General features: G+C 16.6%; 16 protein-coding genes across 16 annotated transcripts, besides 66 other annotated features; 10 read left to right on the forward strand and 6 right to left on the reverse strand. All coding sequences in view use genetic code 6, as the record gives it.

Moving 5' to 3' along the window:
• The first annotated feature begins 183 nt into the window (after positions 1-183).
• Positions 184-300: a microsatellite.
• Positions 221-299: a microsatellite.
• Positions 301-498: 198 nt separating the features above from the next.
• Positions 499-541: a microsatellite.
• A 320-nt stretch (positions 542-861) lies between these two features.
• Positions 862-894: a microsatellite.
• A 79-nt stretch (positions 895-973) lies between these two features.
• Positions 974-1,033: a microsatellite.
• A 100-nt stretch (positions 1,034-1,133) lies between these two features.
• Positions 1,134-1,751, forward strand: IMG5_117880 (hypothetical protein; the record flags this gene model as incomplete). Its single annotated transcript, XM_004034501.1, has 1 exon — positions 1,134-1,751. One exon carries the CDS (start codon positions 1,134-1,136, stop codon positions 1,650-1,652), a length of 519 nt encoding a protein of 172 aa, XP_004034549.1. The 3' UTR covers positions 1,653-1,751.
• Positions 1,752-2,483: 732 nt separating this feature from the next.
• Positions 2,484-2,539: a microsatellite.
• Positions 2,490-2,533: a microsatellite.
• Positions 2,490-2,541: a microsatellite.
• Positions 2,542-4,552: 2,011 nt separating this feature from the next.
• Positions 4,553-4,590: a microsatellite.
• A 1,985-nt stretch (positions 4,591-6,575) lies between these two features.
• Positions 6,576-7,350, reverse strand: IMG5_117890 (protein kinase domain protein; the record flags this gene model as incomplete). Its single annotated transcript, XM_004034502.1, has 2 exons — positions 6,576-6,663; positions 6,782-7,350. The coding sequence occupies 2 exons, from the start codon at positions 7,348-7,350 to the stop codon at positions 6,576-6,578; spliced, it is 657 nt and encodes a 218-aa protein (XP_004034550.1).
• Positions 7,351-8,950: 1,600 nt separating this feature from the next.
• On the forward strand, positions 8,951-10,633 carry IMG5_117900 (mRNA capping large subunit family protein, putative; the record flags this gene model as incomplete). The annotated part of the gene is made up of 2 exons (XM_004034503.1): positions 8,951-9,161; positions 9,489-10,633. 2 exons carry the CDS (start codon positions 8,951-8,953, stop codon positions 10,631-10,633), a joined length of 1,356 nt encoding a protein of 451 aa, XP_004034551.1.
• Positions 9,304-9,382: a microsatellite.
• A 1,442-nt stretch (positions 10,634-12,075) lies between the features above and the next one.
• On the reverse strand, positions 12,076-14,015 carry IMG5_117910 (hypothetical protein; the record flags this gene model as incomplete). Its single annotated transcript, XM_004034504.1, has 5 exons — positions 12,076-12,095; positions 12,214-12,999; positions 13,043-13,229; positions 13,278-13,880; positions 13,938-14,015. 5 exons carry the CDS (start codon positions 14,013-14,015, stop codon positions 12,076-12,078), a joined length of 1,674 nt encoding a protein of 557 aa, XP_004034552.1.
• A 280-nt stretch (positions 14,016-14,295) lies between these two features.
• Positions 14,296-14,353: a microsatellite.
• A 273-nt stretch (positions 14,354-14,626) lies between these two features.
• Positions 14,627-14,667: a microsatellite.
• A 430-nt stretch (positions 14,668-15,097) lies between these two features.
• On the reverse strand, positions 15,098-16,347 carry IMG5_117920 (hypothetical protein; the record flags this gene model as incomplete). The annotated part of the gene is made up of 2 exons (XM_004034505.1): positions 15,098-15,462; positions 15,513-16,347. The coding sequence occupies 2 exons, from the start codon at positions 16,345-16,347 to the stop codon at positions 15,098-15,100; spliced, it is 1,200 nt and encodes a 399-aa protein (XP_004034553.1).
• Positions 16,348-17,965: 1,618 nt separating this feature from the next.
• Positions 17,966-17,995: a microsatellite.
• Positions 17,966-18,007: a microsatellite.
• Positions 18,008-19,413: 1,406 nt separating this feature from the next.
• Positions 19,414-19,438: a microsatellite.
• A 1,065-nt stretch (positions 19,439-20,503) lies between these two features.
• Positions 20,504-20,530: a microsatellite.
• Positions 20,508-20,547: a microsatellite.
• Positions 20,548-20,820: 273 nt separating this feature from the next.
• Positions 20,821-20,850: a microsatellite.
• Positions 20,851-20,863: 13 nt separating this feature from the next.
• Positions 20,864-22,321, forward strand: IMG5_117930 (hypothetical protein; the record flags this gene model as incomplete). The annotated part of the gene is made up of 2 exons (XM_004034506.1): positions 20,864-21,396; positions 21,595-22,321. 2 exons carry the CDS (start codon positions 20,864-20,866, stop codon positions 21,980-21,982), a joined length of 921 nt encoding a protein of 306 aa, XP_004034554.1. The 3' UTR covers positions 21,983-22,321.
• Positions 21,423-21,472: a microsatellite.
• Positions 21,425-21,467: a microsatellite.
• Positions 21,516-21,584: a microsatellite.
• Positions 22,322-22,989: 668 nt separating the features above from the next.
• Positions 22,990-23,021: a microsatellite.
• Positions 22,990-23,028: a microsatellite.
• Positions 22,996-23,028: a microsatellite.
• Positions 23,029-23,042: 14 nt separating this feature from the next.
• Positions 23,043-23,116: a microsatellite.
• Positions 23,043-23,127: a microsatellite.
• Positions 23,049-23,098: a microsatellite.
• Positions 23,058-23,131: a microsatellite.
• Positions 23,103-23,153: a microsatellite.
• Positions 23,107-23,153: a microsatellite.
• Positions 23,107-23,155: a microsatellite.
• Positions 23,156-23,204: 49 nt separating this feature from the next.
• Positions 23,205-23,372: a microsatellite.
• Positions 23,215-23,362: a microsatellite.
• Positions 23,215-23,369: a microsatellite.
• Positions 23,216-23,369: a microsatellite.
• Positions 23,218-23,325: a microsatellite.
• Positions 23,300-23,372: a microsatellite.
• Positions 23,373-26,822: 3,450 nt separating this feature from the next.
• Positions 26,823-26,865: a microsatellite.
• Positions 26,823-26,868: a microsatellite.
• A 249-nt stretch (positions 26,869-27,117) lies between these two features.
• Positions 27,118-27,189: a microsatellite.
• Positions 27,122-27,189: a microsatellite.
• Positions 27,123-27,191: a microsatellite.
• A 182-nt stretch (positions 27,192-27,373) lies between these two features.
• On the forward strand, positions 27,374-29,620 carry IMG5_117940 (hypothetical protein). Its single transcript, XM_004034507.1, has one exon. It carries the CDS (start codon positions 28,081-28,083, stop codon positions 29,179-29,181), a length of 1,101 nt encoding a protein of 366 aa, XP_004034555.1. The 5' UTR covers positions 27,374-28,080; the 3' UTR covers positions 29,182-29,620.
• A 413-nt stretch (positions 29,621-30,033) lies between these two features.
• On the reverse strand, positions 30,034-30,459 carry IMG5_117950 (hypothetical protein; the record flags this gene model as incomplete). The annotated part of the gene is made up of 1 exon (XM_004034508.1): positions 30,034-30,459. The coding sequence occupies one exon, from the start codon at positions 30,457-30,459 to the stop codon at positions 30,034-30,036; it is 426 nt and encodes a 141-aa protein (XP_004034556.1).
• A 1,539-nt stretch (positions 30,460-31,998) lies between these two features.
• Positions 31,999-32,027: a microsatellite.
• Positions 32,028-32,190: 163 nt separating this feature from the next.
• IMG5_117960 (protein kinase domain protein) lies at positions 32,191-34,188 on the reverse strand (the record flags this gene model as incomplete). Its single annotated transcript, XM_004034509.1, has 3 exons — positions 32,191-32,628; positions 32,672-33,023; positions 33,065-34,188. 3 exons carry the CDS (start codon positions 34,186-34,188, stop codon positions 32,191-32,193), a joined length of 1,914 nt encoding a protein of 637 aa, XP_004034557.1.
• Positions 34,189-35,558: 1,370 nt separating this feature from the next.
• Positions 35,559-35,612: a microsatellite.
• Positions 35,613-35,619: 7 nt separating this feature from the next.
• Positions 35,620-36,766, forward strand: IMG5_117970 (hypothetical protein; the record flags this gene model as incomplete). The annotated part of the gene is made up of 3 exons (XM_004034510.1): positions 35,620-36,124; positions 36,454-36,567; positions 36,762-36,766. 3 exons carry the CDS (start codon positions 35,620-35,622, stop codon positions 36,764-36,766), a joined length of 624 nt encoding a protein of 207 aa, XP_004034558.1.
• A 1,678-nt stretch (positions 36,767-38,444) lies between these two features.
• Positions 38,445-38,478: a microsatellite.
• A 678-nt stretch (positions 38,479-39,156) lies between these two features.
• Positions 39,157-39,189: a microsatellite.
• A 2,225-nt stretch (positions 39,190-41,414) lies between these two features.
• Positions 41,415-42,017, forward strand: IMG5_117980 (hypothetical protein; the record flags this gene model as incomplete). The annotated part of the gene is made up of 4 exons (XM_004034511.1): positions 41,415-41,550; positions 41,596-41,700; positions 41,745-41,931; positions 41,984-42,017. 4 exons carry the CDS (start codon positions 41,415-41,417, stop codon positions 42,015-42,017), a joined length of 462 nt encoding a protein of 153 aa, XP_004034559.1.
• Positions 42,018-42,461: 444 nt separating this feature from the next.
• IMG5_117990 (hypothetical protein) lies at positions 42,462-44,304 on the forward strand (the record flags this gene model as incomplete). Its single annotated transcript, XM_004034512.1, has 4 exons — positions 42,462-42,844; positions 42,882-43,035; positions 43,127-43,303; positions 43,351-44,304. 4 exons carry the CDS (start codon positions 42,462-42,464, stop codon positions 44,302-44,304), a joined length of 1,668 nt encoding a protein of 555 aa, XP_004034560.1.
• Positions 43,476-43,555: a microsatellite.
• A 59-nt stretch (positions 44,305-44,363) lies between the features above and the next one.
• IMG5_118000 (hypothetical protein) lies at positions 44,364-45,193 on the forward strand (the record flags this gene model as incomplete). The annotated part of the gene is made up of 4 exons (XM_004034513.1): positions 44,364-44,376; positions 44,453-44,557; positions 44,605-44,925; positions 44,970-45,193. The coding sequence occupies 4 exons, from the start codon at positions 44,364-44,366 to the stop codon at positions 45,191-45,193; spliced, it is 663 nt and encodes a 220-aa protein (XP_004034561.1).
• A 34-nt stretch (positions 45,194-45,227) lies between these two features.
• Positions 45,228-45,265: a microsatellite.
• A 148-nt stretch (positions 45,266-45,413) lies between these two features.
• Positions 45,414-45,452: a microsatellite.
• Positions 45,453-45,562: 110 nt separating this feature from the next.
• Positions 45,563-45,627: a microsatellite.
• Positions 45,624-45,689: a microsatellite.
• Positions 45,643-45,700: a microsatellite.
• Positions 45,669-45,717: a microsatellite.
• Positions 45,673-45,718: a microsatellite.
• Positions 45,719-46,474: 756 nt separating this feature from the next.
• Positions 46,475-46,512: a microsatellite.
• A 304-nt stretch (positions 46,513-46,816) lies between these two features.
• Positions 46,817-46,871: a microsatellite.
• IMG5_118010 (hypothetical protein) lies at positions 46,849-47,510 on the forward strand. The gene has a single exon (XM_004034514.1). It carries the CDS (start codon positions 46,871-46,873, stop codon positions 47,348-47,350), a length of 480 nt encoding a protein of 159 aa, XP_004034562.1. The 5' UTR covers positions 46,849-46,870; the 3' UTR covers positions 47,351-47,510.
• A 1,974-nt stretch (positions 47,511-49,484) lies between these two features.
• Positions 49,485-49,522: a microsatellite.
• Positions 49,485-49,588: a microsatellite.
• Positions 49,555-49,599: a microsatellite.
• A 9,630-nt stretch (positions 49,600-59,229) lies between these two features.
• Positions 59,230-59,267: a microsatellite.
• A 2,207-nt stretch (positions 59,268-61,474) lies between these two features.
• Positions 61,475-61,522: a microsatellite.
• A 1,179-nt stretch (positions 61,523-62,701) lies between these two features.
• Positions 62,702-62,740: a microsatellite.
• Positions 62,741-63,917: 1,177 nt separating this feature from the next.
• IMG5_118020 (rab gtpase, putative) lies at positions 63,918-65,407 on the forward strand (the record flags this gene model as incomplete). The annotated part of the gene is made up of 7 exons (XM_004034515.1): positions 63,918-63,954; positions 64,137-64,150; positions 64,402-64,475; positions 64,766-64,821; positions 64,860-65,008; positions 65,087-65,125; positions 65,363-65,407. The coding sequence occupies 7 exons, from the start codon at positions 63,918-63,920 to the stop codon at positions 65,405-65,407; spliced, it is 414 nt and encodes a 137-aa protein (XP_004034563.1).
• A 358-nt stretch (positions 65,408-65,765) lies between these two features.
• On the reverse strand, positions 65,766-67,285 carry IMG5_118030 (retinitis pigmentosa 2, putative; the record flags this gene model as incomplete). Its single annotated transcript, XM_004034516.1, has 7 exons — positions 65,766-65,929; positions 66,048-66,115; positions 66,350-66,558; positions 66,604-66,880; positions 66,934-66,985; positions 67,024-67,102; positions 67,142-67,285. 7 exons carry the CDS (start codon positions 67,283-67,285, stop codon positions 65,766-65,768), a joined length of 993 nt encoding a protein of 330 aa, XP_004034564.1.
• Positions 66,019-66,045: a microsatellite.
• Positions 66,316-66,361: a microsatellite.
• Positions 67,286-68,809: 1,524 nt separating the features above from the next.
• Positions 68,810-68,865: a microsatellite.
• Positions 68,866-70,338: 1,473 nt separating this feature from the next.
• Positions 70,339-70,388: a microsatellite.
• Positions 70,389-72,089: the final 1,701 nt, after the last annotated feature.

The following is a 72,089-nucleotide window of genomic DNA, read 5'->3' on the forward strand; positions in this document are numbered from 1 at the left end:
ATTAAGGTATAGCAAATAATTATGAGGGATAAAATAATTAAGGAATGACAAATAGTTAAAATAAAAATTAAGCATATTAAATGTAAAAAATAAAATAAAAAAATATTTATATTTAATAATAGGTAATAAAATTAAAATTAATAACAATATTAGATATATTAATAAGAAAACTATAATTAGTTTTAATAAAATTAAGGATAATAATAGAATTATTAATATCAATAATATTAATAATAATAGTAATAGTAATAATAATAATAATAATAATAATAATAATAATAAATATAATAATAATAATATATTTTACATTAAAATTAGTAATAATAATAACCCTTTATTTAATAAAATTATAATTAAGGCACTGGATTTTCGAATAATCTAAATAATTAAGTTGCTTAATAAGTAAATCCCTTTGACGATTTGATATGAATAAAGATTATTGATTTTTATTTTATAATTTCTATTTCTAAAAAATATAAAATAAATAAATTTATATTAATATATATATATATATATATATATATATATATATATATATATACTTATCAATTACTAACTTATTTGATAATTCTAAAATATTAAAATATTTATTTAAAAGAAGTTATAATCCTAATTATTTAAATATTTAAATTCTATATTATAAATATAATAAAGACGATAAATAAATATATTATTCTAATAATAAAACATAAGGCTTTTATAATTATAATTCAATATTATTAGATAAAAACATATATTTTTTAATTTAAAAATTAAAGTAATGAATTATTGTTTTATAAATCAATAATTGTAGCTATTTTTTATTTATAACAATTAATTATTTTAACTTTTAAATAAAGAAAAAAAACAAAAAGAACTAAAAAATTATTTTATATTTTAAATTATTTAATTTTTTTTTATATTTTTAAAATAAGTTTTTTTTAAAAAAATAATTCAAAAGATAATATAAACAATAAATTACAATTAATATTATAAATTTAAAAAAAAAAAAAGGAAATTTAAAAAGAAAAACAAAAAATCCTAAATAAAAAAATATTATATACCGATATTTAAAAAAACATAGATTAAATTTAAAAAAATAAAATATAGTAGCAAAAAAAATATATGAATACATAAAAATAAACTAAATAAATATGTTCGCCATAATAATTATAATAAATTAAAACTGTTTAATCTACAAAAAACGAACCTAACATAAAAATAAGCGAATAATTTAAAATTCTAGAAAAAAGATTAAGTTGTATAAATTTAGAAAAAGCTTTAGAAAAATACCAAAAACGAACATCTTAAACAAACATCCTATATTAAATACAAAATATTTAAAAAAATTAATAATTAATCTAAAAAATAAATTGTAATTTATGTAAGACTAAAGAATTATTTTAAAGAAAAAAGCATAAAATAGTAAATTCGCGACTCTACTAAAAATATGCATCTTCCCAAAACTATTATTATACAAAAGACATAAACGATATTTTAATAAGTAATAGAACAAATGCAGTTATATATTAAAAAGACATAATATTATTAGACGAATAAGAAGAATATTTAAAGAGATTTTATTTTGTGTAAGAATACCCAAACAAATCTAAATTGCTTACAGAATATTATAAATTCCATAAAGATATTCCAAGGTTATTTTTTATGCCTGAAATGAATATATTGAACAAATATCATGACAAAAAAAGAAGATATGAATATTATAGAATTGCACAAATAATAGAATAAGAAAACAAACGAAATCCGAATAGGCCCCCAAAAGGGATTGTAGGCGAAAAGCCAGCATTAAAAACGAATGAAACTTCCCAAATTTAAAAAAGCTAAATTAGCGATTCATAATTAAATATAAGTTCAATGCTTTTAGGAAACATTAGCAGTTATATAAATAGAGGAAAAGCATAGATTATATGCTAATAAAACTTAGAAAATTATTAAAAACAATTATAATAATTTAACAAGAAAAAAAATATAAAAGACATTGAAATAAGGAAAACTAATACTGAAATTTCAGTAACTATTCAAGAACTTAATTATAAATTGGAAGAGATAGTGAATGGTAATAGTAGATTTACAAATAATGATATGGATGACAATGTTTAATTTGATTAAAATGAATTAAATTAATTCCTTAATTTTTTACATAAATAAGAGATTAAAGAAAATTAAAACAAAAGTCATTTAAAACAAAATAAAATTTAAGATAAATAAACTGAAAAGAAGAAATAAGATTCCATAAGTTCGAAAGATTAAAATATTCTAAAAAAATAATAGATATAAAAATTAAGGCTTGATGATATTTAATATTTTAATGAATTTAAAAATTTCCAAATAGAATCCAATTCAGTAAAACAATCTTCAAGAGCCCAATAATAAAAAAATGATTTTATTTAAAATGTTTAAAAAAGCAATAAAATTATTAATAGTGCACGGGAAAAAATTTAAACTTATGATTAAATAAACAATATATGTAAATAGAAAACAATTTAAAGTAATAATTAAAATAATAATGAAAAATAATAATAATAATAAATAAATAAAAATTCTATTCAGAAGCAATTAAATATTAAATCTCCATAAAATAGTGTAAAAAATTACAATTAATAATAAAAATAACTTTAAATATTTTTTAAAAATCCAGAAACTTAAATGCAATTTACTCAATAATAAAAGTAATTTCATAAAAAAGATTTGAATTTCTTACTAAAATTAGACTAATTAAATAGCTCTAAAAATAATTAAAATTTCAATAATGAAAAAATTAATAATAGTAACCATATAAGAGAACCTTTATCTTAAAGAAGTTTTTCTGGAAAAAATAAAGATACTAATTTTTAAAAATATAATTTTTATGATGTTTTTAAATAAAATATCTAAAATGGTTAAAAGGAAAAAATACAAAATATGAAATTTACAAAAGCTTAAACTACAAAAAACAATTCTTAAAGAAGTTAGATTTTAGTAAAGTAAAGTATATAAGATGAAATATGTTAATAGATAAAAAAAAACAATAATTATTAAAATTTTCAAGAATAAAAATTAAAATAAACGAAATTTGATAATTAGTAGAATCAATAAGTAATAAATGATTATGATTAAAAAAAAAGAACAGATAATTAGCATAGAAAAAGTTAACAATAGTCAAAAGAATAACATTAATAGAATTAAAAATAATAGTAATAAGCACATTAATAGAATTTTTCATAATAATAATAATTCTCTTAATAATAATAATCACCGTTTTTTGTATTTTAATAAAACCCTTCTACATTTTAATTTTAATTTAATTCAAAAAACGACAATTAACAGCTTTATTAACAAATAAACAATAATATTAATTCTGATTAAATAGTAATAAATGTATAGAAATTTCAAAATATAATAAACAAATAGCTTTCTCATAATAATTCATTAGAAAAGAATAATTAATTTAACCAATTTTCTACTTAATATTTTGAAAAATAAGATTCTAATTAATATATTATGCGGCAAAATAATACATAATATAAAAATAAAAATGCTAATCCTATTCGTAAATTTTAAACTTAGCGACATTCAGAAAATTAATTTGATTTCAAACAATAATAATTTGAGAATCTATTTTTTACCAATAAGAATAACTAAAATCAATAATAAATTTAAAATATAAATTTTAACTTTAATTTTAATAAAAATGTTAATAATTATCCTAATTCAATTTTTAATAAAGTTAATGAAATTTAAAAAAATGCAAATTTACACAATAGGACTAAATCTGAAAATCTCATAAATATTTTAATTTAGTCTAAAAACTCTGGAAATTAAAAAATGTCTAAATATAATAATGGTTATAATTTGAAGATGAACAAATAATAATTCTAAAGTGATTATTAAAATAAATGAATATATTTATTTATATATTATGCCGATATTTTTATTATTGTTATATATTTTCTTTTATTTGTATTTTTTATAAATATTTAATTTGCAAAAATTAGTTAAATTATATTTAAAATAATGGATTAAAGTATTTTTTATTTTTAATTTAAAATTAAATAAAAATAACACAGATGATTGTCCTAAGTATAACAATTCAACTTCAAATTAAAATACTTAATAATTTTATTCAACAATAAGCGAAAATAAAACAAATTAAAACTTAAATACAAGCAATTCGAAAAGGAAAAATAGTCTAGATGTATGTATATTAATAAAAAAATTATCTATAAAATTATAAAACACATGAAAAGGAGGATAATAGTATTTATTAAAGAGGTTTATAGAATAAAATATGTTATTAATTGTCTTAATAATAAGTAAAAAATATTAATTGAATTTATCAGTTATTAATATTTATAAAGGTTGATAAAGAAATAAAATAAATGTCAAATTAAAAAAAAATAAGCTAAAACAGTTACAAAATTTTAGCAAAGAAAATAGAATAGGAAATATTATATTCTATAAGTTCTGTCGATAAATAAAATTTAGGCTTGCTTAATTTTTATTAAACTGGAAAACTATTATAAAAACTCAATATATTTACATTTTTAAAATTTGATGATAAAACATATAAATGTAAAAAAATAGAATAAAAATAAAAATAAAGTATAAAAAAGTATCATATATCGCTTTGAATAATTAATATTCTAAAGAAAAATATTTACAAGAAACAGTTTTGCATTAGTAATTTTGGTTTTATTTAGTTGGATATATAAATAAAGATTAAGTATCAACTGAAGTAGTATTTTCTATTTTAAGAATACTAATGGATCCATCAAATTTGACAATATAATAAACAATAGATTTTCTATGTAGTTTTACGGGTAAAAATATTAAAAATTTAGAATTGGACAGGAAAAACGCTTAAATTAATCTATAAGGTTTTGAGCTTTGGCCTTTAGAAACAATAATTTAAAAATTTAAATAATTAAATGAGGAAAATAAGATTAAAAAAATTTCAGAGAGCAAAATTTAAAAATAATATATCGATTTAGAATAATAAAAGTATAGTTTTAAGCCAAAAATAAATCAGAATTCCTATTTTTTAGATTCTTAATTATAAACAGAAAAATATTCAAACACATAAAGTGGTATTTATCATTTAAATTTGAGTAGCTAAAATTAATCATTAGTTTAGAAAAATAATAATTAATAAATAAATAGTTTTGAATAAGAAAATTAATAAAAATATAATAGTTAATTTTAAACTGTTAAATGTAATCCGATTTTAAGAATTAATAATATGTTATAAAAGCAAAAATTGTTAAAGGAAAAAAATTAATTACTTAGAGAAGAAAAAGCATCAAATGAACTTAAAGAATGCTCTTTTTAACCAAAAACAAAAAGTATTTCTCCTACATTTAATCTTAAAAATTTTGTTTCTAGATAAACTAAAGATATATTATAAAGAGAAAATTGTAAAAAACAACGTTAATTATTAAAATTTGAAAATGAAAAATAAGAAATCATTAATAATAATAATATCCTAATATAAACTAAAAAATAAAAAATGTAATTTATTACATATTATTAAACAAAAAATAAAATAAAAAAAGATACTCTAATAATTCTATAAGCCCTAAAGGGTTTGAAGAAAATATTTATAGAATGAGAGTCTCTCGAAATAAAACTAAATTAGACAACTCTAATAAAAAACCAAATAGTAGAAATTATACACCTCAAAGCCCAAATTTACAAACATAGATTAGAAAAAAGAAGCATCCTTTTTTTATTTTAGATGTTACTTTGCCTAATGGAAAGTATTTATTTTTTATATTGAATAATAAATAAAATAATAATAATATATAAATAAGGATTGTTTAATTAGGATTATATGAAGACGACAAATCAATCATAAAAGCCAAAAATTTCTAAAAAATGTTTAATCTTACAGATGAATAATATGATTTAATAAAAGATATTTTAGATATTTAGTTAAAAAAATATAAATCAAAAATCAAAAATTTGTGATTATTATTAATTAAATATTAAAAATTAAAATTTATATATTTATTATCAAATTATATTACTATTAATAATATTTTTTTTAAGAAATTATAAATAAATTTGTTTATTAAATATTTATTTTAATTATAAAATAACTAATAAAAAAGTAAATTAATAAACACACTTTTCTGAATTAAATTTAATTTTATTATTTTTTTTCTCTCGACTTTCTCAAAATTTCATTCAAACAAAATAAAATATTTTAGCCTTTTTCAACCCTAAATTTATTTTAACTTATTTAATAATAATAATAAAAAAATTAATGCATTTTATTTAAAAACTTATTTATTCCAAAAATAAACTTTATAATACTAAAACTTTTCGAAAAAAGTTATTAGAAGAAGGAGGACATAAACCACTATTGATTATGATAAATTTCATAAAAAAATAGGTCATTTTATTTTTAAAAATAATAAAAAGAAGTATATTCTTATTTTAATTATAGCAATAAACATAATAAATACTTAGAAAAATGTAAACTTATTTTATAAAACTAATATATATTTATATAAAGTAAAGTTATTATTTTATAATATAAAATATTAAAAAGTAATCAAAAGCTGCTTTAGTGTTTGAATTTATTTTTATCATCATCAATATTATAATCCCAAAACTTTACAAACGTACTATCTTACTAGCCTTAACAGTCTTCTTCTACTTATTTTTTTTCTGAAATTGTAACTTTTAATTAATATTAATCTATATTTTAACTAATATTTTTTCTTGGTAAAGGAGGCTTTAATGTTCTATTCAAAAACAAAAATAAATAAAAATAAAATAAGAAAATATATTATAGTACTTGTTATAAACATCTGTCCAATTTACATCTGAGAAAAAATGATGATTCTTCACTTCTTGACTTCCTTTACTTCCCAATCTTTTCATAGGATCTTTAATCATTAATTTTTAAATAAGATCTTTTGCATCAGCAGAAACATATTTTGGAAACTTCAATGAACCACTTTTTATATTCTCAAATAATTAAGCTTTTTCATCGTGATAAAAAGGAGGCATTCCAGTTAATAACTCATACATTAAAACACCTAACAAATACCAATCCAAACTTAAAGTGTGGCCATTTTTAGTTAGCATTTCAGGAGGCAAATAAGCTGGTGACCCACAAAAAGACTTAGTAACATATTATTAATTAATACCTTGTTTAGCTAATCCAAAATCAGTTATAAGTACATGACCTTCATTATCAATAACAACATTACTAGGCTTTAAATCTCTATAAATTATATTATTTTTATGTAAAGTTTCAATAGCTAAAACAAGTTCCGAAACATAAATTTTGACAACATTTATCGATAATTTTCCTTATTTCATTAATAAATGATCCAAATCTCCTCCAGAGCAATAATCCATGACTAAAAATAGTTTTTTTTAGTTTAAAAAGCATATTTTAAAGAAACAATAAATGGATGTTTAATAATAGTTAAAATATTTCTTTCTGTCAAATAATACCTTAATATACTTTTTCCTATAACTTTATTTTTTTATAATACTTTCATAGCATAAAATTAGTCAGTGTTTTTTTTTTAAACTAAAAATACTTACCCAAACGCTCCTTTCCCTAATAATTATTTTGCTTCAAATGATTAAGGACCAATTTAATTACTTTAAAAAGTGGATATTATTTAACTCGAATTTTTATTTAAATTTATTATTGATTATTCATCTTCTTTCATCTTTTAATCATCTTAAGGCTAATATTTTTTTAGTTCTGAGTTCATCTTTGTTAATTTTAGTAATTTTAAAACATGATCTTGCCTACTATTAAGTATGATTTTTTCATTAAAAACGCATCTATTATATGATATTTAAGGATCTTATTTTGTTTCTGTACTTCCATATTATTTAATAAACTTTAATATTTCAAAAGAATTAACTTCTTATTCGGGTTTATTTCCCAAATTATTTTAAATTGATAAATCCGCATTATATTTTAAGAAAAGCTTTACTAAATCTAAAAATCCATATTTACAAGCATAATGCACTGGAGTATTAAATTCTTTGTCTTGCCAATTAATAAATGATGAATCAGTCTCTAATATAATTTATGCACATTCCGTACATCCTTTTATTGATGCTAAATGTAAAGTTGTATAGTCAAAAGATGTTTATTAATTAATATTTGCTCCTTTTGATATCAAATATTTTAGTATATCTGAATGGCCTTCACTACATGCATAATGAGCAGGAAGCCAATCATCATGCCATCTTATTTTTATTTTACTTTTTATAAATTTTTATGTTTTTTACTTTATATTAATTTCAAATTATGCCTTTTCTATTTCAATCATTTACTTTAATGATTGTAAATCACCTAATTATATATAATCAAAAAACAATTATTTTTATTATTATATTAATCGCCTTTTTTATTTTAAATATTTTTAGATTTGTATTGGAAAAGAAATTATTCTATTTTTTTTACCAATAATTATCCCATATTTTAATTTTTATATTATTAACACTTTAATTAATGTTCTAAGACGTTTACAGTATTTTACTATACTAATCTTCTTGTAAAATATCAAAAGACTATTCATTATCTAAATCCTTTATAACAAAGGAGTTTAATATGTTTTTTTCATTATTATTCATGTAATATGAAAATAAAGTTTATATTTTTAAAAAAAATTTAAAAAATACTGAATGATGATAAATTTATAAAGTAATATAGTTAATAATAATTAAAGCATTAATAAATTTTAAATAATAATATAATATTTCTTTTATAAACATAGATAGTTTTTTAACAATTTAAACAAATTAATAAAAATATTAATTTTATATTTATTTTTTTTTATAAATAATATGAAATATATAATAAATTTATGGTTTTTAATATATATATAAAATAAAAAAAATACAAATATTTTGTATATTTTATATATTTGCAAAAATAAAAAAATAATATATATATAAAAAAATCCAAATTTATTATAAAATAAATAAAAAAATGGAACGAACAAATTCAAATATATTGTAAAGAGAAAATTCAGAATTCGAATTACATTTTAGTTAAGAAGAAGACAATGATAATAATAAAACAGACCTAGAATTAAAATAAAAAAAAAGCTAAAAAAACGATAATGAAAATAAATATAATTTAGAAAAAGATGAAGAAAATATTTCAGAAATACTTACAGATAATGATGAAGAATATTCAGGTGAATACAATAGAATATAAAAATAAAAAAAACAATAAGATATGTAAGACAAATAATAAGAATATCTAACATCTACAAAATAAAGAATTCGAATTAAATACAAAAGAAAAAAAAATAAACATATTAAATAGTAGTTGTAAATATAATAATAATAATAATAATAATAATAATAATAATAATAAAAGTAATAAAAATAATAGAAATAATAAAAATAATAATAAATATCTAAATAAAAATCAATTTCTAATACATCTACATTATCCAAGAAAAAAGAAACATTAACATAAGTAACATAATAAATATCTTAAACTTAATAAATTAATAAAGATTAAATATATATAAATAATCAAGCTCAAACATATTATGAAAAGTAAGAAGTAATATCTATGTTAACCCGTTAGAATTTAGAAACTGCTGATTTACGTTATTTTCATAATTGGATAAAAAGCATAATAATATCAAAATATTCGAAACAATCTCAACTTATTATCCAAAAAGAAGAAGATTTAACTAATTGCTCAAATCAGCTTTATGTTTTAGAAATTGGCTGTGGAAAAGGAGGCGATTTAAAAAAATGGTTACATGCAGATATCGCATTTTATATTGGTGTAGATATATCGTTAAATTCATTAAAGGAAGCTCATCGAAGAGCCACACAAATAATGGAATAATTACCTAAAAAATTAATGTAAAAAAAATTCAAGTTTGGCTTTTATTAAAAAGATGGAACTGTCCCCAAAGAAGAATTTTGGAAATACATCATATCTGAAAAATTCGCAAATGATTCTAAAAAAGGTTTTAACTTTGATATAGTGAGTTGCTAAATGTGTATGCATTATATGTTTTCAAATGAATAAAATGCAAAAAACTTTTTTGATAATGCAACTTCTAAATTGAATAATAATGGTTTTTTATTACTTACTTTTTCAGATAGTAACTCTATTGTTAAAAAAATGAGAAACCGCTCTTTTAAAAATGATGAAGGTGAATATATTTTTTAAAATAAGTATTTCTCTATGAAATTCAAAAATCTTGATTTTCCTGATAAAAATGGATTGTATGGACTGAAATATGATTTCTATTTATAAGATGCTGTAGGTGAAAAAGATTCAGAAGGTTAAATTAAATATGTTTCTGAATATTTAGTCGAAATTAATAATTTAATTGAGCTTGCTTATGATTATAAATTAGAAGTTGTTGAAAATGCAAATTTTATTGATTTCTATTAATAATATAAATATGAATATAAAGATCTTTTTTCAAAAATGTAACTTAATTTTAATGAAGAACATCCTTAAATTGATAAAGATTTATGGGAAGTTTCTCATTGCTATAGGGTTATTGTATTCAAAAAAGTTGATTTGGTTAAAAAAAGATTTAAATTTCATAGAGGTACTGCTTATAAGTAAATTCATGAAATACCTGTTCCAATCAATTATTCTAAAAACCCTACTGGAATTTAAATTAAATGACTATTATTTTTATATATAAAAAAAAGATTTTAATCAAATTTAATTTAATATTTTTTTATTTTGATAACTTTTATTTCCAAAAATTAATATATATTTATTTTTTAAATATCTATGTATATTATTTATTAAAAATAGTTTTTAAAATAAAATATTAAATAAATATATATATATCCATAAATAAAAACATAATTTTTATACTGAAAAAAATATAAAAAAGTATTGCTTACAAATTTAAAAAATAATTATAAAATATAATTGCTTATGAAAACATTCTTTTTAAAAAAAGTTAATTTTTTTTATTTATTAATTAAAATTTATTCCATAATTTTATTAATATTTTAAAATTAAAATTATTTGATGAATAAAAAATTTAAATAAGAATAAAAAATATGCATATATATATATGAACACGAATAAATAATTCAAAAAAAAAAAAAACATATTAATAAAATAAATAATTTTAAATTATATTTTTTAAAAAAATAATCATTTTTATAAATAATTGATTACATTTTTATTATCATTTTTAGTATTTATTATGTATTATTTAGAATTTCTAATATTTGCAACTTTTCTTGATGCTTAATTAGTTAAATATTTAAAATTTTCACTAATCTGATTTTATAATTTCTTAATTTTAGGTAAAGTATTTACATTTTAATCGACTTCAGTTTCTGCTCTTTTTATTTTCGGTAAACAAATTTCAATTTCTCTCGAACTTTATAAATCTTCTTATTATTTACTTAAATAATCATAAAAAGCTTTAATTTTCTAGTAAACTCCAACAAATTTATTATTATTTTTATAAACGTATATTGCGATAGTTTCTACAAAAGCATTAAATTATTCAAAATTTAATCCTCCTTCTGCAATATCACTAGTCCCTGAGATTTATTTATACATTTTACTCAATTCTTAAATTGTAAGATTATATTTTTAAGAAAAATTATAATCTTGAGAAAATTAAATGCAACCTAATAAATTTACGAGATTATATTCATTATAAAGATTAAAAATTTATAATAAGTTATAAGAATTGTTTTGGGGATATTCTTAAATAATTGGGTCTTGTACTGAATTAGTTTAATAACTATATTAATTTTTTATTTAATGTTAATTATAATAATATTTTGAATTTTTATTATTATTGCTTCTAGAAGATAGCTATTATTATTGAATATAGTCATCATTAATTTTATTAGAATTTTGGTTATTAAAATTAATATTGTTAGATTACTTGTTATTATTTTCTTAACTAATATTATTTTTATTAATTTCTTATTTAATTAAACTTGTAATCATATTCATCATCCTATATTCTCTATTAGAGAAAAATTCTTCAATTTCTTATTATTTTTTATTTTTGTTAGTGTTAGTTATACTATCTCCAGATTATTTTTTACGAATTAAGCCCTCACTAAATTATAATTCTTTTTTAATAGTCAAGGAGCTTAACAAAGGGCTATTATTAGATATATTATCAACAGAAATATTATTTTAAGTATTTTTATTATTAAAAATTATTAAATTTGGGAAATTTTTCTTAATATAATCTTCAGGATTTTGCAACAAATCTTTACCAATTTATAATTATTTTCTAAAATATTCGTCTCGTTCATCTAAACTAGCTTAATCAATCACATTATTCATTACCTCATCCAATTAAAAACTGAAAGTAGGATGTGAATTATTTCTTAAAGTCCATTATCCTGTATTTTGATCGAGTTCATAAAATCTTTAAAGCTTTTCTCCCCACATAGCAATACTTTTAATAGCTTCAACAATATAATCTATTTCGTATTTTTCAAAAGAAAAAAATGTATCCAAACGTACCCATCCAGGTTTAACATCTTCATATCCTTAAAGTAATTCTCCAACAATTTCAGTAGCTTTTTTTTCCGGAATTCCCAATAAAAGAACTCCATAAGGTCCAGCACAACTACATCCACTTCTGACTTGAATTCCAAAAATATCATTTAGAAGTCTGGCGACATAATTAGGATGGAAAAGAGACTTTCCTTAGGAATCTGTATTAGTGCCTGGTCCATAAATGTTAAAGGAAAAGACATCATATCTTATTTCAATATCTGGATCTCCGTAAATCAAAATATCTCTAGGAGGAATATATTCTTTCTTCTTAAATTCTTAATTTATCTCTTATATTCGCTTATAAAAATATTTCGCATTCTATTCTTCTTTTTCTAATATATATTCTATACCAATTTTATCTTATAACTCAAAAGTAAGAGCCGCTCTATAAAATCCTACTGCATTTGGAGTTCCGGGCATTTCTCGAGCAAAAGGATCATCGTCATACCAAGTTTATTCAACATCTAAACCAACTACAGCTTTTACAGTTCCTCCTCCTTTTTTATAATTAATTTACAATTATTTTATAATATTTTTTACCTGGAAAACTTGGAGGTTAAGTACTATCATAAGCCACAAGCCTTGAAATTAGTATTCCTGTAGCTTCAGCTCCTCCTAAATGTTTATGTGGAGAAATGCACACAAAGTCAACTTCTGATAATCCATTTTAACTTAAATTAAGTCTATTATGAGAACAAAAAGCAGCAGCATCAACAATAAAGTAAATCTTTAAAAATAAAAAATTATTTAATAAAAAATAAATTAGAATATTTACTTTATGTCCTTCTTAAAGATGTTTTTCTCTGTACTCTTTAATGACATCATTAACTTTGCTAAGATTAGTCCTTTAAGAGGTCACATTAGAAGTAGCACTAACAGAAACAATTTGAACGTTCTAATTTTGATTTTAAAATAGCTTTTCTTTCATATCATTAATATGCATATTTCCATAGCTATCACTTTGTACTTTTTATAGTTTACAACCGCTTAATTACCAAGATAAAATATTAGAATGATGTTCATATGGAGTTATATACACATAGGGAATTCCTTAACTGTTCTTTTCCCAAATAGCCTACTTTGTTATATCCGAAATCCTCAATATCTTTGTAAGTCTTTCAAAGGCACCTGTCGCCCCATTGCCTGTTGGTATAGCGAAATGTGTAGATTTATTAACTTTGAAAGAAGCTAAGATCGATTCTTCTGCATAATGAAGCATCTGAGTTGAAAAGTAACCCATTAGAGATGTTTCAGTATGGGAGTTTGCCAACATTGGCTTTATTTTTTAAGCTATTATATCTTCTATTAGTTAAAAGGGACGACCCGTTGCTGTATGATCAGCATATAAAGCTAATTTTTAACCAAAAGGTGTTTTTATCTTTTTGTTTATAAAAAATATTATTTATATAAATATATTTTAGTATATGTAATGTACTATTGTAGAATATCCTATTATATTTTAAAGAATTTAATCATTAGGTATTCCAGGTTAATAAGTGAGTATGTCAGTCATTTTTATTTATGTATTGTTAATATATATTAAAATGGTTTTTTTTATTAAAAAAAAATATTGTTAATTTAAAAATAATTATAATATTTTTATAATCTAATTAATCGAATATATATACTCATAATATTTAAATAATAAAATGCAAAAAATAAGATTTCTATAAAAAATATTACATCATAATTAGTTAAAATTTAAAATTAAAATTTTTATTTTTAATAATTGTTAATATAGACACAAATATTTACGTATTTATAATAAAAATTATTAATAATAATATGCACTAAAAAAATAAGTAATTATTTTTTATTTAAAAAATAATCACTTATTTTTATTTTTAAAAAGGTAAAATAATAAAATATTATCTTGAAAAAAATTATCAAGATTAATAATAAAAAAATATAATTCTATAAAAATAATTATTTTAATTTTTAAACATATGTATAATTTTCTAAGATACTTAAAAACATTAGTAAAAGAAAATATTCAGCATTAAACAAAACATAACAAAATTAATAAGTTAAAATATTTTAATAAAATGTATAATTTTTTTAATTTATTATTTTTTTTTTTAAATAATGTTAAGAAATTATTTAATAACTGAAAATATAAAATAGAAATTATATTGTATAAAAAATTATATTTATATAAAATTATAAAATGCATACCAAAATTAAAAAAAAATGTCTTTAATATTTTTGTAAAAATAAATTGAAATCAAAATTCAAAATAAAAAATATTTTAATAAAATAGAGTCTTTAATACTTTTGTATAAAATTTTATTTTAATTAAGGGTAAATTTTTAATAATATACTATGAAAATCAAACATAATGCTAATTAATTGTATTCTATAATTAAAAAAATAAATTTAAAAATATATTTAAATAAAAAATATTATTTTAAAAATATCAAAATTAAGAAAAAAATATTAATTCCATAATAAATATTTTATATTTATTAAAATAATTTTTATTTTAAATTAAGATATATAAAAGATGTTTATATTAAATTAAAAAAATTAAAATTATATAAAAAAACTCTAATAAACTATAAAATATAAAATAATAATACTAACATTTAGTTTGATTCATTACTTATCGAAAATTTATTTCAAATAATTTAAATCACAAGATTAAGGATATAAAATCGGCAAACCATACGCCCTACACCAAACCAAATTCGAAAGTATTCCCAAACTTCTAGAAACTGCAAAAATTACTGTATAAAATTAAAATTCTTTAATTCCAAGTGAGTAAAGTAAAGCTCCTGAATGTGCATCAACATTAGGATAAGGATTATTAATATTTTTATATTTTTTAAGACATTAAGGGATTACTATGCTAAACTAATGAACAAGTTTTATCATTTCATTATCTTTTAAATATAATTGTGAAAATTCTTAAAAACGTGTAAATCTAGGATCAGTTACTCTAAGTACAGTATGTCCGTACCCTTTTTAATTTAAAACAAATAAATATGTAATTAAATAAATTTAAAAATACCTGGAATAACTCTTCCATTTTTAATATTAAAATCTACAACATATTCAATTTATTAATCTGTAGGATTATATCCGTATTATTAAGCAAACTACAGAATCCATTTTAAAACTTCTTAATTAGCAAGTCCATGTAGAGGCCCAGCTAATCCATTATAAGCACTCGAAAGAGCCAAATAAGGGTCACCTAAAGCCGAGCCTACAAGTTGAGAAGCATGAGTAGAAACTTCACCCCCTTCATGGTCTGAATGAAGACTCAAAAATGCTCTAAAGCACTCATTTACGACATAATTATCTTCAAATCCCATCATAAATGCCATTTATTCAGCCCAATCAAATCCAATGCCATAATTTTGGCAAATAATTTCCTTTTTATATTTCTTTCTATAAATAATAGATGCTATCCTTGGTAATTTTGATATTAAATCAACTGAATCTTCATATACATATTCCCAATAATTTTCTTTATGCAACTTCTAATCTTGATATAAACACGAAAATTTCGATTTACGCTATTCGTGCAATATTATTAACGAAAGCATTGTCATTGGATGTAAATCATTATCTAAACTTTGTATAAATTTTTACAATTCATCAGATATTTCTCCTCTTTCATCCCATTCTTGTCTTACTTGTTCTACTTATTCAAACGTGGGAATTTAACCAGTTAAAAGAAGAAAAAAAATTCCTTCAGGAAGCGGTTCTTGGTCATTATTTGAATCTTTTTTGCGCTTTGGAAGCTTTTATTTTAGCTCTGAAAGTGTATAACCTCGTATTAATACTCCTTTTTAAGGTTCTACAATTGATTAGTCATAAAAAATTGCAGATATTCCGCGCATTCCTCTCAATATTTAGTTTAGGCTATAATTTTATATATGTTTTTATGAATGCATCGACTTTATTTATTTTAATTATTCTTATTATTATGGTATTACATCTTTTAAAACACCTTTTAAAGTATTTTATGATGAAAATTTATATTTAATTATTTTTATCATTTATTGCATTTTTTCGATTTGGATAATATTGATTTTTTCCTTTATTGGATATTTCTTTTTTTATTTTTAAATTATTTAATAATTTTATTTTGTAATAAAATTTTTATCTCCATTTAATAATTTTGCAAAAAAAAAACAAAAAAATTTTGCAATAAATTCATTTTTAAAATATAATTATATTTCATATAATATTTTTTTTTCTTTTGAATGATAGATAGTTCCATGTTAATTCAAAAAAATAAAATTCATGTTTTATTATTTTTAAACTTCAATTAAATTCAATAATACAAAAATTAAATATAAATTATAGTAAATAGTTATATATATAAAAATAATTAAAATCACATTTAATTAAAAATTTGATATATATCTTAAATACTATTCAATTAATATTGATCTTTAAAAATATTTTTATAAAAATAATAATTTTAATTAAATAATTACAAATTATTGTTTTATTTATTATAATTTTTTTACTTATAAAATAAAAAATATATAAATTTTTTGTTTGTAATATGTTTTTGTGTAAATTGATAATAAATAATCTTTTGTATATCCAGTAGCTTCAGCACTCTTAAAATTATATTAAACTTATTAATGAACAAGAAATTTAACATAATAATAAGGAGATCATTTAACGTATTTATCAAAACTTTTTTACAAAAATCTGTTTTAAACATTATGTTTCCCAATCTTACATTAATTTTGTCTATTTTGGTGAGTAATAATTAAATTCTTCCTTAACAAAGAGAAACATATCCAGTACCGAAAGATAAACACATATTTTTTAATTTATTAAATATTTAATTAAATAAATAAAGTAATTAATAAAAAAATATTCGGTCGCAGCATATAATAATTCTTAGTTTCTTCTTATTTTAGATTATGCTTTTTAGGAAATTAAAGTTTAGTTAATAATAAAAACAATTATTTCTTTAATAATTTTTTATTTCTTATTAAGCAAATCAAAGATGAGTAAGATAATCTATATTATTAGCTTTTTACTCATTGTAGCAGTTTATAGCATTATACTCAGCAACTTCTTTAGCTCTCAAGTTGTTTACAATATTCTTTCTGAATTAGTTGAGTAATTAAAGGACATTTTAGAGGAAACCTTTTTCAGCAACTTATTAATTACGAGGGAGTATAACAAAAGTAGACTTAAAGTGTTACTAAACATTATTTTCTATCGGATATTTTTGTTGGCTCTTTAGAGGATTAATCTTCACATTCAATCATTTATTTAAAATATTTAGTTACGGTTTTTATTCTGTTATTTTCTTTAAAATATCCATCCAATAATTAATAGAAATCTAAATAAGAATTTTAAGTTCATTTTAGCTTTGATTTAAGACATAAATTTAGTTAATAATCTAGTTTTACAAAATTAGTATTTATATATTGATACATCTTGACTAAACGAATAATGATATGAATAATATGGAAATTAATTTTATCATTTATTTGTTATTTTTTTATTTTTATTTTTAATTATTTATTTCAAAAAAAAGAATACTTTCTTAAAGAAATTTTTAAATAAAAATTAAATAATAATATTTTAATAATTAAATATATCTTTATTTAAAAATTCATTAAATGCAATATTTTTTTTTTATTTAATTTTTATTTATTTTGTAAATATTTTTTAAAAAACTTGATTTTTATTTTAATAAATAAAATATTTAAAATAATTATTTTTATAAATATATTTTAATATATGTTTTTTTTATTTTAGAAACTTTAATTAAATGGATTAATAGAGATAAAATTATTATTAATTAAAAATAATAAAAATTGATTTAATTTAATAATTTCATTGATTAAAAATATTATATTATTTAATCTAATATATATATCATTTGTGCTTTTTTTTTATAACTTATATTAACTTATTTACTAACAAAAAATAAAAGTAATAAAAATATAAAATGGCCTTTAAAAAAAAAAATGAATAAGTAAATAATATTTTTAAATATAATTATAAAAGATAATAATAAAATATAAGAAATATTATTAAATATAATTATATATGTAATTAATAAAATAAATAAGTTATTATTATATTGATATAATCAAAATATTTAAGATTACTATAAATAAAATATGTAAATAATATTTAAATAAATAATCAAAAATTATTTGTTTTTAAATTAATATTGCAAAATATGTTTATCAGATAATAAAAAGATAGATTTAATTATTAAATAAAATAATAATAAAAAAGTTTTTAAGAAACTCGATTATCATATTTATTTTGCAAGTTGTATATTTAGGATTTTAACACATTTAATCATAACATAAATATCTCAGTAAATTATAATCTTAATAAATATTTAAATAAAGAAGAAAAAAATAAGTTGTATATATAAAGAATTAATAAAATACATTAAATAAAAATAATATGAGTAAGTAAGTATATGAAAAAATATAAATTTTAAAATATGGCGAATTTTATTAAAAATCTTTAATAAAAAGTTATAAAAATTAAATAATAAATTAACAGATATGAACCTAAAATTAGTATTACATATATTTTTTATAATAAAATTATAGAAATATTTGAGATTTTTGATAAAAATTTAAAGTTTGTTTCATTTCATATTTTTCTATTAAATTTTTTATCAAATATTTTTAAATTATATCATGAAAGATAAATTATTAAATTTTCATACAAGTAATAACTTTAATAAATATTTTGTATTAATTAATTATTCTACTGATAAATATTATTTACTTATATATTGTAACTTCTATTATATAAGACCAAATAATTTCATTATTAAGATTCTTTAATATTTTTATAAAATTTAATAAATAAAACTTCTTTATTATCATTTTAAAATATTATTTAATAATTAAATAAAATAATAAGTTATTTATTTTAAAAAACAAAAAAATTAAAAAACGAAAATTAATATAAAAATTAATATAATACCAATTTTATGAATTCTAATTTTAAAAATTTAATATTATATTTTTATATTTTTAAAGTTTTAAAAGTAATAAAATTAAACTTAATTCCTCATAATTTTAAGTTTTATTATTATATTTTTAAAAGATTATTATTATAAACAAAAAATTGGTAATTATAAAAAATAATATTAAACTTCGATATTAAAATTATTTATATATAATTTTTTTAATTTTATTTTTAAAAAAATTACTATAATTCTTATAAATATAATATAAAAAAATAATTAATTCCATTTGTAAAATCAGAGGTATTAAAATTATAATAATTAAATAATTAATAATTATAATGCATAGTTATTTTATTCTATAGAAGTTTAAAATCAAATTAAATATTAATTAAGAAACACTGCGTTTATCCTAAATATAAATTATCTAAACTTTTATTATTACGAATTTATATATCGCTAGAAAACACAAATAAATATTAAAAACTTTAAGAGGGAAAAAATGGACAAATTATTATATTAGGTTGATAGAGATGCTTTAATATATTAAATTTATAATATAAAGTATCATAATACCCTAAAAAAAATTGTTTGCTTTTAAAAATGCAGATTTTTTTTATGTATGAACTTAAATTATTTGCATTTTTGGCATAATTTTTATTTAAAGAAATCAGTAATCAATGTAAGCAAGGTATAATTAGCTTTATCTCTTTACTTTATAAATATTTATTCTTTAATACCTTATTTTTATTAATAAAATAATACAATCTAATATTGAAAGCTCAATTACTAATCTTATTATTTAAATAAAGTTAATTTTTGATTGAATTATTTATTTTTATTCATTTTTAAATATTTTTATATCTATTTTATTGATAAAATTCAAAATTCCTATATTTTATGAATATTTAAATACATTTTCTGAAATTCATATATTGAGAATATATAAATACTTAATTTGATTCTTAACTTTGACTGGATTCCTTAAATTAAATATAAATTGTGAAGTTCAAGAAATTAATGAGTAAATTTTATTTAATTTGAATAAGCTAATTTTCTAATTTCAAAATTAAAAAAAGTATTATTAAATTATTATTATTAAATTAATTTATATTATTTAATTGTATATTTTTTTTTTAATTTATTATATTAATTAATATTTAATAATATAATTATAATATTTTCAAATCAAATATGACTATTATTTATTGATTTTTTATAAAATTATTTTACTTATTATTTGAAATAGTTAATCTTAATTTTCATAAAATTATTTTTAATGCTAACTAAATAAATTATATTACATTTATTATTAAAATAGTTTAAATTTTTCAATATATTTTTTAATTAAAAAATTATCAATTTTTTTAATCTTTTATTTCATTTATAGTATAAATAAAAATTTGAAAATTAAAAATTTAAAAATATTTTTAAATAAAATGGATATTGTTGAATAAATAGGTTTTATTCATTTTTGGGGATTATCTCCTGCTATAAATTTTATCGATAAAACATAAAAAGGAAAATAATCATTAAATGTTCTTCTTGTATGTACATCAGATATACGACACATACTTAAGACAATTGCAGACAACTTAACGAAAAATGATTAATTAAAAGAATTAAATATATATGTATATGAAAAGGAAAAAGAAGTAACATGTAGGATGATATTATTAATGTAAATACTTTAGACATATACATTAAACTATAAAGAAAGAATAGAACTATATTTAGATGTTTTTGGAAATTGCTTAATTAGAGAAAAAACATAATTATATATAAATGAAATATTGCCGACATTGATTAATTTAATAAATAACGAAAATAAAAAAACTAGTACACCTTTAAAAAAATTATTTGATTTCAGTGAAATAAAATATAAAGAAATAGATGATCTGACAAATATATTAAACTTATGGCATAGTAAAATACCTTTTGAAATGGAAAAACATAGAGATTAAAGATTAAGGTATTTTTTTGTAAATTATTGATGATAAAAAAAAATAAAAAAAAAATGAATAAAAAAATAAATAAATAAAATAAAATATATAATATTTATTTAAAAAAATAATATTATTTATTGTTTAATATATTTAAACATTTAATATATAAAGTTATTTATATTTACAAAATTATAATTAAATAAATTTTTATATTAATATAATAGATATCATTATAAAGAAAGATACGATTTTAGAACTAACTTAATAGATTGGGATTATTAAATGGGTTTAAAGGAATAAGCTTCTATTATTCATTTTATTCATTACAGAGACTGGAGATAGACAGGGGTTGCATATGAATCTGGATTTTCTTCATATATTATTCCAAATAGAACTCTTTCAAGTTATTTACCAGGGAAAAAAAAAATACCCAATAAAATGTTTATGTAAGAGGTTTTTGGGGAGATATTGTTATTTCTCCTTATATTTCTATAGGTATAGAATGTGATTATGAACCAGAAAAAACTAAATTGTTTAAAATTGCAAATAAATAACATGTTGGTCATTCAGTAGAAGTTTCTGAATATTTAATTCAATATTTTCTACAAATGATAGACAAGTTAACTGAATATAGAATGGTTTTTACTGATCAATATAGATCTGATAAATTTGAAAAAGAAAAATAAGAGGAAGCATTAAAAATGGATGCTAATATAATTGATAAAGTAATTAAAGAAGAAGTAGAATAACTGTAGAATGCTAAAATTTAATAAGAATTTTAATAAAACATTAATTAAAGCTTATAAAAATAGGAAGAAAGTTAAAAATAAGGAAGCTAATAAAAAAAAGAAATATAAGAATATTATTTAAATTAAGCAAATTAGAAAGTAAAATAATAAAATACTGAAGATTAAATTACTATGAGCAATACTAGAATAAGTACAATAATAGACTAAAATATTGATGATTAAAAAAAACAAAAATATTTGATACAGAAAAAAAAATTCAAATTTTTAATAATTTAAGAATTAAGATAAAGATAAAAATAAACATTAAAAACTAAATTTAAAATATAATAATAATAACTCTTTTTATGCAAATGAAAATTATGATGACAATACTTAACAAGAATTAGATTTATTATAAGGTTTCAAAAAAGTTAATTTAAAGATTATTCCTTTATTTGATGAGTTTTCAAAACTATATTCTAAAAAGAAATTTTAAGATTTCTTTGATATTGGAGTGTTAGGATTTATTTAATCTGCATCTTTAAAAAATAATGAATTTTTAAAGATTTTCAAAAAAGATGCATCATTGTTTTGTGAAAATGCTACTTATTTAGTTCCTTTAAAAAAAAAGAAAAATAGAAATTAATGAAAAAATTGTTTGCCTTGCTAAATAAATTAATTTAAATAAAGTTAATGAATATTAAATTGAACATCACAATTTGTTCAAAGTCTAAAAATGATTTATGTTTATTTGATTAGGCATTTATTTTATATAAATTATACGTTTTTTAAATTAAAAATAATAATTATTAAAAAAGATTAAAAAAAATGTTTTAAATAAATATTTGTGAAATAATAAAAAAAAAATATATATATAAGATATAAAGATGTATAATAAAAAAAATAAATAATAAAAAAATAAAAAAATAAGTTGATAATATATGAAAAAAAAAATATATTATAAATAAATTATTAAAATATAAAAATATTATAATATAAACATAATAAATAAAAAAAAAAAAAATATAAAAAAAAATACAAAATTATAAAAAAAATATTTAAAATTTTTAAAGTATAATAATAATTTAATTTTTTAAATATTAATTTTTTTTTTTTTTTATTTATTTATTATTTATTTATTTATTTATATTATATTATATAATTTATATATTATTTTTTATTTTTTAATATTTATATTTAATTTATCTTTTATTTTATACTTTTTTATTTTTTTTTATTTTTTTAATTTTTTTCTTATTTATTTGTTATTTTTTCATATCACTTATTATTATATATACCATATAAAATATTATATTATAATTTAAAGTTATTTATTTAAAAAAAAAATTATTCTAAATATTAATTATAATTTTTTTTTTTAATATATACATTATATTATTTATTAATAAAATTTTTTTTCTTTCATTTATTATATTTATTAATCTAGAATTAAGTATATGTATAATAAAAAGTATTTACAAATTTTTTATATTTTTTTTTTTTACAAATATTTTTTATAATATTTAAATATAAAGATAATTTAGAAATATATTATTTAACTTTTTTATATATAATTTATGATATATGATATTATATATATTTTTTTGATTTTATTTTATATATAAGATATTAAATAAATATTATATATATATATATTTATGGTTTTATAAAGTAAACATGTAAATAAAAGTTAATATAAATATTATAATAGGTTAATTATTTAAAATCGTATTAACTTACTAAATTTTTAAATTTTTTATTAAATATTTAAACTAAAAAGCTTTTAATAAAATTTATATATAATTTTAAAAATTTTTATCAGATTAATTTTTTATTTTAAATTTATATTTGATATTAATTATCTATATAAAATAAATTTATATTTTTTAAATTTTAACTACATTAAAATAAATTGAAATTTGGTTTTTTGCCTTTTTAATTAATTTAATTAATAATTTTTTAAACAATTCATATATATTCTTTTTGTTCTACTATTATCTTCTTATTTTTATTTTTGTTTTTTAATTAAATACCTTTAGTTTAGAATCTTAAATTAAATATAGTTCTCTAATTTTATTTTATGGATATTAATTATATTAAAACAAAAAATATATAAATATTTTTTCGAAAAATAATATTTTTTAATTAATAATAAAACATTTATTAAAGTCATAAAACCAATATTACTTTATAAATTAATATTATAGGATAAAAAATTATCATATTTATGTGATTATTTTAATAATTTTTTTTTTTTATAATTAATTAATAATAATCTTTTAAATAGAAAATGTTTTAGAATAACTAATAACAATCTAGTCAAAAAGATTCATTTTATAATTAAGTTGAAGAAAATGTATTATTGTCTCAACTAATTAGTGAAATTTTGTAATCAAATAATACACCTGAGCAAGCTTTTGATAAAATTGATCAATCTAAAAAAGGTTATATAGATATAGATGATTTTAAAAAAGAATTAATAAATTATGATATAGAGGATTAAGAATAGCAAGAAGAAATATTTTAAAAATTTAGTAATTATAAAGAAAAAATGGATAAATAATAATTTCTCTAATTTATTTAAGAAATGTTATAAGATCATCAATATAATATATTCTAAAGCGATAATTTTACTAGACCTTCGAATATTTAATATTCTTCACCATTTAGGGATGAATAAGAAAAAAATTAAATAATAGAAATATTTGAGTAAATGGATATTCCAAATTTAGAATAAAAAAATTAGCAATAACATTTCAAAAGCGATTCTAAATACGCACCTTTTATCCGAAAATTAAGGTAGCAAAATAATTTTAATGAGTTTGTAAGATCATATAATACAATTTAAAATTATAAAAATTAATAAGAATACTAAAGTCATTAAATACAAAATAAAAAATTTAATAAATAAGCCTCACCTATTAAAAATAAAAATAGCATACTTACTAGTTAAAATTAAAGAACTTATATTTAAAAATATTCTCCAATAACCAAAAAAGTATAATAAAAACACTTCACTAATTTTTTTTCACAAAATAATAATTCTGATTTTATTTAAGAATTGAAATCTTTCGATATTTCTTAAGTAAAAGGATATTTGGCCTTAAATAAATTAAAAAAAAATCATTAAAAAAAGTTTAGTCTTTAATTAAAATCAAGTACTAAATCAATATTTATTTAAAAAGTTATTTCTATATTTTTGATAAAAATATATAATATATATTTTTATTATAAAAAAGAATAAGATAATATTTATAAAATGACTAAAAATAAATTTGTGTAACGAGAATAATAAAGAAAAACATTTTTAGAATAAATTCAAAATAAATCTCTATAAAAAGACAAACTTGAATAATTTATAAAATGTTAATAACTTAAAACTGAAGAAGAAACAAAATTTGATAATAAAAAAAAAAATAATAAAAAAAATATCTTAATAAATTAATTTAATATATATCTATAACAGGTAGGTTTTTAAGAAAACTAATAAAAAATTAAATAAAAAAGTAATAATAATGTTTTTGATGATATTTTAGGTAAAATAGAAAGTATGAATTCAGCAAAAAATAACTTTAAAAGAATTTTTTCTTTAGATTTATAAAAAAATCTTAATTCTTTGTCACCAAAAATACATAATAAAAATGGAATTAAAAAATAATATTTAAGAATTTAGTAAATTAAAAAAAAATTAAGATCTTCAATTTCTTAAAAAGATAAAATAGATAAAAAAGTAAAAGTCTAAAGATGATAAAAATATTAATTAGATAGATATAAATTTATTTATATATATATATAAATATATAAAAGTTTATATATAAATAAATATATTAAATATTTATTTATTTTATTAAATATTTATATATAATAAAATATTAAAATAAAACAAATATTTATTTATTTTATTTATAATTATTTTTTCAATTTTATTTATTATGCTTTAACAACATAATAAATTTTTAATTAAATTTTTATAAATATTTTTTTTTTTAAATTTATTCATTAAAAAAATATGTTTATGCCCTTTTTATTATTTTGTATCTTATAATAATATTATAAAAAAAAAGAATTATGAGTTAGATACATTTTCACATATTTCTTTTTTATATTAATAATAATTAAATATAATTATATAATTTTTTTTTTATTTATTAATATAATTATTAACTTAATTCATACAATTTATTAATTAAATATTTTAAATTATTATTATTTATTTGGTTTTCCATCATTAGTAAATTAATAGTCTACAAGAATTAATTCAGAATTTTTAATTAAAAATTTGTATGAATTATTTAATTTTGAAAAATAACTTATTTAGATTATAAATTAGAAGCTAAACAAAAATTAGGTTAAATAATAAAAATTAAATTTAATTAAATTTATAAATTTCTATGAATATAGAATTTTAAAATAATGCAATTAAATTATTTTATGAATTTAGTTTATAGTTTTTTAAAAAAATGCATATATATTAGAATAAGAATTTCTATAAATATTTTTCAAAATATATAAAATAATTAAAAATTATAATATGATTTACTTTCTTTAATTGGTTGAAAACTTTAAAAAAAAGAAAAATTAAACGCACTAACTATAACTTTAGGTTGTAAAAATAATTAGTTTATTTAATAATATTTATCATATTTTTGATAAAAACATAAATAGAATTTTAAATCCATTAAATTAATTATTTTTATATATAATTTTTATTAATATTTGAAAAAAAAAATAATTATAATTAAAAATATTTTTAAATTATAAATAATTTTTTTTTGATATTTAATGATTTAAATATTTTAGTTTATAGAAAAAGCTATGAGAATGTGTCTCAATTAATAAAAAAAATCATAATTAAAAAAAAATGTATGTATAAGAATAAATTATGTTAAGTTTTAATTATTTTAAATACACTGTATTCAAATATATGGCTTTAATCTGAAAAATTAATAATGCATAATTAAAATATATTTATTGTTAGAAATATGAATTTAAACTATTGCATTATAGCATTCAAACAATTAATAAATAAAATAAAATAAAATAAAATAAAATAAAATAATAAAATAAATTAAATAAAATAATATAATATAATATTTATTTAAATGCATTACTATATTAATAATAAAAAATCAATATAAAAAATTATATGACTATTTAAAATTAGAAAAGATTAAATTTATTATTATTTTCTTTATTAATATAAAATTTGTATAATAACTAATAATTAAAATAAAAAAAAGATTAAGTCTGCTTTATTTAATTTATTAATATAAAATATTTAAAACAACTAATAATTTTAATTTATCAAAATGCATCAAGCTTTTTGTACCATTTACAAAAAGTATTGTAATCTAAATTATTTTTGTATGGGTCTAAACTATTTTCTGTAAAAGCAGATAAAGCCATTGAAAATGCTAATTTGTTGGGATCTAAATTAGCAAACTCTTCTGAATAGTTTCTAGCAAATACAAGTTTAAAAGAAGACAAGAATAATTGATAAAGTTCATCAAATTACAATTCTCCGTCTTAGCTTCTGTCAAATGCCTTAAATATGCCTTTTATTTTTTCATTTTCACTACCTCCACACAATAAACTGAAAGCTCCCATTAATTCATTCCAATCAATAATCCCATTTCCATCAATATCAATAATACTGTAGAGTTCTTTTAATTATTTTTTAGGAATATCTTATTTGAAGTTAATTTATATTCTAAATTAATTAAAAAGTTATTAGAAAAGCTCTTATAATTTTTAAAAGTTTAGCTTATCATTTACTTTTATTTCGATTAAGTATTCAACTGCTTATAAGAAATTAATTTAATCAAATTTAAGTTGATTTCTATAATGTTAAATATTTGTCTCTGTTATTTTAGATTTCTATATTTATTCGTATCTTTCTGATGTTAATTTGTTATATTCTTCGCCTTTTACACTTAACAAAAAAATAAATATTATTAAGTAGTTTTTATAAAAATTACTTAAATGCATAAAATATTTTTTATTTTTTAGCTCTTGTTTATTTTGCCTTTTAAAGTACTTCTTCAATTCTTTATTTTTATTTTTAACGATCTTCAGCATCATCATCAGCATATAAGTTGTGCCATATAACAAATTCTTCATATGTAATTTTCTAATCCTTATCAATATCAATTTCCTCGAAAATTTTTTAAGCTAAAGCAGCTGCAATTTTTTCGACATAAAATTCATGTTCAAATGCATCCTACATAAAAAATAAAAAAATGCAATAAATTTTGTTATTTTTACCTCTTTTTTATACTTTCTACCATCTCCAATTCTAATAACCATTCTCAAATAATTGCTGAGTTCTCTAATATCGAAAGAATTATTTTAATCTTCATCAAAAATATAGAAAGCAGCTTCAAGTTTTTCTTTTTCAGAAGCATTAGCAAGCATAACAAATCCAATAAGAATTTGCTTAAAATCAACAATAGCGTTATCATTAAAATCTAAATAAAAGAACATTTAGAATAAGTAGAATTATTATTCAATATACAAATTTTCAGCTTTTAGTAAACTAATGAATTCATGAGGTTTAATTCCAACTCTGTTTTATACACTTCCATTAACATTTTAGTTTAACATTTCCTTAGTTCTTTTAATAAGATCAGTAAAATTAATATCATCAATATTAAGTTTATATCTAATAGAAAGAAAATCTTTATAACTAATTTGATAAACCATTTCATAGAAAAGATCATATAATTTTTTACTCAAAGGTTTTCCTTTTTCATATAATTATTTAAAAGTTTCTAATCTATGATATTCTTTTTCAAGTAATTTATCTCCTATGTCAGATCTGTCTTATTAATTCTTTTATCTTAATTCTTAAATTCTCTTATCATGCTCGACTTCATCAATTAAATCATCAGCAATTTTAGAATTTACGACAATTTAACCTTTGGCTTTTCCTCTTTTTATAATTTCTTATCCTTCATTACTTGCTAAAACTATTTTTTATTATTCGAAGTTTCCTCCTTAAATAACTTAATAATTTCCAATTCCTCCTTATTAATTTTATTATTATACTCCTAAAACTTAAGCATATTATCCACTTCCTGTTGATTGTATTTAGTTATTATTCTAACCAGTATTCAATCCAGTTCCATAACCTCCTGAAGATTAATTATAAGTATAATTAACTGTAGGTTATGAAGAACTTTATTATTAATAATAAGAAGTTGTTTATTAAACAGGTTTAGCAGTTTAAAGTGTTGCAAACGGTGTATAAGTATTTAATCCAACTGGTTCATTCGAAGAAGAAGTGAATTAGTAGCCTCCACTTCCAGTTTAGAATGCAGGGACGCCACCAGTTGTTGATTACATATAGGTTTATGTAGTGGTATAAGTAGATGGTGACTTGAAAAAATCAATAGTTGGTTTTCCAAAAAGAACTAATTCTAATTCTCTTTTTAAGTTTTATACAGCTGTGTCCTAATATTATTAGAAGTCTTTAAAACCCGGTCTTTCACGCATAAATGTTTATAAAGCTGATATTATTTTAGAATCTCTTTATTCTATCAAACTACATAAACGTTCTTTAGCAGTATTTGAAAAATCTAAATTTTTTACTATGTATATATATTAATCGTCAGATTAATAAGACATTTTTTTATTTTTATTAATATAATTATAATTTATTTTATTTCGAATTAATATTTTTATAAATTATGAGACTTTTAATTTATTTATTTTTTTCCTCTTGTAATTTTCATTTGTTTATATCTTTTTATTTATTTTTTATATTTAATCTTAATAAAAAAAAATATTTTAAAAACGATATATACATTAGTAGTAATTGTAACTTATACTAATTAATAATTATTTTTCTAAAATAAAAATAATTAACAAATAATATTTTTATATTATTAACATTAAAAAAAATATAAAATAGTTAAAGCTAAATTTTTTATATAATCAATTTTAGACTTCATTATCTCCAACACCATATTCTAATTAATTAATTCTTTATTCAATATTATTTAAAGCTTGTTACAAAGCTGTTTTTTCAGACTTTAAAGCGTCTAATGATAATTATATTCTATTACCTTCTGCTCTTTAATGTGCATAATGTCTTTTCATTTCTTCTTCTAATCTTATTATTTCATTTTAAAGAATATTTTATATACCTTAGTTTTTTGCTCTTAATACTTATTCGACTGTCTCTTTTTCATTTTTCAACACTTAAAATTCTTTTTTGTGTTTGCTTAATTCATCAGATAATACATTTGCTTTTTCTTCTATATTTTTTATTCTTCCTTTTAATGTCGAAGGATTTAAACATAATGCTTAAGTACCGTTTGCTATTGATAATGTTCCTGTTGTATATCCTTATTTATCCATTTATTTACTTTAGCTTTCTTTAAACCCTATTTTATTAAAATTTTCATCAATAATATATTGGTTTTTTTATTTTTGAGATTATAAAGGAGAATGCATTTTTTTATATTTTAAATAATTTTTAAAAATACAATATATTTTTATTTTTTATTTTTTGAAAAATAATAAAAATAATATAATTTAATTTTGATATAAAATTTAAATAGATTATAAATTGTGTATAATATTAGTTTTTGTATTAAAAAGGTCAAAATCAAAAAAAAATATAGCAAAAAAGCCTTAATCAAAAAAAGGCCTTAATAAATGAGAATTAGAGTAGTTTGCTATATTTTATTTTTTTTATTTTTACTGTAAAATTTTTAAAATAACACCATCAATAAAAAACCATAATCTATTTTTTCCACATATTTTTATTTTTTCGATTGAGTTCTTTAAAAAATAACTATAGAAAAAAAAAAAAAAAAAGTGTGAACCAATTTATATTAAAAACTACTATAAAATAAAATATACTTATTTTTTATAATTAATAAATTTTTGACTTAAACATTAATTTAAATTAATAATAATATTAATTTAATTAAATGATAAGGCGAATAAATTACATTTATATAAAACGATATTTTTTTTATTTATTAAAGAAGGATATATTATTAAAGCGTTTGTTTTAACGAAAATATAAAAGTTCAGACACTATTTAAAATAACTTAAATATTTAAGCTTTTAAAATATAATTATTTAAATGGAGCAATATTAATTTTTTTTAAATTGCTATAAATAGTCAAATATTAAAATCTGAATTTCTAAATAAAAGTAAAATAATTAATAATAATAGTTAATTAGAAATAATATGTTTAGAATAAATATGAAATAAATTTAAGGAAATATTATTTTATAAAAAATATTAATTTTTGATTTTATTTAAATGTGATATATTTTTCTTGCTTTTTTTGTTATGATTAGAGTGCTATAGAAAAAAATATTGTAAAATAAAAAAAATTATCAGTTAAAATTAATTTTATAAAATAAATTTAAATTATAATAAAGTTTTATGGTTAAAACAATTTATTAAATGCTTAAAAATCATATTTTAAATATTAAACCGATTATTAAATAAAATTACTTATTCGTTAAACTAGCTAGCATTAATAATAGAGTACAAATAAAAATTCATAATTAAAAAACTTTAAATATTAAAAAATATCAGTACAATATTAGAAAAAACAAATAAAAAAATATTAGGATTTTAATTTATAACAAATAATATAAAATTGATAGACTTCATATAATATTTGATAAATTTAATAGAGAGAAATTTATTAATTGAAGAAAATCTTGTTTTCTATTTAAATAATATTTAAACTAATAATGTATAAAGCATAAAACATCTGAAAATTTTATAAGAAGTTAACCAACGATACCCGTATCCGTATAATCAATTCTGAAAATATATAAGTTCAAATTCTTATAAATTGAAAAAAAATACTATATAATTAAATAGCTACAAAAATCAAAAATATTTTAAATTACTTTTTAAACAATGAGAAATATCATAAAAAATATATAAAAAATATTGAATATTTTATGAAGGCATTATAAAAGAAGTTTTATAATGAAAATTTATATGAAATGAAACAAAAAATATGTTGTTAAAATTAATATAATAAAATTATTTATTTAATTATTATAAACTCTTTTCATTTACTATTTAATATGCTCAAATCTAAACTTGATAATTCATTAATTTAATTTAACTAATTTTGGTTTTTTCTTAAATTATTTTATATAAAAGGATGTCCATAAGCTTTATCTAAACTTATTCTTTTGTTAGGATCTTTAATTAAAATTTGGTTAATAAAATCTGCTCCTTCGAACGAAATAGGTCCTGGAAATTTAACATTTCCCTTAATTTTTAAATTAAATTTAAAAAAATATTAATAATACTTTTAGGACTTTATTAAAAGTTGCATCATTATTAAAAGCGGTAAATGGTGCTTTACCAAAAATTAATTCATATGTTAAGATACCTAAACTCCAAATATCAACTGAAAAGTCATATTATTTTCTTTGAACCATCTCAGGGCTTATATAATCTGCAGTTCCACAAAAAGTTTACCTTAATTAATTATTTTTAACTGTTCCCGAACATCCAAAATCACATAATTTTATAATACCCTATTTTAGATAATAATTTTAAATTACTTTTGTAAAATATTACATTAGATATCATAATATTTTCAGGTTTAATATCTCTATGAACTATATTTCTTGAATGAATGTATTATAAAATTTAGATTAATTAATGTATATAATTAGCAGTTTATTATTCATTATACTTTTTATCATACTATTATTTCATGTCTTGAAAAAGTTCATTTCCACAAGCAAGTTCTTATACTATATAAAAAGCATCTTTTTCATAAAAAAATCCATACAATTTAATTATTCCTGGATGATCTAAAACTGTTAAAGCTTTTATTTCGTTGCATATATCTTATACCATTTTATACTATATTATTTTAGATTTCTTTATTTATTTCAATGCTACTTTTAAACCTGTTTTATTATCCCTTTATTTACATAAAAATTAATATTTTTTATTTTTTATTACATAGCTAAATATATATCTGAAAATTTCCCACTTCCAAGCTTTTTTCCTATAGCAAATTAATCTAAAAAAAAAAAGCGATTATTATAATTTCTAGGTTGTTAATTATATTAAAATATATTTATATCAAATTATTCCTTATTTTAATTTCTATAAATATCTATACTATCTTATATAATTAATTAATTTTATTTATTTAAAGAAATATTATTTATATTCTTTAAGCTATTATTTATTTTTAAATTTATATATTTAATACTATCATTTTCATATTAATTTTTACTCTTAAACTTTTAAATTTTCGTTTATGAGTTTTAATTTTTTTAAAATTCTAAATTATCAAACTGTTTAATATTGGTTTTTATATTATGTTAATTATAATTTTACAATATTTTTTATATTCCAAAATTTCTATCATTTAAATCAGGGCTATTTGTAACACGCTTGCTAAGTTTAATAATAGAAATGTCTTATACAGTATTCTCATTTTTAATTTCTTATTGATTCGAAATGAGTTTAGAGGAATTATAACTTAGAGGAAGTTATTTTTCTTAAACTCCTTAATTATTATTTTTTAATAAATTTCCAAAATCAACTGAGCTTGTTTTTATATGAGAATTAGAATATGCATTAAATTCCTTTTGCAAAAATGTATTATTATCCCCTTTAAAATCTAAATTTGGAATAGGCTTTTCCTTAGAATTTTATAAACTTTGAATTTAATGGAAATACTAACCAGCTTTTTTTTAATTTTAATTTTCTTTCACTTAATCTATTATTTTTTATACTTCAGAATTCGCAGCATATAAAGGTTCATTTATAATTAATTATTTTCCATCCTATTAAGCATTTATATAATTAAAAGAGTCTTTTTTTACCACTTAGTTAATATTTGAAAAATCTACAATAATTTATTTTTCAATTATATTATCGTTTTATGAAAAAGCGATTTCTTCAAATTAAAATTGATTTTAATTTTATTAAGTTATTAAATTATTAAAATCTAAAGATAAGAAACGATTATGTTTTTATTCATTTGTGCCTTAATATTAAAAATATGTTTTATTTCTCGATTATTCATTTTAGATTTTCTTATTAATTTTCTTAACATTATTAAATTCATCCATTATTTATTATATTTAAACTTGCTACTATAAATCTTAATTTTCTTTCTTTTATATTTAAAGATTGAAAATGTTTTTTTCACTTTTTTAACGAATTAATTTATTTTAAAGATCTTAAAAAAAAAGTTGTATTTTTTGTATTTTATCAATTATATTATCGATATTAGATAAATGTATTTCTTTATGCTTAATTTAGCAAAATAAATCTTCTATATTTTTTTCTAAAGTTTAAAATGAAATTTTAAACGATTAATCCAAAAATGAAATTTGAGTTTAATTAAAAATGTCTTTTTTTAAATGTAAATTAAATATATTGAAAAAAAAAAATATATATCAAAAACTTTTTATATATTACCTAATTAATTTTCAAATGTTTTATCCATTATTATATTATTATTTTTTTCAGTCAAAGAAAATTTTTTAAAAGGAAATCAATAATTTTTTAAATTTCCTATAATTATATAAACAAAAATTTTATATGTTCAAAAAAATTTAAATAAATATACTTTTAAAAAAAAAGTAATCTAAAAATATAAAATTAATTTTAATTAATACAGAGAGTATTTATTTTTAATAAAGACAAAAGAACTTACTTATACTTGATATATTTAAATGAAAAGTATTATTTTTATATTTAAAAATAAAAAAATATTAGTTAATTTATTTTATTGTTTTTTATTATCATATACTTAATAGAATTTTTTATCCTAGACATAACTTTTTTATTAAAAAATTGACATATTTAAATAGAATATTATAGTAATTGCATTTTAAAATATCTTATAAATAATTATTGGATAGCATCATATTTATTTTATAATTTTTATTAATTCTTTTTAATTTATACCAATATTTTATACATATTTAAATATCTAAAATTATATATTTATTTTTAATAAATAGTTAATAATTTATTAACAAAATATAAAAGTAAACTTATATAAAAATATTAATATATATACTATATTTAATTGTGAATAAGTTAACTTTATTTTTATATATTAATATGCATATTTTTAAATTTTAATATTAATAATAAAAATTACAAAAAAAACTAAAATTAATATAATATATTTATTTGTTAACTTCATAAATTAGAAAAACTCATAAAAATTTGTAAAAAATATGAATTCAAATAAATTAATAAAAAATAAAAAAAAGTAATAATATATGTAACAAAAAAAGGATATAATATTAAATAAATAATTTATAAATAAATTAAATAATGTATTAAAATTAATTTTACTATCATAAAAAATAATAAATAAAAAAAAATTGAAAACTTAAGAAAAAAAATTATAATATATAAATAAAAATATATAGATATTATTAATATAAATTAAAAAAAGATATACATACAAAAACATTGATATTAATAATAATAATAATAATAATAATAATAATAATAATAATAATAATAATTAATATATATAAATGAGTCTTCTCGTAATTAATGGTGCTAATAAAGTTTCATAAGGCTTGATTCGTCATTTTCACAGCACAGGTGTCTATGAGAATATAGTTTGTGCTGATTTATTTCCTAATTATCACTCTTTAGAAAGCTATTTATAATTTAAAGATACTTTATCTTCAAACATACAAACTAAATTAAAGGAAGTTAAGCTTTTGGACAAAAACGAATTAGAATATTAAGTATCTAAAGCCTCTCACGTAGTTTATGTTACTCATGATTATTATTTGAATGTTCCTTGTAAATTATCTTTGCTAAAGAACGTAGCTTAAGTATGTAATTAATCAAAAATTAAGAATTTTACAGCAGTTTCTCTTATTGAATATTTGCATTATGGCGAAAATCATCCTTTAGAGGTAGCTGAAAAAGCAATTAATGAAGCCTAAAGAATAGCTCCTAATTTAATTGAATTAAAAACTGATTTAACTTTTGGACTTGATTCAGGAGTCGTTAATGAATTATTTTCTCGTATATTTCACGGATAAAATTTATATTTCTAGCCAAGTTAAAATATCGTTCATCCTATACATACATCGCTTGTTGCATAAGCTTGTTAAAATGTTTTATAAGGAAAAAAACAAATAAAAATAAATATTTACTTACCGGTAATCATCCATTTACTTGGAGTAGTTTAATTTAAAATCTTGCCAGTATAGTTAATAAAAATCCTTCTTTGAATTAAAGTGTTCTTGAAAATATTTTGAATCCTACTAATAAATTTATGTTTAATGAATTTTTATATTAAGCTAATTATGTTAATTTGGTTAAACTTATTAACCAATATCAATTATTTTAAGATCAATAGCACGGCAATATTTCTGATTTAGGAGTTTTTACTGAAATCGAATTTTCTAAGTTCTATACTTAAGGAAGTGTTGATTTTAAAAACTTTAAAAAAAATCATGCCTATAGTAAATGATTTATGAATTCTGAATTGACAAAAATAAATTTTATATTTATAAAAAAAAAATATTATAAAGTTTAATTTATAAAAAATTTCCAATAAAATATAAATATGCAATAATAAAATAATAAATAATATTTAAAAATAAATAACAAGAAAAATAAAATGTAATAAAAATATGATTTAATATCTTTAAAATAGAATGATTTTTTGAAATATTCTCCATTAAATGAAAAGCAATTTAAACTTGAAAATGGGGAAAAACTACTTTTATCATGTTAGTTAACAAAAATAAATCGAAAAGAAAAATATTAAGCCAGAAATTTCGTTATAACAACGAAGCGTATATTTAATGTAGGCAGAAGCATTAAAAGAACTATAGATCTCTAAAAATTAGTAGGAATATCAATATCTATACATTCATAAGAATTTGTTTTACATGTAGGTTCTGAATATGATTATAGATTAGAAAGCGATGAGTATAGAGAAATATTTATTTATTATACATTCGCATGTTATAATAAATTAATGAATAAAGATTTATTTATATTTGTACATAAAGAATCAAAATTAGATAATTATTGTACATAAGAGCTTGATATGAGCAAGAAAATTAGTAAAATACCTTAATAAGGAGGATTTCAAACAAACTTTCTGAAATTAAATTTATTTATGGCGAATAAATTTATAAACTTCGATGAATAAAGGGTTGTCTTTATCAAAGATTTTACCACCTTAAAAATATGGATTTCTGATTTTGAAGCAACTCATGCTATTTCTTAACAAATTCAAAATAAAGAAAGTAAGGTATATTTAGTAAAATGCAAAAAATAATCAAAATCTAAGGATATATTTTAAAAATTATATGCTTTAAAAAAAATTAATGTAGTCAATTCAGATGAAATAGAAGCAATCATTAAAAGAATATATTAACTTACATCTGCTGAATATATTGTCCCTTTAAAATATTGTTTTATATAGAAGAAAAACGGTTTTCATGAAATTTACTTTGTGTAAAAATTAATGGTAGGGGGTGATTTATTCAAATAAATTCAAATTTAACATAATATTTAAGAAGACAAAGCTAAAATAATTATCGTTTAAATACTTAATGCTTTGAATTTCTACCATACAATAATAAATATTCCTTATGGAGAATTAAAACCAGAAAATATATTATTTGATAACTAATAAAATGTATATTTAACTGAATATAGAAGTGAAACATAAAACTCAGCTTTTTAAACTCTTGAATATTAATCGCCAGAAGTTTTAAAAGGATTTTAAAAAAGCTATTCAAGTGATTATTGGGCTTTGGGTATTTTATTATATGAAATGTTAGTAGGAATAACCCCATTTTTTTATGAAAATGAAGAAGATATTATAATTAAATTAATTTTTTAGAATTAAATATATTTTCCTAAATTTATTGATATTTCTTAAAACGCTTAAAATTTAATAAAGTCTTTACTAAATCCGCATCCTTCTTAAAGATTAGGGGCAAAAGAAGGTATTGAAGAATTCAAGAAAAATTAATGGTTTGATGGTGTTACATGGGAAAAATATAATTCTGAGCTTAGTAATAAAAATATAGATGAAAAAAAATCGGAAAAAGACATTTCTTATATACATATTGATTGCTTTCCTTTAAATAATAGTGAAGTTTTAATTTGAAATATATAAATATATATATAAAATTTTAAATATTATTTACAAGATTATATCCAAATTACAAAAAATAAAAAATAGTATTTTTAAATTAAAATATTTAATTTCAGATAATATATAATTTTTAAAAAACATAAATATAATTTATTTAAATCATATTAAGATAAAAATTATGAATATTATATATTTTCTTATTGGTTTGATAATTCCTATATAATTTTTTTAATTTTATTTTTATAATTTTTTTTTAATGAAAACTTAAATCTTTTATTTGAAAATAATAAAATCTAATTTCAATCTTTTAATTTAAGTTTTAGATTCTATTTTAATTTGAATTTAAAAAATTTGTTTAGTATTAGGTTTGATTTCAAATAACTCAATTCCAATTATATTATTACTTAGTACAGAATTATCCAAATATCTAATGAGGTTGGATCATAAATAATAAAATTATTTATTCGATAAGTTAACAACTAAATTAATAATTTGCAATACACTTTCTTTATTTTAATCATACTTAGTTTAGATAGTAAATAAATTAATAAACATCTATAAGATGAATTAAGTTTTGTATTAATTTTCAGATAATTTCTCAAAATATTTAAATATAATAGAGTATATTCAGAATTTTCAATTGTATTCTAAAGCAATGTCTTTTTGAAATAATAAAGTTTTAAATCTCAAATATAAAAAGAGTATGAATCTATCAATTCAAATTTAAAAAGATTATTAATGGTATAATATAATCATCAGTACAAACTTAAAACAAATCTGCTTCTAGATAAGAATTTTTAACATAACATTTGAAGTATTTACTTTATTTTTCAGTATAATAGAAATAGCTTTTAAGGCATTTAAAATTATGCATAACTTATTTAAGTAATTATATAAATTTCGTATAATAATAAATATGAATATAAAAATATACATTTAAAAAATAATTTATTTAAAAATATAATTTTAATTTTTTTAATACTTTGTTGTAGAGTCTTATTAAATATTTTAAAGAGAATAAATATAATATAAAAAAATATTACAAAAATTAAAATATTTATAGTTTATATTAATACTTATATGAATTGAAAAAAAAATATATATATATAAGAATATATATGTTATCAAAAAAATAATAATTTCAGTTTATTAAAATAAATTTCTGTTTTAATCTTTCTAAACAATAATTATACAATCAAATAAAAATACATTCAAAGAAGTTTATGATATATTATTCCTGTAGAAGCTGTGTTATCTCCTAATCCACAAGTTTTTAAAGGATTAGATAAATAAAGATTAGGTGCAACACAACATTATAAATTTTTCATAGGTTCCCAGCATTAGATAGGTTCATTTAACTTAAATTTTACATGTGTGAATTGTATACCTGAATCAAAAATAGGTAATTTCAAGATTTCAGGTATTCTAAATTATAATTATGTCAAATCAAAATCAAAAAAATATCTATTCTAAATTAGGCTTTCTTGTAAACCTACAATTAAAGATTTAATTGTTGCTAATTTGCTTAACTTCCAAATATTTATATCTCCACAAATAATTTGCTAATATTTTGAATGAAAATGTATTCTATTTAAATTAAATTCCCTTTCTTTAAAATTTTTATATAATTTTATAACTCTTAAAATAGTTTAATTTATATCTTATTATTAAATATCTTAATCACTCATTATATTATCTTCTTCAATATCAAAATATTTTATTAATTGTGTAAGTTCCTTTATATAAATTAAATATGTATATATAATTTAATTTTACATCTTCATTAAAACCTAAAGAATCTGCTTATTTTAAAGGATATTTAGAAAAGTAATTGAATAAATCTGCATCTCCAGATTCTCCCATTTCTAAATGAACCTTTATCCCTTATTTTTAATATTCATTAATATGCTTATATAATGTTTTCATTATTTCCAAATTATCATTTAAATCTCTAAAATTAAGTAATTGAAACCCTCCTATAGCCAAAATTTATATTTACTTCCTTATTTATTAATTATCTAAAAAGAAATCATATAATTTATTCATATAACTAAATTTAGAGTTATCAATATCATGATTTAAAAACATTCTATTTGAATGTAAAGCTGTTTTATTTCCCCATTTTTTTATTTTATTGAAATCTAAAACTAAATGAATATCATTAATTTAACTTAGTTTCTCCACCAAAAAAGTTTTTCCTCCAAAATGACTTTCATAAAATTATTTATTTATTGCATGGGCTAAAACTACAATTATACATCCTTCTTTATATGCTCTCAAAGCCATAGTAGAGGCATTTCCTCCTAAACCATTTTACACTTCTATCTATCGTGCTTTTTTAACTAATTCATTAAAAAATCTCTTGTCATTTATAAAAATCTCAGTTCCTAATCCTTTAGAAAACACAAAAGAAAAAGTTTCCGCTAACTCTTGTAAATTTTAAATATTATCATGAAATTTCGGTTCTTACATTTACTCAAAACCTAATAAATTCATAAACTCAATTCCACTTACATAAATATCTAAATCAGATACAAATCCAAACGCTAAGTTTTCATTTTTTTCTAAATTATTTTATAGTTATATTTATTATTTATAATAATCTAAAAGCTATTTGACATTTTAAAGATTATTTATTGTTTAATTTGGAAGCTTAAAGAAATTAGGAAATACTTCTTCTTTTAAATTACTAATAAATATAACTATTAATGAGGTTATTATTATGTGTAAGGCATTTCTTAATTATTCATTCATTTTTTTGTTATTTTTATATAAATATATTATTATTTTATTTGTGAAAATATTAATAGTATTTGTAAATTTTTTATATATATAAATTATATTTATATAAATTTTTTATGAAGAAAGAAATAGTTAATTTTTTATTATTATAAGTGGAAATATTTTTATTTATAATATATTCAAAAGTTCGAATTATTATTAAAATTTTTTATTAATTTAATATTTTTTATTATAATATATTAATTATTTTTAATTATTTATACATAAATAATTTAATTAAATATTTTTGTTTAAAAATAATAGAAAACTATTATTATAAATAAATAAAGAGTGTAAATTAAAAAAGATATAAAAAAGCAAAAAAGCAAAGAAATAAAAATATATACCAAAAAAGAAAAAAAGAAAATTAAAATAATAATATTAAAAAGAAAATAATAAAAATCATAAAAAATGGGTCGTATGTAAATGAAAGGAAAAGGAAAAGGTATTTCAGGATCTGCATTACCTTACAAAAGAAAAGCACCTAAATGGCTTCATATGAGTCCTTCTTCTGTTGTTGAATTAGCTGTTAAGTTAGCTAAAAAAGGTAAAATAAACTTATTTAAATAAATAATTATTAAATAAATTAAAGGTTTGACTCCTTCTTAAATTGGTGTTGTCCTTAGAGATTAACATGGTATTCCATAAGTTAGATTTTTAACTGGATAAAAAATTTTAAGAGTTTTAAAGAAAAATGGTAAAATAAATATATTTATTATTTTGTTATAAAAAAAAATAAAGGATGCGCACCTTAAATTCCTGAAGATCTTCATTGTTTAATCAAAAAAGCAGTTGCTATCAGAAAACACTTAGAAAAAAATAGAAAAGACAAAGACTCTAAATTCAGAATTATTCTTATTGAATCGAGAATACACAGATTAGTAAGATATTATAAACTTAATTAAAAATTAGCTCCAACTTTCAAATAGTAATATAAAAATATATATTTTTTATTAATTCAATAATTAAAAAAAAAAAAGTAATCCTTAAACTGCTTCAGCTTTAGTATAATGATATATTTTATGATATTAAATTTAACAAAAAATAGATATAAAATTTAAAATCAAATAAATAAAGCACGTATGAATTAGTATTTAAATATATAATTATATTTAATATGTTTTTTTTTGTGTTAATTTAATGTTATTTGATTTTATTTATTTAAACTAAATATTTTATAAGACATTTATTTTTCTTTATATTTCTGTTTTTCAATTCTTTTTTTCAATTCAAATATTTATACCATTTTTTTTTTTTTTAAGATTTGTAATAAAAAATAATTTTCATTTTGTTAAATATTTTTTAAGTTATTAAATTAATAAGAAATATTATCAATCAAATTAAATCAAAAGAAGTAAATAATTAAAAAAATTATAACTCTATAAATAAAATATAGTTGATATATTTTATAAATAAAATAAAATAAAATAAAAATTACTTATTATAAATAAAATTAAAATGAAAGAAATACAACCATTATAAATACCTAATATTCTCTTAAAAAAAAATATGTTTTAAAATAAAGATACATTTGAATCTAAATGTATAGTTTTTTTTTATTTAAATAAAAAATATTTAATTAAAAACAAAGTTGATTTCATTAAATTTAAAGGAAATTAATTTATATAAGTAGATCCACCAATATTAAAATTTATAGGATTCGATATAAATAAAATTAATTCATTAAAATTAAAAGTTATAAATAAAGCTGAAGTATCTCAAAGGATACATGTATTACCTTTAGATTCTGACAGTTTCGACTTTAAAATGAATAAAAAAGGATTAGTTGCACCAGGAATGAGTGAAGAAATAACCATAATATTAAAACCGGAGGAACACAAGTAAAAAAAAATATTATAAAAAACTTAATTTCAAAAGATACTATTTTACAACTCTTCGAATTAATTCATAGACAGAAAATATTTTAGTGCCAATTCATGCTTATCCAGTAATTGACAGAGAAAATATAAGAAATTTATTTCCTCGTTTAATAGATTTTGGAGTGATAGAAATAGGTGAAAGTCGTACAATTGTAAAGAAGAAAAAAAAATCTTTTTTTTTATTTATACAAATATAATTATTTTAATAAATTTAAATATTTTTTATTTTATCTATATTAATAGATTAATTTTTTAGAATGCAAAATACCAATAAATTTCGAATTTGAATTCGAATTTTTAAAAGAGAATACTGAGATGTTTATTCAACCAATGAAAGGTATAATTCCAGCATAAGGAAAAATCGAGATAAATTTGATATACAAACCTTCAAGTAATACAACTGCAATATCAGAAGTTGAAGTATGATAAAAAAAAAATTAAATATAAAAATTAAATTATATCAAAAGCTTAAAATATCTTAATTTGATTTCGAACCTTTAAAAATAAAACTTTTAGGCTCAGGAAAATATAAAGATCCTAGCTATCAGAAAAAAAAAAAAACTTAAAAACTAGAGAAACTGACTCTTTCTTTAAATAATTATTCTCAAATATAATAAAATAATTATTCTCAAATATAATAAAATAATTATTCTCAAATATAATAAAATAATTCAGTATTTAATAATGAGAAAGAATAAATTCATTTATAGTTTGCTTAAAAAAATATTGAAAATTATCAAAAAAATATGAGTTAAACTTTTATTAAAAAAGAAAAAAAAAATGAATAATCATAAGAGGAGCAAGAATATTAAGAAATTTAATAGTCTAAATCTCCAAGAAATTAAAAAGAGTGGCTTTTTATAGAAAAATGTTCACAGATAAGTCTTATGGATAAATATAAATAAATCAAATTTTTTTAATGCATAGGAGATCGTCAAATCTAAATGTATGAAATTGAAGGAATAAAAGATGAAAGGACATAATATATATAATAGAAGTATTATTAAATAGAAATCGAAGGAATTCATAGACACGATAAAAAAATAAATTAAGATTAACCTATTTTGGATTAAAAGATAGAATAATTATAACCAACATGGGATTATGATAAAAATGATACTTTAAAATTAAGAAAAAATAAATTAAATAATTTTGTAAATGCAGTAACAAGAGTTGTTTTAAAATAAAGAATGGAAAAAGTGCTTTAAAAAATAAAAATTTGGTTAAATAATGCTTCCACAAAAGAAGAAGTAAAAATTATGGTAAACTAAGAAACTTAAAAAGCAGATTATTTAGGTTAAGGAAAAAAAATTTTATTAGTTTTTCTTTAAATTTAAATAATCAAATTCCCTAAGTATTATTTCCAATTTAATACGAATCTTCAAATAGGCAATTAGAATTTAAATTTGATACTCAGGTGAGAAGTGGATTTGATGATTTAATTAGTTATGAAGTTTATCCTAAAAATGATATAGATTTAATGCATTACGAAAGTTTTTATTAAAATTATTAAATTTATATTTATTTATATAATTTTTTTATTCAAAATAAATTATATTAAAATAATAGTTTATTAATTATCTCCTTATGTTAACTTCTGTCCTTTAGAAAATAATAAGGAAATTAGAAATGGAGCAGAATAAGAATATAATATTAGGGGGAAAATGGGATTTGGTATTTTTAAAAATATAATATTGGTTATAAAAAATAAATAAATAAAGATAAAGATACTGACTTGGTTTAAATTCAAGATAGTTTTTTTAAATGTTTAGAAACTCCTTTAAATTCATTTATTTCTCCACATCACTCTATTAGAAGTTATTTTTAATATAGAAATTATGTGGAAGGAGATTATGAATTTTATTTATAACATGAAAAATTAAACTTAATTGATAATTTAGATCCTTCTTTAATATTAGAATATAATCTTTTGAAAAACGACTTCATAGATAAAACTCCAGGATATTATTCAAGAATACCTTTAAATGATTATCAAACTGAAATGCAATATTATTTAAATAATAATATAAATTTACCAAACGGTTTGATTTATTAATTTTTATATTTAATTATTTTTTTGAAATAGACTGTGGATTTATTTAAAATATTGATTAATATTGTCCTTAAAAAATTATTGAGATAGAAATAGATGATTAAATAACTGATGATGATAGTGATGGGGAAGAATCTCCAATTATAGAAGTAATATTTTTTTAAGAAATATAAATTTATTTAAATAAAAAAAGGTTTAAAAAATAGATATTTTTTTATAAGAAATTGAATAAGGCGATAAAAATATAGAAATAATGAGATAAAAAAATAATGAAAGGTTACCTTTTGATTAATATAAAGAAAAATATAATGATATAAATAAAAATTAATAGTAAAAAAATAAAAATATACAATTATGATAAATTACTATATAAATTTTAGGTTGTAAAAATAATTTTAAATTTCAATAATGACATCTAAATATGAAAGTTTTAATAAATTTATTGAAAATTCATAAAACAAATTAATAATAATATGAAAAAAAAAATTATTAAATAAAAAAAAATATATAAATAAATTTAAATTATAATTATATATAGTACACTTATTTTTTTTTATATAAAATGTTTAATATTACATATAAATAAATAAAAAAAAAATTAATTTATTTTATTTAAAAAAACTATTTAAATTATAAATAGTATATAAATAATATAAATATAAATATAAATATAAATATAAATATTAATATATTTTTATTACTATAATTTTTTTTGTTATATTCTTATAATATTTTTTTTTTTTATTTTTTATTTTATTTTTTTTATAATTTTTTTTTTTATATATTATTTAAAACATCTTTTTATTTTCATTTAGTTCAAACGAGTAATTCCCACATTTTTTTATAAGTAATTTTTTTTTTATTTTATATTTTCTTAATTCAATACTTTATTTTTAAGTAGAATTACACCTTTATGAAATAAATATCTATTATAAATATATTAACAATTATATATTTTTTTATATTTTTTATATGAAAACTTTAGATATAGTTTCTTAATATTTTTGATATTATAAATATTCATTTTATTATATCACATATTTAATATTAGGTCCTTTAATAATCTTCTGAGTATACATTTACATATTTTCTTTAATTCTGTTTTGTTGCTTTTAAATTTTATTATTAATTTAGAGATTTATATAAATTATATATACTACTTTCATTTTTAATTTCTATAGTTTTTAAATTTTAATCTTTTTTTCACCTATTGATAATATTTATTCTGTTTTTTAGGGCACAGAGTATCTCCATCAATTTTAGTATCTTTTTTTTAATGCTCTTACTTAAAAAATCGAGATTAAAAATGCAAATATAATTTATTTTACATCAGGTTTTATATTCTATATTTAGATAAATGTAATTTAAACTATTATTATATTATCCTAAATTAATAATTAAACAATTTTTATTATATAATGTATATAAGGTTCTTATAATGTTTATAGAAAACTTTGGAATGTTAATATTTGCGGTATTTTATATATATAAATAATTATATTAATTTTTTTTAAAGGCTTTATATAAATATAATTGCGAATATTATTAATTTTTGAAATATTATAAATTTTATGAATACATAATATATATCAATAAAGCACAAAAATTAAATATTTACTTAAAATATAAACTAAAAATTTAAAATAATGCGATATTTATAAATATTTTAGCATAATTATATTTATTTTAATATTAAATATATTTTAAATACTAAACTTTTTATTGAATTAAATAGAGAAATAGAGTTTTTTCTTTTTAATATCTTTAAATAATACATTTCAATTTTTAAAAAATCACTAATATATTTTTTTTATTTTTATATAAATAATAATTATTAAATATTAAAAGACTAAAATAATCAATATATAAAATAAGTAAAGAAAAAAAAAAACAAAACAAAATACTAAAAAAAAAAAACAAAGAAAAAAAAAAAAATGCTTAATAAAGAATAAAATTTCTTTACAGTAAAGGACGTAGCAGCCGCTTAATTTATTAGAGAATACGCTGATCACTTAAAAAAAGCAAACAAACTTAAAGTTCCCGCTTGGACTGAATGGACCTAAACATCAACTGCTAACGAATTAGCCCCAACTGATCCTGATTGGGTATACTTAAGAGTTGCTGCTGTAGCTCGTAAAATATATTTAAAACCTCACACAGGAGTATCTACATTAAGACATATTTTCGGATCTGTTAAAAGAAGAGGTTGCTTAAGAAATGTTCATGAACATTGCCATGGAAAATTAGTAAGATGGTCTTTATAATAATTAGAAGAATTGAAAATTCTTAGAAAGGATAAGACATCAGCCTTGAAGAAATTTTCAAGAGTTATCACCAAAGAAGGAATGACTGAATTGAATAGAATTGCAACTTAAATTGCATTAAAAAATAGAGAAAAACAATAATTATAATGAAGAAATAATTCTTTTAATTTTTTATTTTTAGGGTAAAATTATTTCTATTAATATAATTATAGCTATATAAATTGATATCAGGAAAAAATACATATAACTGTTCATGTTTACCTTTTTTATATGCATTTTTATATTTATTTAAATTTACATTATTTTTCTTTTCTTATTTAAAGAATTATATATTGTTAAGAATAATAAATAATATACTTATAATTGTCTTTAAAATATTAAAAATAATAAAATAATTGTTTATTTGTTTCCAAAAACAAGATATTAATTTATATTTATTTATTAAATTTGAAAATATGTTTTAAATAGAAGTAAAATATTTTAAAAAAAATATGATTATTATTTAATTTTTATTTATTGGTTTATAAATCAAAAAATAACAAAAAGAAATAGTTTTAAATGAAATGAAATTATTTTAAACCAATATATAATAAAAAAAAACATAAAGTCTTCTAAATTTTTTAGAATAATATTATTAGATTTATCATTTATATTATAATTTTTAATCAATGATTGTATTATAGATTAATAAAATAATTTTTAAATATTCATTTTTTAGCTAATTTAAGATAAGAATTTCATGTTTTTAAGAAATTATAAAATACTAATATAAAAATTAGTTATACTTACTATTTTAATTTTAAAAATCTATTTTTTTATTATAATTAATTTCTATTTGTGATTTTTAATAAAAATTTCTTTTTTATATATTTTAATCAATAATTTAATGAACATATATTAACAAATAAAAAACTCAAGTACATAAAATATAATAGCAAAAATAAATAAGTATAATGTATTAATTTATCCTAATAAATAACAGTAAAATCAAATATTTTCTTTGAAATAAATTATAAATACAATAGTTGATTTATTTTTGTATTTAATAAAAAAATATGACTAAAACTAAATATTTGATTTTTTTTAAGAAGTAATTTGTTATGTTGAATAAAAACTCTAAAAAAAAGAGTTCATAAGTGAATTTTTTTTTTGCTTTTTTGATTAAATGAACATATATTGTAAAAAAAAAGAAGAAATTCAATTTTTAATATTTCTTTTAGAATGTGAAAATACAGATCATATTAAATTTTATTTATTTTAAAGAAGTTCTTTATAAAATTAATTTTTAAAAAATAAATAAAATAAAAAATCTGAATTCTATTTAGATGATAATATATTAAATTATACACAATGGACAAATTAAAATAAATAAACATTTTAAAATTATAATTAATAAGAAATAATTCAGAACTTTAGTGATTACATAAATAATTTTAATTTATCGGATTTAAAATTAAATTTATCATTTATTAATTATATAGAAATTGCTTTTTGTATTTATTTTATTTAACTTAAAAAAAAAATATTTATGATTCTATACTTTTAAATCTGAATATTAAATAAATTTAATTTCATCCAAAAAATTAATAACTTGAAAATACTTTTTATACTTATGGATATATTATGGATTTAATTGAAAGAAAATAAAAAAACATCAAATGAATAATTAAGAATAAAATAATTTTAATTAATATATTTAAAATATTAAAATAATTTTATAAAAGCTAAATAAAATATGTTAAATTTTTTTTTTTTAAGACTTTATTTATTAAAATTAAATATTATTTTTTATTATATATAAATAAATTAAATAATATTTTACACTACATAAATAATTTTTTTATTTTAAATAAATCTTAATCTTTTAGATTATTAATTATAAATATAATTTATTTATATTCCCGTTTAATTAATCTTTTATGAATATATATTAAATTAGTTATATTATTATATATTTATGATTACTTTATAATATTCTAATTAAAAATTTTTATGTATGCAGTAAATTTATATTTTCTTAATCTCATTTTCAATAATATATTTTTATTTTATAATATTTATATTAGCTCAATGTATAATAAAAGCACTTGTCAATTAATAGATTATACAATATTTTATAAGTATGTATCTATCTTATTGCCATTCTAAATCTTAATATTGTAATATTTCTAAATAATTATTTTAATATCGAAAATTTCATTTAATAGTTAATTAATTCTTTCACTTTTTTATTCCTGTGTTTTCTTATTAATAAATATTTCTTTATAAAAAAAAAAATATCGTTTATTTATTTATATAAATATATATTTGTTTAATAAATATTAAAAATAATTTAGTATATTATTTTTATTTACTTTAATATATTATTTTTTAATATATATATATTTAAATAAATTATAAAAAAATTAATAAATTATCATTATCATACTATGATAGTTTTAAATATGATGATTATTTTTAATTTATCAAATATAATAATATATATTTTTACTTTTTTTAAAAGTTAATTAACAAATAAAAAAGCAATATTCCATTTTTTCTTTCATTTTTTTTATTGAGTTTTTAAAAAAAATTATACAAAAAATAATATTTATATAAATGTATCCAACTAATATTTTCATTTATATATATTTTTACATTATTTATTTATTATTTTATTAATATGTTTTTATTGACATAAATAATTATATGAATTTCTTTTATAATTATTAATGATATTATATGCTTAAAATTTAATAATGATTTAGTATTTTTTCAATATATATACATAAGTAAAAAAATATATATTGCAGTATCAGTATGAGCAATATTTTTTTATTTATTTTTAAAGATTGTTTAATAAGTAATTAGTTTTAAAACTAATATAAATTTATTAAATTTTATAAGGATTTTAATTTTATATTTGATTTAAATGTTGAAGTTTTTTTTTTTTAATTTCCTAATATATGAAGTGCAGTATTTATGATTTATTTTATTTATATTAATTAAGTTAAATTAATATATTTAAAAAAAATAGATATGTATGATAATATTTGAAATCGTATAAAATAATAGAAATTTACAATATGTATGTTATTCAAAAGGATAATATTAGACTTGATAGTTAGTTAGACAGATATGAAAATTAAAAGTGTGCATTTGAAAAGCTTTTAGCTCTTATTATTAAAGAAATATTTTTTTTTTTATTTATTTATTTTTAAAGACTAAATATTTAATATTTATTATATATATATATATTTTTTTTTTTTAAAAAAAAAAAAAAAACTTTAATTTGAAAGTTATTTAAAAAAGCAAAAATCATAATTAAATAAAAATATAAATATTTTAAGGTAAAATAAAATGGAATAATAATTAAATAAAGAAAATAAAGATATAATTTAATAAAAAAGAAATTTTTAAAAAGAAAATGATAATTTATAGGATTAGATAGAATAATAAATTAATGATGATTAAATTAAATAAAAAAATAAATTAATTTAATAACAAATTATAGAAAAAGGATACAATGAATTTGAATTTGAAGTATTTTGCTAAAATTAATTTAAATATTAGCATGAAAATAAAAAAAACATTGAAAACATTTCAAATTAAGAATTAAGTTAACTTATTTAAGATTATATTAATTAAATATAAAATTAACAACAAATATCTTAATAAAATAATATTTAAAAATAATAATTTTAAGATTTTTCAATTTCATAAATAAATTAATTTAATCAAACATCTAAAAACCAAATTGTCTAAGATATTTCTGTTATAAATAATTAAAGTTAATGTTTTATTGAAGAAAAAGTAATTATAATTTTAATTTATTTAAATCATATAATTAAAAATAAAGTCTTTAAGTATATTTGAATAATTAGATTTATTTAATTATATGGAATAATAAAATTAAAATATAATATAATAATGCGAATAAAAAAAAAATGAAGATGGCTTATAAATATTTAAATGCAAATAATTAAAAATTAATAAATTAGGAAAATTTTTAAAATAATTTCCTAAACAACCTTAATTTATCATTAATGAATATACTCAATAAAAAAGTGGAATTTTAAAATAAAATTATATATGTTATAAAATAAAATTAACAGAATTAGAATGGGTTATTTATCGCCGTTTTAATGATTTTTTAACATTCAGAAATATATTATGTTAAAATTTTCCTGGATATTATGTTCCTCCACTACCAACAAAAGGATTTCATAGAAAATTCAAAGAAAATCATATAAAAAAAAGAATGCTTTTTTTAAAAAATTTTCTTGAAAATGTGCTTGAGAGCGAACTGTTCAGAAATACTTAATTTTTTGAAGATTTCTTATATATTTAAAATTCTGAAAATTATTAATAATAATGTTAGAGTTATTTTAATGAAGAAATAAAAGATGTATCTTAATTCTAAAATTTAGAAGGAAAAATAGACTGCACGAATTCGACACTTTTTAATCATTATAATTAAAAATTTTAAATATATAATTAAGAAATAAGTGAATTATGTATAAAAGGAAAATATATATCAAAATAAATATGTTTAGATTTACAAAAAATAAGTTATAATATGAAAGTTTTAAGTTCAGTCTATTCTCATTTAAAAAAAGCAACTGAAAATTTTAATTCACAAAATAAAATTGGAGTTAATGAATATTTAGTAAAAATTTATGAAGAACACAGCTAACTTCTTAAAAATCTATCAGAAATTTACTTAGGAAAATACGAGAGTTGGTATAGTCAAATATACATGAAATTTAAATATAAATAAAAAATTAATAATGTATTTAATGACATTCAAAATAAAAAAAATAAACAAATTAAGGAATATTTAGACGAGAATGAAAAGCTTAATGCTAAAAAGGAAAAACTTTATTACGATGCTGATATCAATAAATGGAAATTAGAAGGAAAACACAATATTGAATAACTATTTAAAAATAAAGAATAGGCTTATAAATGTATATTGCCTATAGAAACTAAAAATTTGGAGAATACTAGAATTCTACTAAGCTTCATAAATTCTAATTTCTTTTATGAAACGAGGAGGCATTTAAAAAGTAGATAGTTCAGTATTAACTAAGAGCTTATTGATTTTACAAATTACTAGATGGAACTTGAAAAAAAAATACTTGATATTTACTCAAACTCTAATAAAAATTTTCTTAATATATAAAATTAAAGCAGAGAAAATCAAACTGAAATTCTTAAAACGGATTAATAGTTAATTTATTAAACTATTACTAATAATTTTATTGGAGATGGAGATATTTAAGTTGTTATTCCTAAAAAACTTATATTCTAATGATAAGTTTATAAAAATTTTATACGAGTTTTTTAAATTTTTTTTATTATTTTAATATAATTATATTATTTTTTAAATATCTAACAAATAAAATAAAAATAAATTAAATTGTATAGTTTTATATATATTATTATAATATTATAATTTATTAACATAGTTTGTAAATTTATATTTTTATATACTTATAAATATTTTTTTTTTTTATTATATTATTAAAATAAATAAATATATTCAAGCTTGAAAAATTTAATCGAGTAAGTCATTATTTGTCTCATTTATAAAAGGATGATTTATCAATATTTCTTATTTATTTTTTAAATTATCACAAAGTAGTTGCTAGATAATATCTTTCGCATTATTAGATAACATATCTGGTAGGAAAAGTTAGCTATTTTTTATTTTTATAAGAACATTTTCGTTTTTATTTTGATAAAAGGGAGGATATCCACATAATAATTAGTAAAGTATAATACCAACATTTATATAATCAATATTATAATTTAAGCATTCTTCATTTTATTTTATTGCATTTTAAAAGTTCGTTATTTTTATACAATTTTATTAATCTAAATAAATATTCTAAAGCTATAATTTTATTTTTATTAATTATATTTTAATATAAATAATTATTTATATTTTTTACAGATAGTTCTTTGTGAATTATTTATTTTGCATGAAAGTACCTTAATGCATCTAATAAATTTCTCACAATTTAAATTGTTTAACTTTCATTAAATTAACCACATTCTAACAAACGATCAAATAAACTACCTTATTTCATTAATTCCATTACAATATAAAATTTAGATGTTTCTTCGTATATGCAATAAAATTTTAATATGTTTTGATGAGTTAACTATTTTTTTGATAATAATAATAATATATAATATATCTTATATTGTTATTACTTTAAACATAATTTCACATTAATTTTTAATTTGTGAAAATTCTTGTACTTCTAATTGTATTCTGAGATAATATTAATGTCTTAATTTTATATATTTAATTATACTTATCAATCATTTTTATTGCTACTTCTTGCTAAGTTTGTTTGTCTATTGCTTTAAATATAACTGATAATGTACCTCTATTTTATATATTACATATAAATAAAATATTTTTTTAATTTGTTTTTAAAAAATTAAATATTGCTTTATGATTTTTACTCGCCAATTATTTTCTCAAATTTATAATCATTTTTTATATTTGACCTTCTATAGTATTAAAAATTTTTATTCATTATTTTTTATTTTTTTATATTATAATTAAATATATAAAAATATACAAATATTCCTTTTTTATTTATCAAATATAAAAAAAAATTATAATAAATTTATTTTTTATAATATATTAAAATAAATATAATTTGTAACAAGATTAAGATTAATATACTTATTAATATTATATGAAAATAATTAAAACTTATAAATTCTGATTTTATAATAGAAAAATATTAAGTAATTTAATAATTAACAAATAAAATAATAAACATTATATATAAATTAATTTTTATAATAATTATATATTTTACATAATTTTTGTAGAAAATTTTTATTTATTTTAATAAAATAACAAAAAGAAAAATTAATAAATTTAGTTTAATTTAGATTCTTTTCTATTATAATATTTGCATTTCAAATAAAATTTTTTGTGTAAGAAATTTATCTATATGAAAAACTAAGTAGTTATTAATTAATTTTCAAACACTTAGAATTATTTTATATTTAATAAACATAATATGATTTATTAATAATATAAAAATATTACAAAAGTTGGCTTTAAATCTAAAAATATTTTTAATAAACTTTCTTTTTTTAAATCAAATAATTACCAAAAATATAAAATAAGAAAATACAAACTAAATTGAATATAATATTAATCCTTTAAAAGGAATTCAAGTATATATGGTTTTTTAAAATGAGATATATTCCAAAAAAAACTGAATGTAAAAATTAATTTTGTATAATAATGTATATGAATATAAAAAATTAATATTGTATAATAATTGATTGCTTTATAGACGAGTGTATTTTTTGCAGTTTATTATGAACATGGATCATCAAAAAAAGAGTTAAGTTAAGATGCAAATGATTATATTTTTTCTGTAATTATTTTTAAAAACAGTCTTAAAAAAAAAAATGGAAAAAGGCTTTTTTTAGTTTGTTTGATTTATTGAGTTTTTTTAAAAATATAAAGTTAAAATAGAAAAAAACGTATGAGCGAATATATATAAATTACAGAAAAAGTAAAAAAACAATTTAAATAAGTAATATTTATAAATAACAAAAAATTAACTTACAGTACTCATAGCAGGAAGTAAAATAGAAAATTAATGTATGATGGAAATAATGTTAAACTATATAGAATTTGAGCTGATGATAAAATACTATCAGAAAGATAAAATAAATTTATTGTTATTTGGTCTAATAGAATTCGGGATGTTATGCAATCTGATAAGGTTGTTAATTTTTTTTTTTTTAATTTATACTGAAAAATAATGCAAAAAAAGCTGCTCTTATTTGCTTTTAGCAGAGTTTATAAATAGAAAAAAATGATATGAATAAAAAAATCATCAAAAATTAGTTATTTGCCTTATACTAAATTTGGATATGATGCAGCAGTTATTTTTTTCTTTCAATTTATTGAAAATGGTATAAGTTTTTTTGTTTAATTATATTCGCTCATTTTTTTTTAATTATTATTATTTTTTATATATATTTTTGTATATTTATTTGACTCATATTTAAAATTTAGTAATAAAATTTGTTTTTCAAAGTATACTATACTAATATTTTTTTATAAACTAAAATCTCTCCAATATAATTGAATATTTGATTTAATATTTTCAAATTTATTTTGGTATTTGTTTTTATTTATAATTTTAAAAAATTAATAATAATATGAAGTTTTTAATATTTAAAAAATAAAAATATTTATAATAAAATTAAAAAATAAGTAAAAAATTTACGGGTGTAAGGGTCACATAAAAAATATTAAGGTAGGGGAGGGGAAGGGAAGGATATTATCATTTTTAAATTACAGTAGAACAAAATATATGCAATATAAAAATAAAATAGTTTCAATTCTATTTTAAAAAATATAAATATTACGAAAAAAAATTAACAATTTATTTATTTAAAGAAGAATATATAAAAAAGAATTATTTGAAAATACGAATATGATCTAAACTAATTTATTTTGATTTCAAATTTTATCAGATTTATTTTAATCAAAGATTTTAATATCTAATTATGCCCAAAAGTTATAACTTCAATCATAAATACCTTTCTTTAATTATAATTTTTTATATAACTTCTTAGGTAGGGGTTGAAATAGTCCTAATCCGTTGTATTTTTTAAAAACTACCCTATCCCAACCACATTTTATTTTTTATATTACAAACTTTACTACTTTTTTTTTTATAAAGATAATTTTTGTTATTTTATAAATTTATAAATTATAGTTTAATTTGTTAAATAAATAAAATTGAATATAAACTTTGAAAATGTTATAGAATTTTTTTATATTTAATGATTATAATAAAATTTAATTAATTTTTAAATTAATAAAATACATCTCATAATCTCATAGACTATAGTAAATGACTAAAAAAATATCCTATCTAAAAAAAAAGATTCTAAATCATCATTTTAAATTTAAATATTTTTAATCCTACCCGGAATCTATTCTAGAATAATAGTGTTAATATGTAAAAAAAAATATATAACTATGATTTTAATTTTTCTCTATATTTATATATTGGTTTTACAATTCAAATACCATTAATACTCTATAAATTATACCCAAATTCAAAAACAAAATAAAGATTTTAATTTAGAAGAAATTATAATATTATTTTTAATAATAATTTGATATGTAAATTAAGATTTAATAATTTATTAAAAATGGTATTAAATATAAATATAATAAATTATATCAATTTGAATAAAAAACAAAATATTATATCGTAATAAAAAATTTATATATTTTAATCATCTATAATATTTTTCAAGTTCACTTTAATATTTATTTTATAAGATAGCCTAATTTGGAGGTTCGATATAATATCTTAAATAAATTGTATATAGAAATATTGACATTGCAGTTCCAAATGTAAAAACACTTGATTTAAATAAAAAGTTTAATCTCCTTTAATTTTTCGGAAATTTTTCTGATTCTTTTAAATATTAATAGAAAAATATATTGAATGGAAAAGCAATTGTAATTGTTAAAGCTTCTAATCTAAAAGTATTTCTTATAAAATGAAAATATTATTTTTCTTAATAATCTAGTTACTTATTTTTTAAACGATTATTATTAAGTAGTTCAAAAATAGGTGGTTCATATTTAATTTATAAAGAAATTAATAAATTACTTAAATATTCCATTTTGATAATAAAATTGAAAATATAAAAAAAAATCAATATATAATTTATATAATAATAAAAATATATAAATATATATTTATATGCTTTTTAGTTTATATATATTTTTAAAGCAGAGGATGTTTATTATTTTTTAAAAAAACTCAAAAAAAGGCTATAAACCATTATTAATCGATTTTTATTTTTTTAAGATTGTTTATTTAATAATAAAAAAAATTAGTTCAAAAAGTAATATATAAATACGCGGACATTTTATTTCAAAATAAATATAATTTAATTTTATATATATTTTACTATAATATAATACTTTTGTCTTTTATTTAATTTATGTGTATTATATTATATTTATATTATTTATAAGATTTGATATTTTATAATATAATTATTTTATTTTATTTAAAATATAACTATATAAATATATAAATATTAAACAACGAAAAATAAAGCTTAAAGAGAATTGCTTTATATTGTATTTCATTAAAATTAAATTTTACATATAAATTAGAAAATGCTATAAAAATATAAAGATTCTAAGCTAAATTATCTGAAATAAAATGAAATGATAAAAATTTATTATTAGAAGTATTAATAATGGTTAAAATATATTTAAACTTAAACTTAGAATAGTGAAATTAAATTTATAATAAATATTATATTAATTATTATAATAGATAAAGTTTATTTGATTAAATATTTTCTTTTATTAATTTTTTTGTTTTGTTATAATAAAATTAAATATTTTTTTTTTTTTTTTAAATGTTTTAGTGAATATATTATTAATATATTAAAAAATAAATTTTATAGTATTAATTTAATTATTATAATTTCTCCTTTTTTAAATGGAATAAGAAATATCATTTGATTTAATTTTGACTTAAGAATGGGAAAAATTATATAACAATAAAACTACTTAATAAAAACATTTTTCGTCTTAAATAGAATAAAGTCATATAAAACAACTTTCTTAAGGTTTTTATGCATATTATAATTAATCATTAATTTAAAATAAGCGGGAAAATTCAATAGATTTAGGTGATATTTTTGAAAGTGGAAGCTTAGATTCTGAAAAAATAGAATCTTGTGTTTATAAAAATTATGATGAAAATAAATTCAATTTTAATTCTATTAATAAAGAAGAAATTCTTTTTTATATAAACTTAGATAATGAATAAGTACTTTCAAAAGAGTAAAATGATATTTAAGATGATTAAAATTTAGAAGAAAATAATTGTGATAAATCAATTAGTGAATTCATGAATCATCCTATAATTATTAATAGATCACCTGTTTGTAAAAGACATTCACTTTTAATTATTTTTCCTGAAGAATGCTTACCTTAAGTTATTGGTTAAGATATTTTATAGATGGTTTTGACAGTTTTCAAAATCTCAGATTCTGAAAATATAAGGTAAACATATTATAATAATAATATTTAATTTATATTTAAATAAATACATTTATTGATTATTTTTTTATAATAAAGAATAGGATTTAATAGTATAGGAGCTTTTTCATCAGTCAATCATTTACATTTTTAACTTATTTATGCTGATGATATTTTCCCAAATGAAAAAATATTTCCTATTGAAAAAGCTTAAAGATAATTAGTAATATAATCAAGCCTTCATAATCCAAAAGAATCTATAAATATTGTATAATTATATATAGTAATTATAATTTAAAATTTTATAATTAGTATAGTGTAGGAATAAAAATAGAAAAATTAATTGAATACCCTATAAACTGCTTAGTTTTAAGCCATATTTAAGATGAAAATTAATAAATGGGAGATATTTATTAAAGTTTGGCATTTGTGGCTGGTACTTATACAAATATTTTATTAGATATGCAAATTCCTCATAATATTTTTATTAGTGATAAAGGAATGAAAATATATATTGTCCCTAGATAGTATTAAAAAGAAAATTAATAAACATAAGAAAATTGCAAAGCTGCTTTTTTGGAAGTAGCTGGACTTGTTATTTGCTAAAATTAGTAATTTTATTAATAATTGACAGGATAAAATTGGTGTTAATTTGCAAAAGATTATGTTTCTTTAAATGATGACTTATTTTAGTAGACTATAAACAAATTGAGCTTAATAATTAATAATAATTATAAATGAAATAATACTTGTTTATATTATTTTTTTTTATTTTATATATTATATTATTTTAAAATCTCAAAAAAATAAAAGTACATATAAAATTTTATATATAAAAATGATATAGTATTTAAAATAAAAGTAAAAAAATAAAAAATAAAAATATTCTTAATTTTATATTTAAAATTAATATAAAATATTATACATATTATATAAAATAAGAATAGAAAAATAATATTTATTGATAATATATATATATTATATATACATATATATATATTATATCATCTTATTTACTTTTTATTATATTATCTTAAAATTCTCTAAATTTAAATAATAATTAGACTTTTTATATAATCAACAATATATTTAATTACATATATTAAAAATTTTATTAGCTTTATAAATATTAAATTATTTTTTTATTCTAAAAATATCTATGTTCCTTTATTTAATTATAAGTTTTTAACTTTTAAATCAACTTTTTTATATATATATTTAAAAAAAAAAAATTTTTACTATGTAAATAATAATATGAAAATTTATTTTCATCAAATAAATGCATACTTTGTAAATCTAAGCTATTAATTTTGAATAAAAAAAGTCCTGTTATTATTTTATTCAATTATTAACTATAATCAGTTTCTTTAAAAACATATGTTATATTATTTTTCGCTATTTATATTTTATTGTATATTATAATTAAAAAAATATTTTTGCATAATTTTATATTTCCACTTATATTTTTTAATTTCTTTCGGCCTATAATCTTAATTGATTCTTAATATAAATTCTCATATATATATTCAACAAGTCTATTCTACTTAATTTATCCTACTTCAATAGTTCTTGTAGACTTCAATATAAATACATTATCATTATTTGAACGTAATATATAATTCCTATATTATTATATTAGCTTTTTATTTATTATCTAATCTCAGAAATATTTTTACTATTAATTATTTTAAACAAATTTTAAAGCTTATAATAAACTATTTTTCTATGTTTTACTTAAATAATATAATAATCTCCAATATAAGCTAAATCTTAAAATCTATTAAAAGTAATATAATTATTTTTCTTGAATTAATTTAAACATAAAATAAGTATAAAATTCTTTTCTTTATTTTCGTATTTATTTATTTATAGTTGTAGCCATACTATTTATTACTATAAATTTATGGTTTAATCATTTTTATTTTGAATTTTTAAAACTTTTTTTAACTATTTTATAAATTTTCTTAATAACACTGTTTTTTCATTTATATAATAAATAATTTAAATCAAAATAAAAATATTTATTTCAAACTAAAATTATATAAATCGATATTAATGCACCCTTAATATACAATAAGTTTTTCATTTTTAAAGTACTGCTACTTTCCATTTTTAAAATAAAAAATTATTTATTTTCGATATATTAATTAAAAGAATAACGATCTATTATTACATATTTAATTTATCATCTTATTAGAACTTTTTTTAAGTAGCCAAATTTCAAAGTTTTTTTTTTTTTTCATATTTTAAAGTTCTATCTTAATTTATTAAAAAAAAAGTATTATTAAACTTTCAAAAGATTATTAACTATATCCTCAATTTCTTTTAATAAAATAAGATCATCTTTTAAAAAATAAATTGATATATATTTTCTATATATCAATATTACTAGAAATTCTATTAAATTGATATTATCTTGAATAATATTATTATTTTTATGTAAAATTTAATGATTGCCTAAAATTCATTTGATTTAAATAATTTAGAAATTCTTATTCCCCTAATTTGTTTTTAGAACTTTTGTTTTTAAAAGATAAAAATTATATATATTAAATTAAATGAATAATTTATATAAATTATAAACTAAAACCTTATTTTTTGTAATTATAGTTATGCATTATGTAAATATAATACATAAAAATTTATATTTAATATATTTTGCAAAGTAAAAAAAGAAGAAAAAAGTAAATTTAACTGATATTTAGAATAAAATTAAGTTATTAAATTAAATTTTTTAAAAATAGTATATAATTAAAATATAAAATAAAGAAAGTGCAAAAACTTATATATTTTTTCTAAATAAAATATTAATTTAAATATTTTATTTTAATTAATACATAATAGAATTATTTAAATTTATTTAAATATTTTTTTTAATTAATTTCTTTATTTTTTTTATAAACACTTAAAAAGTAATTAATTTAATATAATAAACTGATTTACAAATAATGTCATCTATTTTTATAATATATTACTGTTTTTTTTTTTATTTCTTAAAATATATTGCATTTATTTTATAAATAAATATCTCATTTCTTAAAAAAAATAATAATAATAAAACAATAATTTTATAATTTTTTATAATATTTTTTTTTTTAAAAAAAAAAAATAATAATTTGAAAAAAATAAAAAAATATGAATTTTCTATAATTTAAAAATTAGCATTCACCAAAAAATTAAAATATACAAAATGAATAAATTTATTTTAAGGGATAAAAATCAAATTTAATAATATAAAAACCAAATTAACAAATAAAAACAGTTCGTTACGAAACCGAGCCTTCTCCAATTACGAATTATAAAGGCTCTCCTTTAAAATAAATACAATATAATCAAAAAAGTATAGAAAATACTCAAAGCATAATATAATAATCACCTTTAAAAAGTTAAAAAAAGATAGTTAAAGAAGTTCATTTAATAGTCAAAGGAACACAATAGATGTTGAATTTTCATTAATTGAAGATATGCTTAGTGATAAAAATGAACAAATATAAAATATTAAAAACGAATTATTTTTTATAAATAGTTAAATAAAATAAGAGAATCATAATAAAAATTTTCAATTTGATAAAACCAAAATTATTAATTCTTTAGAAGATAAATTAATGGAGAAAAGCAAATATTTAGAAGAAATTTAAGAAAAGAAAAAGAGTTAATAAAAAATACTTCATCTAAAGGAAAAAGATCATGAAAAATGGGAAAAAAATCATTCTTTTTTGCGTAAAAAATTAATAGAGATTTAAGGTGAAGGAAAAAAATGTACTGTATTAAAAGAAAAGATTATAGAGAAATCAAAAGAGAATTTCTCATCAAAATATTTATAAATGTAAAATATATATTAGAAAGTAAATGATTAGTATGAAACTTTTGTACAAAATATAAATGTACTTGAAGAAAAATAAAATATTCTATTTGAAACTAAAAGCTTTTTGAAAGAAGATTTAAATGGAAAATTAATATAAAGGGCAGAATATTTGGCATAAAAAGAAGTATTGGAACAAATATAGGCTTAGTTTTTGGCAACCTATTCCGAAGAATTCTCTTATATGAATAAATTTTAGTAAGTAGATGCTTAAATTTAAGAATCCGATGTTTTAATTAATTAATATAGGCAAGATATGTCTCATAATGAAAACTTTATTAGTGATTTAATAGAAAATTTAACACAAAAATAATAAAATTATATGCATTTTTGTAGCTAATTAGAGTTGGTGTAAAATTAGATAGAAAAAGAAACAGTTATTTATTAATAAAAAGGAGAAATTGATTTTAATTTGTTAGAAAATATATGCAAAAGCTTTCTTTTGGAAAAAAAGTAAATAAAAAACTAAGTTTAATATGAAAAAAAAATGGAGTTTTTTAAAATATTTAACAATTAATAAAATTAGTTAAAAATGAGATTTTTGGACTGGAAGAGTTTATGGAATTTACAAAAGGAGAAAATAAAGAAAAAATAAAAAAATATATAGAAAATAAAATGGAGATTGAAAATATTAAAGATAATTACGGATAGAAAGAAAACTTTTTAATTGATAATATAGAAAAACTAAATAATGAGATATTAAAAATTCAAAAAACTTTGTGTTAATAATAATGTAAACATGAATTTAATAGCTAATTAATAGAAAAAGAAGAATAATTTAAGAAAAAATATATTGAATAATTATAAAACTTAGAAGAAAGTGTAAATATATATACATATAAATAAGCTAATATTCTTTTTGTAAATTATTTGGAGTAAAATGGAAGCTCTTTTGATGTTTTGGAAGAATAATATGGAGTAGAATAGGTAGAAAATATAAAAAAGGACCGCTTGGAACAATTTTTTGATTTAGTCAAAAAAGGATAATAAGAAAGAGTAGAGAAAATAAGGGAAATTTAAAAAGATTAAGATTATTTAGAAAAAGTAGTACATAATAATATTTAATATGTTGAATTTGTTATATTACCTTCTTTGAAAAATCTTATTGGAGAAATTTTGTAAGGAAAAAATAGTATAATTTTAATGTAATAGGATTTGGAAAATTTCAAATAAAATAGAGCTAAAATACAATAAGACATGTAATTTTTGGAAGATTGTTTAAATTAAGAAAAATAAGAAATTGAAAATGGTATAAATTATGATTTTGAATAAATATAATTTTAATAAAATCAAATATAAAATGATATTCAATAATGTATAGTTAATATGTAATAAGAAAGAAACTAAATCATATCAATTAAGGAGTTCCTTAAATAGAATGATATTTAGGAAAAATAAATTTTAGAAGATATATAAAATATTATAAATAATAAAAAAATAATTGATTCACTTAAAAACTCTAAAAATTCTATAAAAGATGAAATTTAAAAAAGGGAAGTGCTTATTAATAATCTTCAATAATAAATCATTTAATTATAAAATAGAAAACAACTCATTATTTCCACATAAATAAATAAATAAAGTTTTGTCAACAATTAGAATAGTCCAGGTAAAATTTAAAGTCCTTTTTGTAAAAGAAATGAATTTATGAGTTCTTTCAATTTGTAAAAAAATGCATCCCCTGCCAAAATTAGTATAAATGTAAATACAGATAATTAAATTATGAGTGATTATGGATCTCCTAGAAATTTCGGATAAAACTCTAATTTTTTACATGGATAATAACTAAATAAATGCCCAGTTTAGTAGGTAAGCTCTTCAAGAGATAATGTATGCAAAATATTTTCTTATTTATAGAATAAAAATAAGGAAAATATGTAGTAATGATTTTTATTCATTAATATATATATTTTATTTATTATTATTTTTACTCCATTTTTTTATTAATTAATTTTTTGTTGTTATGTATTAAAAAATAGATTATATATTTTTTTTTTTTTAAAAAAAAAAAGGGCTTCAAATAAAAGTTTATTTATAAAATTACATTTTATTTTAAAAAAATTAAAATAATAAAAAATTTATATTTAATTGAAGTTTTTTATTCATTAATATGAAAAAATACAAAATATTTTTATTTTTTTTCAAAAAAAATATATATTAATCTTCGAAAATGGAGATTGTATGTAATCATTTAGTTTTAAAAGATTACGAAATTAAATTATAAATAATTAAAATTTGATATATATATAAAAAATAATTATCTAAATAAAATGTTAGGATTCAAATTTATTATTGAAAGATAGCTTAAAAGAAATTAATAAAATTTCAATATTGGCTAAATTATATGAAATGTATTAAATATTATAAGAATTATAATAATTCAAAAACAGATAAATTTGAATATTTATTAGACCATGATAATTTTTTAAAATAATTATTTTTATGTAAAAGAATGTAAATTTTTTTTAATTACTTAAAATGTGTTTATTAATATTAAGTTCTTAAATTTTATTTTTCAGAATAATAATATATGTTTCTTTTATTTTTAAAAAAAAATTAATATATTAAATAATCTTTCTTTTTTTTTAATTTATTTATAATAAAATATTCAATAAATGAATTCTTAAATTTCTATATATAGTGATGATTTATAATGCGAAGGTTATATTATAAAAATAATATTAGCTGGTGATGAATGTAAATACAAAAAATAATTATTTATATATTAATATTAGTTGTTGGAAAAACCAGTATTTTAAAATAATTTAAATATAAAACCTTTTGCGAAAGTTATTGTAAAACAACAGGATATGAATTTTAAAGTAAAGAAATAATACGTAATAAATAATAAAATTAAACAATAACATTATAAATATGGGATACTGTAAAATAAATAAAAATAAAAATTTAAAAAAACTAATTCAAGTCTGGATAATAATAATATAGATATTCTTAAAATTAGTTATATAATAATTGCTCAGCTGTTATTTTAGTTTACGATGTAAATAAGTAAAATATATAAATTATTAAATTTTAGAATTAAGTTTTTTAAAAATTATTATAAAATAAAGTGATGATTCTTTTAAAAACCTTTAAAACATTATAAATGAAATAAAATAAAGATAGAATAAAAATATAATATTTGTTTTATTAGGAAATAAAACTGATTGCGAATAAAAGTTTACTCAAATATTAATATTTTTCATTAAAAATATATTAATTACTTATTTTATTTTAGAAAAATATCAATAGAAAAGACTAAATAATTTTGTAAATTAAATGATATATAATTATTTTTCGAAACGTCCGCAAAAACAGGAGAAAATATTGATAATGTTATTTTAAAAATTAATTAGTATTATATAAATCCATAAAAAAGGTATTCGAAACACTTATAGAAACCATATAAATTAAAAAAAAAAATGATATATAAAATCTATAAATATAAACATCTTCAGAAAATATAATTGAAAATATAGGAATATAATAAAATTCTCTATAAAATTTATAAGGGCAATAATTAAATGAAAATATAAATTAATATCTAATTAAAAATAGTGATAATAAAGTAAATAAAAAATGTCCATGTTGTTAAATATTTTGATATTTTTAAATATATTTTTAATTATAAATAAATTTAATCATTTTAAATCTAATCTTTTATTTAAAATTGCTTAACGCATTCTTGATACATCTGTTTTTCCTTAATATTCTCCTGACTTCAAAGCTATATTTTTTATTACTTTTTCCCATACATTGTCTTCTTTATTTGTAGCTTTTTATTTGTTCTACTAATATATTTCTTCTTATTATTTATTTATTTATAAATTTGTTAAGATTTACAGTTATCTTTTTCTTATATTTTTATTTCATAAAAGTATAAATTTTTATTCGTTTTTTTTTTTTTTTTTTTTTTTTTTTACTATTTAAATTATAATAAATATTCTTTAGCTCTTTGTCTTTTCTATTCTTTGGCTTATTTTTCGTCATTCTTTTTTAAATTTAATATTTTAAATTTATTTTATTTACTTGCTTTTATATTAATTATTAAAATAATAATTCTTCATTCTTTTAAGCTAAAGTTTTTTAAGAAGAAACTTCTTAAATTTATTATGAATTTTAATCAACCTATAAATCCTAAATTTATTATTATTCTTAATCTTAGTCGTAAAATTAATATTCTTAATTATATTATTATTAGATTTAGTCTTATTATTATAATTACTCTTATTATTATTATTCTTCTACTTAAATTTATTCTTATTACTCAACAACCTATTATGCTTATTATTAACTAGTATTTATATTAAAACTCATCATATCTCCTATGTTTTGAGAACCTTGGCTTCCCAAAACGATTTATATATCGGAGTCTCCTCCATATATTTTAGGAATAGGAATAGGATTTTCTAATGAACCTTCAACTCCTTCAATCTTTTTTTTTAAATATTTTTTTGTTTTTTTATAAATTATAAATACTTCTTTAATTATTATTCCTGGGTATTAATTAGGAGGTAATAAATCCCAATTTTTACATGAAGAATTTGGAGTAAAATCGAAAACTTAGCTCCATTTATCTTCATCTACATTTATTTATAAAATATTTTGTATATTTTTAAATAAAAAACCTGGTCTAAGCTCTGATAATTAAAAATGTTCTTTAAATCCAGGATATATGAAATTATAAGGGCCCAAAATTAGACCAGATGTATTTTCTAATGTAGGATCACTTTATGAATATATTAAAGCAGAAATACTTTTTTTTTTTATTTATTTTTTTTTAGAAAAAAAAATTAATTTTTTATTTACTTTTTACTATCAGATATTCTTAATTGGGCAGAAGAAGAATGTAATTAAATATCTATTTTTTTATTATTTTAAATAAATATTTATTTTTACCTTAACAATCACGCACAAATATAGAACCTTTCGTTGGACCTATGTATACTTTGCAATTTTTACAATCATCAACAAATACCTATTTTAATATTTTATTTTTAATTAAATTATTATGTACTTGTGCTAAATAATCAAATATGTATATTTCGCAATTAATACAATTAGATATAGCAAAGTCAGAACCATTTAAACTTCCAGGTAGTTTTTATAATGTCTGATTTTCTTTTCTTCTAAAATAAAAATTAGATTTATCTTTTTTCATTTTTTTAGTATAAAAATATCTAATATGTATATTTATGAAATATTTTTTTAATTAAATTAATTATTATTAGAACTTCTTTATATTTAAAACTAAAATAATATATTTTTTTAAATATTAATTTTATAAATTTAAATAATTTTTAAAAAATACAAATACAAATCTTTTTATGTAAAAATTTGTATTTTAACCAAATATTTTATTTATAATGTATATTTTTTAAATATAAAAAAGATTTAATTTCTTAATAAATATTTCAATTAAAAAAATAATAAAAAAAAAACTTTTCAATTTGCAAAAATATGATCCCAATTAGCAATATTGAAAATAATGTAAAAGTAAGGAATTAATTAAAGAGAATATTAAAAGAAGAATTAAAATTTTGTTATATATACGATTTTGATTAAAATTAAGTTTTAGGTTTAACAAAAAAGAATATTTAATATATTTATTGGATATTTAAATGTCTGGTTTAGTAAAAAGATGTGAAAGTTGGATAAAGGAAAAATATATTATTAAATAAAGTTAACCATAAAATCAATCGTCTAAAAATAAGGAACAAAACACTTAATATTGTGTAAGATTAGAAAGTTATGGACATTCGAAAAGAGATAGAATTACTTTAAGCATAAACCCTTTATCTTTTGCCTTTGGAAAAATAATGGTGGATTACGTATTTTTGTTTTTCGAAAAAGAGGAAGATAGTAAAAAAAAACTAATCGTAGAAATATAAAATTAAATTAAAAATTAAAGATTTTATGAGGCTTAAAAAAGAATCGATATGTTTTTTGAAGTTTATAATGATAGGAACTTTTTTGATTAAATTGAAAATTTTTAAAAAAGTATAACTAAATAAAAGTAGGAATAAATATAATATGAAAACGCTATTTTAAAATAATAAAACATAAAAAATTCTAATAATTAAAATCATATTCAAAATAATAATAAGAAAATTAAAATTATTGTCAAAAGCAAAAATATTAAAAAATAAAAAGATAAAACAAAAGAAAAATAATAACAATAACTTAAGCCAATTATTAAAAAAAAATAGTAAATATGATAATATATTTATTTGATTTTTTTTAAATATATTTTTTATATATCTTAAATAAATGTGATAAATATATATATTAAAATCAAATATATATATATATAAAATAATATAAATTATTATTTTAATTTACATATATTAAGTCATATTAGATTAAAGCTTTTATTAACTAAAGAAGATTTTTGATTTAGAGAAAAATATAATAAAAGCTTTTTAGGCCTAAAAAAATAAAAGGTAGATAATAATTTAAGTCAAATCATTTTTTTTTTAAATAAGATTGAAATTAAATTAATATTTATAATTATTTTATAAGTTTAGAAAATTTTTAATCAATATTTATATTTATTTTATTTCGTATTTAATAAATTTATTCCATATTTCTACTTAAAATTAAATCAAGAAAATAAACTTATGAATTTTTTTAGTTTTGTGGTGTTTATTTTTTTATTTTATTTTTAAACATCTAATAAACATACTAATTTATCATATAAATAATTTGTTGATAAATTATTATTATAAATAATTTATATAATTTTAAAATTGTGTTTGTTTAAATTCATTTAGTATAATTTGTTTATAAAAAAAATAGTGTTTAAATTAATTTTTTTATTTATTTTAATATATATAAAAATTAATAACTATAAAAAATATGGTTTAAAATTCCCAAAATAATTTAAACTATATAATATAAACAGGATACATATAAAAGATAGCATAATTTTATTAAAAAATAATAATAAAATTAAAGATTAAAGTAATAATAACCTTAAGTTAAGAAAAAGAAGAAACAACAACAAAAATAATCATAATATATTATTATACCCTCTAGACTTTATCTAATTTTGTTTTTATATTTTATACAAATAAGTTAATTTAATATTAATAATTAAAAAAGTAAAGACATATAATTTTTTATATATTGAAAATTAACAGTTTAAAAAATTAAAGAGTATTTTTAAAAATTTCTGAAAAAAAACTAAAAGAAAAAAATATAATTATAGAATATATGGTGGTATTTAGTGGATAATATAAATTTAAGATAAATAATAGATTAAAGTATAATTAAATCAATAATATATCGATAAACATAAAAAGCAAGAAATAATAATAATTTCAATATTAATCATTGTATTTTTCGTCCCATTCTAAAAGCTATTATTAATATTATTCTAATTATTAATAATAAATGTCAAAAACACAAACTTTACAACCACTTCCACAACAATCACCTATCTCAGGCTCTTGTGGGGGAATAGGTTTTGGTGGAATCTATTTTATAGGAATGCTTACATCTTATTTATTATTATTTAATTCTTTGTCAATTTTCTAACTTTTATTAACATTTTAGGGCTAAAACTGATTTTATAATTCTTTTATGTATAATCTATAACTTTCTAAATTGAAATTTTTATTATCTAAAGTAAATAATGCTTATTCATCAATTAAAATAAAAATTTGACTTTTATCAAAAAAATATTTATAAGAAAAAGCCTTCCACTTAATAATTTTATCCATTTATGCTTCTTTTTATTTGTAATAAAAAAATATAAAAAAAATATTTATACTTATTTATTTATAAAAATATATTTAAGTTAAAAAATATAAAATAAAATGAAGTAAAATAATTTCTATTATATTATTAAATAATAAACATAAAGAAAAATTTTTGATTAAGCAATATATATAATAAGGATTAACTATAATGAAATATTTGATATTTTATTTGAGTTTAATTATTATTAAATTTTTTTTATTCTATAAATTTAATAACATAATAATTTATTAATAAAGAATTAAAATTATAACATTTAATTTATATAAAATAATATATATAAAAAAAAGGAAAATTTAATATTAAATGAAAATATAAAGATTATTAAATAAAAATATACTTTTTAATAATTTTAATAAAAAAGAAGACATAAAAAAAAATAGATTAATTTTAATGTAAAATTATTTTAATAGTTTTATTATATAAAATTATTAATTAAAAAAAATAGTAAATTATATAATATATATATATATATATATATATATATATATATATATATATATTCTTATATGCATATTTGTTTTATGTCTTATTTTATTTAAATAGTCTTTTTATATAAAATTCATTCTATTTTAATTTTTTAGTTTTCTAAAATTAAATTATATAATTCTTAACTAAAAAAGTATCCTTTTTTTTCATAAAACTATGCTTTAATAATTAAAGCAAATATAACATCAATAAAAAAATCAAAAAAAAAAGCTATAATAAAACTAAAAATCCACAAAACAGGTTAATAAACTTTCCATGAACTTAAAAAATAAATATTAATAATCCATTCTAAAATGCAAATTATTATACTTAGTTAATAAAAAATACTATTATATTTATAAATTTTAATTTTCGCTTATTTAATTATTTCAAATCCATCGTCTTCTTTTTTAATTTCGTCTTTAATTATTTAAATTTCATTCTCAAGTATAATTTTTTAATTTTTAAAATTTAAGAAGTTCAAATATCCTAATAGAAATCCTAGAGGCTAAGATAACAAATATGATAAGATACTTGAGAAAATGACAATTTAGGTATTTATTTTGATTTTCTACTAAAAATAATACACCAATATGCTGGATATAAATAAATATTGTATAATTTATGCCAAATAATGAGTAATTCTCAAATTACAGTTAAAATATTAACTTTATTTCACTTTTACAATAGAGAAAACAGGTATATAAGTCTTTTAGAAATATAAAATTTTTAAATTTGTTTTATATATACTTTGAAAGAATTTTGTATAGGGATTAACTTTTCATTTTAAGAAAAGAAAATAAGAATGAAATATATCAAAAAAAATATTAAATAAATCCATATAGCACAATTTTATTCATATTTAATATAGATCTTTTTTTTTATATATATTTATTTAATTTATATAAAAAAATTAAAAAATTACATAATTATTACTAAAGCATCCTAATTTAGATATTATTGTATTATCATATTGCTATATTTCTCTTAAAGCTCCAGCTTATTTGTTTAATATGCCATATTGAATATTAAAATAATCATAAATCGAATCTGAAATTTACATTCTTTAATCAAAAATAAACCAATTTACATTTGAATTTTCACAATTTTCAGCTATTTAAGTGCCTAAATAGAAATAAAAGCCATGTTGTTTCTTAATAAAAGAATATTTATCAAATAAAGATTCATTAAAATTAAATAAAATTTCCTAATTATCATTAAAAAATTATTATATAAAAAAATCTCCGTTTGGTCCTTCAAAATTAATCATATCATTATTTTTATTTTCTTTTTTATTCACAAAAAAAAAGCTTAAACCTGCGAATTAAATACTAGAAATATTTTCTTTTTCAGCTTTTAAAAAAAATACAAGTTCTATTTAAGGCTAGAAATTCGTTTCTTAATTCAAATTTTAAATTCTATGTCTTGAAGGGATATATATTTATATTTAATTTAAAACAAAAGTTTAATATATGTTCTCGGAATCTTTTACATTTAATTTCAACCCATAATTTGAAGAATTATTATTATTTTCGTAAATATATTATCGAAAATATTTATTTTCTTATTATTTAAGTTATACCGGATTGTTTTAAAATTCTAATATAAAATTATTTTCAAAATGATTTTGACATCTATATGTTTGTTTTATATTTATTGGAGATGAATTTTTTCCCTTTATTTGTTTTGTTTTTTTTATCAAAATAAAAAATATTTATTACATAACATTAAATATT

Source organism: Ichthyophthirius multifiliis, assembly GCF_000220395.1.
Source record: "Ichthyophthirius multifiliis unplaced genomic scaffold scaff_1120509250953, whole genome shotgun sequence".
Lineage (NCBI taxonomy): Eukaryota > Ciliophora > Oligohymenophorea > Hymenostomatida > Ichthyophthirius > Ichthyophthirius multifiliis.